Source organism: Caloenas nicobarica, chromosome 3 (genome assembly GCF_036013445.1).
Source record: "Caloenas nicobarica isolate bCalNic1 chromosome 3, bCalNic1.hap1, whole genome shotgun sequence".
NCBI classification, from domain to species: Eukaryota; Metazoa; Chordata; class Aves; order Columbiformes; family Columbidae; genus Caloenas; species Caloenas nicobarica.
Window position 1 is genome coordinate 54,499,848 of NC_088247.1, and position 71,844 is coordinate 54,571,691.

The 71,844-nt window shown below is 41.2% G+C and overlaps 2 protein-coding genes across 3 annotated transcripts; one reads left to right on the forward strand and one right to left on the reverse strand.

The window, feature by feature from the left end:
• Positions 1 to 6,310: 6,310 nt before the first annotated feature.
• HSF2 (heat shock transcription factor 2) lies at positions 6,311 to 22,295 on the forward strand. 2 transcript variants are annotated; one of them, XM_065632045.1, is made up of 13 exons: positions 6,311 to 6,590; positions 10,263 to 10,371; positions 10,587 to 10,714; positions 11,531 to 11,655; positions 13,989 to 14,064; positions 15,263 to 15,324; positions 15,439 to 15,523; positions 16,406 to 16,575; positions 17,870 to 18,139; positions 18,558 to 18,663; positions 20,254 to 20,307; positions 20,905 to 20,986; positions 21,343 to 22,295. In XM_065632045.1, exons 1-13 carry the CDS (start codon positions 6,339 to 6,341, stop codon positions 21,630 to 21,632), a joined length of 1,809 nt encoding a protein of 602 aa, XP_065488117.1. In that variant the 5' UTR covers positions 6,311 to 6,338; the 3' UTR covers positions 21,633 to 22,295. The 2 variants fall into 2 exon arrangements, with proteins under 2 accessions (XP_065488117.1, XP_065488118.1); XM_065632046.1 differs by lacking the exon at positions 20,254 to 20,307.
• Positions 22,296 to 23,030: 735 nt separating this feature from the next.
• On the reverse strand, positions 23,031 to 39,350 carry SERINC1 (serine incorporator 1). The gene is made up of 10 exons (XM_065632026.1): positions 39,239 to 39,350; positions 33,453 to 33,614; positions 31,908 to 32,101; positions 29,469 to 29,548; positions 29,136 to 29,273; positions 28,001 to 28,170; positions 27,787 to 27,877; positions 26,564 to 26,705; positions 26,226 to 26,456; positions 23,031 to 24,692 (listed from the first exon to the last, which is right to left on the reverse strand). The coding sequence occupies exons 1-10, from the start codon at positions 39,275 to 39,277 to the stop codon at positions 24,554 to 24,556; spliced, it is 1,386 nt and encodes a 461-aa protein (XP_065488098.1). The 5' UTR covers positions 39,278 to 39,350; the 3' UTR covers positions 23,031 to 24,553.
• Positions 39,351 to 71,844: the final 32,494 nt, after the last annotated feature.

A 71,844-nucleotide genomic window follows, 5' to 3' on the forward strand; every position in this document is an offset into this window, starting at 1 on the left:
AATTTAGTAGAGAGCTTTAGAGTACAGATTCTGGTTCATAGTACTTGTCACTAACACAGAGCACCATAGCCTGAGAGTTGTTCCTCAGCACTCAGGGACGGACCTTAATGATGAGTGAGGAAATGAAATAAATATTAATTTGTTATTTGTAATGTCCCTAAAGGAGATAACTGCAGGATATGATTGTAGCTTGTATCTAGAGGAGGAAGTGATACACAGCTGAGACTACATTAAAGTTTCAGGATATGGCACCAAACATATGCAGTCCACAGACAGAATCTGCCAGAACTGTGAAGTCCAGATGCTCTGTGTTTAGTTCTTACATCTGCAAAATACAGAAGACTACCAGTTGTGGCTTTGTCTTTTTTTAACATAAGCATTCAACACCATGGCAAATTTGTGTAGGGAAGAATATGCAGCCTAGCAAGGAAAAAATATTGATGGAAGTTCAAAAATAGCTTGATCACATTTTACTAACTAAACAAAGGTGGTGACAGCTGCAATTGCAGTTGCAGCATAGATAGCATTTCAGTCACCAGCTGTCTACTGAACTGTGCTGTGTGGCTGCTATAGCAGTAGGTGTAACCAAACTGGGAAGAAAATAGCAGAATCCTGCAGCAAGTCATTACTTTCTCTAGTATCTCTCACAATACAGGAAAACTAGTAATTTGGGTCACTTTTTTAGACATGAAGTAATTTTTTTTTCCTTTATAAATACTTAGAGGAATCTGAACAAACAATAAACAACAGTGGATTAGACACAGACACGGAAGATTGCAGTTCCACCTGTTCAGATCCAGGTAAATTAGATTGAGATTAACCAGTTTGGTTTGTTCTGTTTTCAGTCTGAGGGTTTTCCAGTTTAAACAGGCTGAAGAGAGTTGCTAAATGGCCATTAGTGTCGGGGAGACATGACAGACTCCACCACCACAGAGCACAGGGCTTTTGTCCATTCAAATTGTATCTCTGAATGGCTTTAAGAAGCAGACTAAGCTAATTTATTCTTGAAATTAAACTTAATTTTAAAACTTCAAAAGAACACTGTTAATTTTACATGTCAAATACATGGTTAAAAGTTGTTCACTGGTACTTTGTGAAGAACTACTGTGGTTTGTGCTTTTGTTAAGAGTAAGCCAATGCAGTGGATGTTCCTTGAAGAAAGTTTTCCCATGCTCTGGAATTGGGCTGGCAGAACAGTTATTTTATGGAGGTTTTAACATTTGGAAAGTGAAATAGTGTGACATGGAGGCCTTTGAATAACTAAATCATTGATGTAGTATATGCTTGCGTAACTAGCTTCAGGTTAGATAAATCTTACTTGAAGAAACAAAATCTTGAGAAAATTGTGCTAAGCTTGTTCTATCTACTTTTCATTTTGGAATAAAATAGTGGTAAGTTTGGATGATCATATGAGCACATATGCTTAGGGGGTTTTTTACCATAGGAACTGCTTTTGCACCATTACCAACACATGGCCACAGCAAACTGCTCTAGAACTTCAATAAAGTTTTCTGCAAGGCATGCTGCCCATGAAGGCTGTCCTTTTTTCCCCAAACCTGCCATCCTTCCAGAAGCTTCAATAAAAATATTAACTTTGCAGAAAGTCCTGAAAATAATCTGGCCTGCTTTTGGAACTTGTACTTAGCATTTTAAGAAATGTTTAGACTCAGGGGGTTTTTTCCCTCTCCTTTTTAAAGGTGGGGGGGGGTTTTTAATGTCTTCAAGCATTTTAACAGTTGATTTTTTTTTTTTTAAGAAACTGACTGCATTTAATTGAGTGCTACCTTAGCTTGTTTAAGTTAAGCTTGTTTAAGACTTATTTAGCTTTTTCAAGTTTGTAACTTTTCCTCACAGTGCAAGAAAATAGTTTAAGATACACTGAGCATTTTCATGTAGTATAGAAGATCTTGTCTAATTGCGAAAGTATTCCTCATACAGAAGCAAATACAAAATGGATACCACTGCCATGCCATTTCCATAGCAAGCTATCTTGAAGGGTTAGTAGTAAATATGAATGTAGGTCTGAATTTTCCTTTCAAGGAAAAAAAAAGCAGCCATTGATCACGAATAGAAATGCATTTCAGTTATCATAGCTTAATTTGAAATATACTGTAGGGAACAGTTATCATAACTTAATTTTATAACTTACTGCCAGTCTTCAATCTATCATTGCCTATTAGATATCTGGTGTGCTGACTGTGCCATCTGCTTTTCCTGAAGGGCATGTGGAGAAGAGAATGAATGAATCCTTTAGCCATCTGAAAAACTTAACTGTACTTGAATCAGATGCACAAGCATAGCATAAAACTAGCTGAAAGGATATTGGTTTTGAAAGAACAATCTCTTCAGAACCTCTCTGAAATTTCATTTACCTCACCTATTCTAGCCAATTTCATCATGAACAAAGAAGTCTCAAAGACTATCCCAGGCTCAAGGAGGTTTAACTTAAAGCCAGGCCTCTTAGGGCCACTTTTAATTCAAGGAGATCCTAATATGTGCAGAGTCGGGACTCTTAGGAACACTCTCAGGTATTTAAATGGTGTAATACTTTTTTCAAAGGTGGAAGGCTTGCATCAAATTTGGCTGTGAAGTGCTGTGCACACTGATACTATGGACATTCCAGGGTGGTTTACTTGTGGCCTTCTGTGCTTGTTCAAAGGGCAACATGTGCAAGCTCAGTGACTGATTTGTCTTTTGCTTTCACATGGATCAATATAGACAAATCAATAAAGATAACTGGATTTGAAACACAAATTATAGCCTGCCTAAGAGTTACAGGATGCCTGTGTCATTCTTTACTACCTTATCATTGCCAGAACCTTCAAATGTCATGCGTTTCAACCCGGACAAATAGTGGTCACAAAAAGAGGAGACTATCGCCTTGAAATCTGTCACCCTACCTTTGGCTCACTTGACATTTTCAGTTCCTTGTGTTGCATCATGCTGTTTGTCTTTAGGAATATCTATAGACTGGTATCCCTTGGGGAGCTGGCTCAGGCTTTACTCAGAGTCTGATGTAACAGGAATTCACACAGATTGCACTTCAGACTTACAAGAGCCACAGCAACAGCCTGTAAGGAAAGGTTGACCCTTGCTGTATATTCCACTATAGTGGAAGAAAATGGGAAGTGAGAGAAGATAGGTGAAGTTCATGTCAGAAAAGTATTTTTACAGGAGGGCTGTTTTGTGACCTCTATGTGGAAGTATGCTGTAGAACAAAGAATCCCCATCCCAAATTATTTTTTCAGAAACCACATTCAAACTGGACAATCAGTAGCCAAAGTTCACAAGAGTACAGGACTGCTGTGGGGCTTGCCTGCTGCTCCAGCATGAGAGGAAGAGACCAGTGGTGGTTGTGATTCTACATGTACATGATGATGAATAGGTAGTGACATAAACAGATCTCCTGCTTTATTCCCTTGGTTTCCTGCACAGATTTCAGGTGTTACTACCTATATCGCCTCTCTGTGAAAGTTGTGAGGGGAAAAAAAGAGAAGAGCTGGAAATGAGATGTTCCCTGTTGGCAGTGCTCTCTTAGTCCCCAAGCACTAGGTCTTAGTTGGAACTCCTGCATGTGGGGGGAACTGAGGGTCATAGGGAGGGGGAACGAGGTCTGGGAAGGAACAGCATGAGCTGGGGCTCAAGGGGTTTAGTTAAGGGATATGGGAAGAAATCTGTTCTTTCTGAATTGCCCCACATTTCACAATACCCTGAAAGTTTTCAAATGTTACATTTTTCTGGTGATGGGAGAGTGAGAACTGTATTGTGAAAAATTTAAATAGCTTGATCTGTCTCAGAACTGATAATTACCAGATTTCTGCAAGCTCAGTGGAGGAAAGTTTTACTGTAGAGTGGAAAAAGATGATTGATAGCACTGCTCATGAAGATACTACAAAGTAAAATAGCCCTGGGTTAAAGACTGCCAAATTCTACAATTGCTGACTTGTAAAATAATGTAACAGGAAGCTTAATGAACATAGGCAAGCTATTACCTTGTGTTCAGACCTTGTAAGATAGTAAAAAAAACTAATTGAAGGGTTATTTGCATTGCATATTGCTAAAATTTTACGCTAAGTATTAAATTAATAACTTCCAGTTTTTAAGCCTTAAGAAGATTTTGTTCCTAAACTGAGGTTTAGCAGGAAAGGTTGAAAGAATTGCCTTGACTGCAAGACTATACAAACTGTACAATGGTCTTTCTCACCAAGATTATATTTAATCTACTAGCAAAATGCAAAAAAATTGTGTGGTTCTACTTCTGTCTTAGCAAAAGATATCAATATAGCATTTTACCTTTAGAAATAATTCAGCATTTACAAGCACATTTTGAAATATTGTCCAACAGTTCTGCAGATTAACTCCTTTTTTTCAAATGTGTGTTGTAAACAACGAATATAAGGTTGAGAGAAACATTGCGTCCAGATTAAATCACAACTATATTCTCTTTGCTTTTCTAGTATTTGTAGCCAGATAAATGGAACCTGGTAGGAGCTTGCTGCATTGCATGTCAGGATGCGAAATTACTTGGACAATTACTGTAAACTTGTGCTCAAATTTAAAAGGTGTTCTTATAAATTTTATCATACCAAATACTGACCCTGGAACTCTGAGCCAAACACACTATTAGTAACTGTGACTTCCCTGAGGAGTGAGCTAGTCAGTGTCAGTCAACGAGTTTGTCCCAGGCTGCTGTAGTCTGCTAATGCTGTAAGAGAAGCCGCGTGATACCTTGAAATGGAAATGTTTGAATTCATTTTCCTGCATGCTACTGGGCTAAAGGTTCTCAGGTTTTTTTCCTGTGCCATTGTGCTTTATTCTCATGGTGAACTGAAGCAGATGAAGCTGACCTTGATTTGAGACAGTTTTGTGAACTCTCTCTCTCAAAAAAAACCCATCAGTAACACTGTCAATTCCTGAGGATTTGTTGTGAAAATACTAGTTTTTAGTTCCACAGAATAATTTATTGAAAATTATTTACTATTAAGTTTGCAATTAAGTTTAGTAAAACACCTGGTAGTGCATGGAAAGAAATGTTATTGCATTTTACCATTTATTAGGCTATTTTCCTAGAGCTGTCTTTTTTATTTCAATGGATTTTTTTTTTCCAGAGTCTCTGTAGCCAATAGGTCTGAAGCCTAAACACAATTTGCCTTGGAAAGAGGTCTCCTTAGAGACTGCCTAACTTTTTTCCTACTGAATTAGCTTGGTAGCTTCTGTTGTGCATATGCTTATGTTCATTTTCTTAGGTCATGTATATAATGATTTACCATGAGTATCCATATTTTCTAGCTGACAAGCTGTTTTTTAACCTTTCTACTAGACCTTTCTGAAAACATAGACCTGAGTAGCCTTCCAAAAGGCACGTTCTCTGCACCTGTAAGTTGCTTCCCAGACCTTGCCAACCTGTTCTGCAGCCTTCCCTGGAACCCAGTCACAGGTGAGAGCAGACTGTTGAGACAGATCTGGCAGCAGAAGTGACTGTTTCAACTAGCTTTGGAAAACCTGAACAATTTTGTATTTATTTTCATTGAAAATGTCATCAAACTGAGGAATTTTAAAACATGGAGGTCAGGTGGGTGGGGTTTTTTTTTAATTACAACCAAGCAAAACTTGAGGATGATAGATGAGGTGTCTCTAGCTGTGAGTACACTGACAAGTAACCTGACAAAGCACAAGTCAACCAGCAGGTTGAAGGGGATGGGGTTGAGGTGTTTTGTTTGACAGTGCTACAGTCCTAGGCAAGGCCTCCATCTTTGATACTTACCCAATGGCTTGCATAATCTTTCAAATAAACTGTCCCTAACATTTTTATACAGCTGATTAGCACGTGGTGTATAGTAGATGCTGATCCTGTTGTGTGCAGTGTTAGGCCACAGCAGGGGCAGGTAGGAGACTGATGGCCACTCAGAGCCTCTGCAGGCCCTGAGCAACGGGCTTGATACTGAAGTGCCCGGTACCTGCAATTAGAGGTGCCTGCTCCGTCCTGCGTGACCTCGGTGAAGGCAAAGGACGGCGTCTCTCTGGACACCACAGCACCTCCTCACCCCCTCCGCGTCTCCTGAAGCGCCTCCTCACCCTCCTGCCCCGGGGGGAGCCGGCGCCCCGCCCACCGCGTGGCCACACCCCCAGGGGAAAGGCGCGCCCCCATTGGTCCCGGCCGCTGCACATCTGTGTGGGCGGGGCCCACGCGCCGCGCCTGCCGGGCGGCCGGCCTGGCCCGCGCTGTTGTGACACGTGACGGGAGGGGGGGTGTGCACGTGGGGACGTTATGTAAGGCGCAGGGGGAAGGGGCGGCGGGCGGGCCGGAACGCACGCGCACGTGCGGCGGGCCGCCGCGCATGCGGGGGCCGCCCGGTGCGCAGGCGCGCGCGTGGGGCGGGGCGGGGGAAAGTCGGGCTGGTTCTCCTCCCCCTGCGCCCCTCCCCCGGCCAGACGGCGGAGGATCTCGAGCGACAATGAAGCAGGAGCAGCCGCAGACCCCCCAGCCGCAGCCGCCGCCCTCCGCCAGCGCGGGGGTCCCGGCCTTCCTCAGCAAGCTGTGGGCGCTGGTGGGCGAGGCCCCCAGCAACCAGCTCATCACCTGGAGCCAGGTGCGGCGCGCGCCAGCCGCGGCGGTTGGCCGGCTCGCCCCTGCCCGCGTGCGCGGGGCGCTGGGATGCCCCCCCCTCCCCCCTTTCCCCCACCAGTTCCTCCGGCGGCGGCGGCGGCAGGCAGCCCCTCCCGGGCCCGGCGGGCACCCGGGGCCTGCTAGGGGAGAGCCGGCCGGCTGGTGGGCCTTCCACGGGGGCCGCGGCGATGGGGCGGGCGGGGGGCCGCGGGCCTCGGCGCGTGTGGGGAGGAGGGCAGAAAACCTGCGCACGCCCGCATGGCTTGGTCGGGCTTCCCCCAGGCGGCCCGGGGGAGCGCCGCCTGCCCGCCCCCCACCCGAGCCGCCGTGCGGCCGCTCTGGGGCCTCGCAGCTCTCCCAGCCCGGGCGGGGCTGCTAGGGAGGTGCCGGTTCCCCTCGCCTCCGGCTGCGGGTACCTGGGGAGTACGGGCGCTGGGGGCCGCGCCCCGGGCTGCCAATGCGGGGGCTTGTGTGCCGGCCCCGACCGAGCAGGCTGGGGGTTTTCCCGGGGGGCGGTGGGCGGGCGCCCCTGGGCTTGGGGGGCAGGGATCGGAGAGGGGTTGTTTTTTGCGGTGCGCCGACACGTAGCTTTTATTAAGCCGTAGTGCGGGAAAGGCAGAGATGCGGTGGGGTTTTCCAGCGCGGGTAAATAACCGGGCTCGCCTTTGGTGAGCCGCGGACTGCCTGACAGCGCGCGGTTCCCGGGTTAAAAAAAAAAAAGGGGGGGGGTGGAAATCGGGGAGTTGTCGTCGTCTCCTGTACGTGAAGCAGACGGGGGCGCTGATCCCCCAGGTGACACCCATCCAGATCTAGCGGCCTTTCCCGCGGGGCCGGGGGCGGCCGCGCCGAGCTGTGCTGCCCGCAGGGGCCACGGGCCGGCGGGAGCAGGCCGCGCTCATTGGCGGGCTGGCGGGCGGCCACGTGGGGCGACAACTGTTGCGCTCGGGTGGCGTCTGCCCGGGTTTGTGTCCACCTGCTGGAGCGGGCACCCCCGCCATCCGCACATCAGCATCCGCCCACGGCCTGGTGCGGCCTGGAGAGGATGGATCACGGGCATGTCTCTGCGGAAAGTCAAGCCGGGTACCCATCGGTAGTGATGGGGCCGACACGTGTGTCGATCTGCTGCTGTTTGTTTTGGTAACTGGAGTCCCTGTCCTGGGAACTGCAGGTTAAACGGGTACAGCGGCCATGTTGATATACATCTACTTTGATTGGTTTTAAGAAAAATGGTAAACCTGTGTTGGATGCCCTTTCATCTTGAATCCTTTATATTCAAATGTGGGCTGTTGTAGTAAGTAACAAAGAAGTGTTATCAGGGCACAAAGTTTATAAGTATCTTAAAATATTGGAAAGCCAGGAGTAATCACCTTCTTACAATGTAATAAAGCACTGCAAGTTTGCTGCAGTAATCATTGCTAACTCTTGTGATAAATGCTAAGTAGGTTTTTTTAATAATACGTTTTTCTCTATATCTTAGATGTTTTAAAAATATTTTTTTATTTTTAAAATGCCTATTCTCAAACTGTATCAACATCTTCAAGTGGTGTTGAGATGCCAGCTCTCACCTAAGTCTATTTTAAATGCTGAAGCAATGTTAAAATGTTGTCTTAAACATTTTACTGATAATGTTACCAGTAACCAGCCAAAACTTGCGAACAAGGAAGCGGGTAGTTTTGGTAGATTATGGCAGCTTTTCCTCCCAGTGGTTTTTTTTCCTTTTTTTTTTTTTTTTCCCCCTGAAAGAGTGATGCAAAGAGCCATATGAAGATTCAGATCTTGTCTAGTTTAAGAAGTGCCATTTTTGCCATCCTACACTTTCAATGGAGACTCTCCAAATAAATTGCTTATGCTTATCACAAGTAAGCACACCAAGGCTATTATTAGGTATCCTTGTATTATTTTCTTAATTAAAAATAAAGGCTAATTATTTTAAATTCTGCAAGGCTGTTTGTGGAAGGAAGATCTGCTAATCACAGTTGATGTTATCAGTATGCACCAGTTCTTGTGTGGGGGAAGGTTTTGGGATCACTTGGCACACAAGTGATGGCACCTTATAAAAATATAGTATGTCAATATTGTGGGGTACAGAAAGTGTACCAAGTGTAACAGGGAAAGGAGAGTACAGTTACTCTAATACTTGCTTCCCTCCTATACAAACCCATATCCTTACACTGTAAGGATAAACACCCTCTGAAACCAAACAGCCAGATTTGTCTCCCTGCATACTTATGTCAGTGAAGCTGCAGGTATGTGTCGTCTGTGGAACTGTGTACAAGGAGTACCAAATGAGGTACTTGGAAGATTGCTGTGTGCTGCAGTCAGTAACACTAGAACTTGGAAACTGTATTTAGCTGTGTAGTAGTGCTTTAGTGAGTTCAAGTCAGGCCTTAATGTCTGTACAGCTTTGCTGTAAATGACTATCAGGGCAACAACAACTAGTACAAGTATTGCCTGGATTTTCTGTATTCGGCCTGAACAATGTCAAAGTGACAATGAAGTGTAAGGTGCAGCATGAAAGCCGTTGGCATCACAGGTCACTGTAGTGTCATTTGACTACCTTCGGCTCGTGAGTTTCTTTAATGCATTAGCTAAAATGATCTGTCTCTTCACCTAGTTTGCTTCCTCTTTTCCTTCCACTGACTGATTCCCAGTAGAGGGTAGGTAGGCACATAACGGGAAGGTTTTCATCTTCCCATCCTCCTCTCAGTCTCAAGCTCCTAACTCATCTAATGGTGAGCCATTTATAAATCCTGCTTCTGACCAGCCTTGCTGATTTCTCATAAACAAGCTCTTGGGTAAGGATCTTCACATGATCTCATGGTTAGTTCTTTGCATTTCTTGAGATCATAGAACTGCTGGCATTTGGGAGTAAGAAACAAATGTGACTTGTTGAACTTGAGGGTTTCTAAGAAAGTGCAGTGTCAGTGCTGACATTTGTCAAAGATGATGTGCTGCTTCTTAAATACAGGGTGAGAGTACTGTGGGTGTACAGACAAAACGTAAACCATTTTGAAGTAGCTAGTTTGGATTCTGCCAGTTCCTCATCCTTTAGTTAATAGAGCACAGTTACTAAAGAACAAAGAGCTGACACTTCTATTTTAGTTACAGCCTGTGGATGAAATAAGATCAGGCCTCCCTCACAGTTGGCATCCCAGGAGGATGGGGATGTTGCCTTGGGTGGCTACTTTTTGGTAACTCCAAACCCCAGTGGACACCCTACAAGTCCTGTCAAACTAATCATGCCTTTATACTGGAAAGCAGAAGGGACTCTCAGCTGATTGTTTGGGTTTTTTTCTCCTTTCACGATCTGTTTGTTAGATTCCTTCCCAATACTTTGAAGCTGTATACAAAATTGATAGGATTAGCCTGTAGCAAAACTGTGGTAATTGCTGGTAAACAAATAATTCATTTCTCAAGGAAGCAATGAGTAACAATAAAGCTGTTCCCTTTCAGATATGGATAGCTATGTAAATTGATAATACGGTGTCACTTTGCAACTGCAGGGTTTGTACATTTGTTGTGGAAAATTTTAAGCAAGCAGATCAGTTACGTACTGCATGCACAAAGGAAACATTCCTATCTGGTGATGAATTCTAAAAGCCCAGCATGTTTTCTGTGATGGTCTTTAAGTAGCTTAATGTGTCTCTCGTTTTAGAATGGCCAGAGTTTCTTGGTGTTGGATGAACAGAGATTTGCAAAAGAGATTCTTCCCAAGTACTTCAAGCACAACAACATGGCGAGCTTTGTCAGACAGTTAAACATGTGTAAGTTTTTGCTTTCTAGCATTGTTCTAGATCCTGTACATATTTAATTGTAGACAATTTCCTTTGAGCAGTGTCCCTGTGTTCTTTGCAAGTAGGATGCTGTCTTATCCTCAAAACTGATAAAGAGATAGTTGGGACAGCATAGTTTCAGTTTCTTAATGTGGGTTTTGAGAGTTGTTGGGTTTTTTTTCCCTTTTCTGTTTCTTTTTTAAAAGATGGCTTCCGTAAAGTTGTCCATCTTGATTCTGGGATCGTCAAACTGGAAAGAGATGGTCCAGTAGAGTTTCAGCACCCGTATTTTAAGCAAGGCCGGGAGGACTTGTTGGAACACATTAAAAGGAAGGTTAGTGAAAACTCAGTGTGTGGAAAATCTGTACTAGTGAGTATGAATGAATAGCAAAGTTCATGTCAAGCTTAATTGCAGGATTGTGGGTGCAAATAAGTTTGGGTTTTGGGGAAACAAATTGCTTATATATATATATCTTGGCTTGCTTAAAGGTATTTTGGGGGATTTGAGTGGACTCATTTATCTAACTTGCTTTGCTGTCATTATAGTAAGTTTTCACAGGTGGCAAAAATGAATGAGTTATGCAAAGGTGACATTTTGCAAATGGGTATTAAAAGGGGTGCAGAGCGTGCTTTGACTTAACCATCAGTAATATAACAATCTGCTTGTTGATATAGCTCGTTTCAGAACAAAGCTACTGTAAGCATTAAACTTTCCACCAAAGAGAACAGGGGGCAAACCTATAAACATGTTTGATGTGCTGCTAAATGTAATTTTGAAATGTGCTCTGCTGTTATTGTGAATCAGGTGAATACAGATTTCAAATAGAAATATGGCAAGTTAAACTGTGGTGAGAGGATGTACTTATTAATACTGGGTTATCGTGAAGCAGTTATGATGAAGTAGAGCACTTAAGAGAACGCCTGAAGAATGTGGACGTACACAAATATTTGTAACAACTAAAGCTAATGTGACAGCTGTAACAGGAAATTTCTGTGTGTTTCTGTATTTTTTTACTTGATACTTGGTTTATTATTAACTTAAATGCATGGTTTATCAACACTGGAAGAAAATATACTTGATTACCAAAAGAAAATAGTAGTTAACAATGAGTAAAGGAAAGTGTTGTTTCTGGATTCTAATCTTTTAAAGGTTTCTTCTTCGAGACCTGAAGAAAACAAGATACGTCAGGAAGATCTCTCCAAAATAATAAGTAGCGCTCAAAAGGTGCAAATTAAACAAGAGACTATTGAATCTCGATTGTCTGCTTTGAAGAGGTAAGCTGTTCCATCAGCAACTCACCACTAAAATTGCGTAATTCTGGTAATAGATACCAGACAAAGACCTAATTTTAGGTGTCTCTTGATCTTGTTGCCTAATTTCAAATATTGCTTTAGGAAAGTAAATTTCAATAAAAGAATTGCATTAAAAATTGAATATTTTTATATCGCTAAAAGTAATAGGCAATGTTGTTATTTGAAGAACTGTCTAGTAGTGGGCAATTATATAACACCTTGAATAGTAGTTCCATATCGCTGGTAAGACTGAATATTCAACTCAGCTCTTATCATAAGTATACTGGTTTATGTCAAGTTTGAAGTAGTTATTGTGTTTAGTTTGAGGCAGAGTTTGGTTTGTGCGAGTTGCTTATAATACTTTCTCACTACAAATAATGTCTTTGCTCATTGCTTTTTATTTTCCTGTTGTCTTCGTTCCCCCACTGCTAAAAATTGCGGTAGAGTTAATGTCTATGAAAGTCTGTTTAGAAATCTAATTTGGAAATTCTGTGGTTGCCTCAGTGACAGAGTTACAGAATCTAAAATCCAAATGTAAATAGAGTATTTTTAGAATTGCATTATTACCTATTTAGTAATTAGGATTTATTCTCAACAGTAAGAGATGTATGTCACGAATTATTTAATAGTTTAGAGCAGGCGTGTCAGTTTCATTTTCGCCGGGGTCCATATCAGCCAAATGTAATTTTAGGACTAATGACATTCGGCCCTTTGAAGGCAACCATGAGGCCGATGTGGCCACTGGTGAAAATGAGTTTGACACCCCTGCTTTAGGCTATGTAGATACAGGCAGGATATACAAGCATAAGCTCATGCACTGTAAGTCACAACACCTCAGGAGTCCTTATGTTGAGAACATAAATGATTGTGTACTTCTATGGCAGAGGTCACCGATTAGTTTAACTTTTAAATTCTGTCATTTCTAGTCTTCAGTTCTAATTACTTTAGTGGTAGTATATCCAAAGGTAAACTTACTTTGTCTAGAAAGAGCCTTTATTAGAATCTGGCCAATCTAGAGTAAAAAATGTTCATATTCACCCTTTCCAAACTGTAGACTAATTTGGGTTGGAAGAAACCTCAGAAGGCTGTCCAGTCCAAACCCCTACCCAGAGCAGGACTGCCTTTGGCTGAAATGACATCCAGTTGCTAATGGCCTGACAGTTTGTAGAGATGAGAAGATAAAATAGTTAGTCTTTGACATCTGTATTGTTGTCCCATGAGTTTAAAATTATTTAAGTGGAAACTGGAGCTAAATCAGAAGACCTAGTCCTACAAAACATGTTAATAAAACTGGTGAGAAATTGAGAAAGTTCAGAATCCCTGACCTCAGTTGTTAAATTTGTGATGGAACTGTACTCTTAAAGTGTATGTTTGACATAGGAGCAGTTTGAGGGGTGAGTAATGAGCTTCATCACACTGGATATAAACAACTGTTTCCAAAAACTTAGCTTAAGGTTTCCTGAAAACCCAGACACCAGTGGAGAGATTTTGCTCTTTTTTTTTTTTTTTGGCATACATCTCTGTTAAAAACTAAACTGCAAAAGAGGGGAGCGTGGTATGTTGTCTTCCCTTATTCAGTGAAGCTTTTGATGTCCATTATCTACCCCTTAATGTACTTTATGCTGTTGGAAACAGTGAGGTTTATGGATGTGATAGCGAGGACCACTTTACAGCAGTTTTATAATGTCTCAGCAACTGGATTCCTGTGAGTACTGGAACATCCCAGGTTTGTAAAATGGCAGCGTTTCATGAGAACCACGTGTGTGACTTGAGAGGTTGTTCTGTAGAGATGCTTTCAATGTGGATGTATAGTTGCAAGTTGAAGTGTGCGAGGAAGGGCAAACAGGCTTGATATAGATGAAGAGCTCTGGTTTTTGGTGGTGAGAGGAAACTGCATTCTTATACTGTTTGATCCTTTGCTGCTGCCAGAAACCAATTGCTTAGGATTTAATTACTGGAAGGAAGAGGAGAAGGTAACTTTGTTAAAGGGAAAGGAAACAATAGTTATTTTTTAAATGCTGACTGTGTGTGTAATAAGTATTGCCAAATTTGGCTTTTTTTTTTTTTTTTTTTTTTTTTTTGTTAAGGAGGCTGGAAATTCCCTGCAGGCTATTTGTTGTGTTTGGGTCTCCATTTTGTAATTGTTTGCCAAGGCTGCTGACTATGACTTTGTTTCTTTTTTGTATTTTTCCCCAACAATCTAAAAACACATTTCAGAGCTTTAATGAAGCTAAGTAAGCATTAGCAAAAAAGATTAATATAAGTATTTTAAAGCTTAGTTTTAGTTTGGCTTTTAAACTGTCCTTTTCAAACAGGGAGAATGAATCTCTTTGGAGGGAAGTGGCAGAACTGAGAGCAAAACACTTGAAACAACAGCAAGTTATTCGGAAAGTAAGTATAAGACACTTTATTCAAGTGTCATATATGAATGAGCGAGTGCTTCTGAACAAGGAATACTGTGCCACATATTACCTTGTTTTGCCCTCTTTTTTTTTGTAGTGTGCGAAATGTGTTTTAAGAGGAAAAAAAACCCAGGGTGGTGTATGGTGGACAAATCTTTGTGAAACAGACATTCGATGTATTTCACTTCATAAGCAGATGTTAAAGCCAAATTCTTGTAAACATTTTCAAATAAAGAGGTTCAGGAACATCTTACATCATTCATTCATTCATTTTTTATTACTTCAGGAGCTGAATGACTAATATTCTGTGTTGGATGATCTCAGAAAAAACTCTCACTGCAAGAATTACGAAATTCTGTACTGGAAATTCACTCCTGTCCTAATTAACTGACCCTCTGACAGTATATTGCTAAAGTTACCAGAAGAACGAGTTGAGTGTAACCCACTGATAATATGTTATGTTAGCTTAGTTTAACAGTTGGACTTAGGATCTTCCAAAACTGCTGTAAATGCGAAGAGTTTTTACACGTTGGGGTTTTTTTTTAATGTAGCAGAAATAACAACACTGAAAGCAGCCCTCTAGCAGAGACTCCTACTGATTATTTTTTACCATTTGTTCAAGCCAAATACATACTTTTAATCCTTAAGTTTTTAAAACATAAGGGAAAAAAGTCTAACATGTCTAGTGGAAAGGCAGCTGATGAATACTGTTAGGTGTACATGTCACTTTTTCCGAATATGTCAAAGATGCCTTTCCCCAGAATCAGTATTTGCAGATACAGATTATGTTTACAGTCAACATCCCTATGTGCCTTCTGTCATTGCTTATTAGAGTTCTTCTAATAGTTTGGGTTACTGGATGTTTTTCTGTGTACTATATGATGTACTGTAAAAGTCTGTTCTTAATTGCCTGCTATGTGAAAAGCCTTTTTCAGACAACTGAATAACTTTATTCTTTTTAGATATTACCAGTAGTGTTTTCTATTCTATTCTGTTCTATTGTATTCTATTCTATTCTATCATGATTCTTTTCCAAACAGTTCTATATGAAAGTTAATACACAAAATAAGTGTTCTGTATATGTATAGATTATATTACTGAAGTCTTCTGCTTTAAAGTATCTTGGTACTCTTGAGAGAAGCAATTACAGAGTAGAGTGACTAACAATAGTATTCTTTTCCTTATAGATTGTACAGTTTATTGTTACATTGGTGCAGAATAACCAACTAGTGAGCCTAAAACGCAAGAGGTAAATATGGTCTTGAAAACTTGCTATCCAGTCAATACACTGACATGTTTTGTTGACTAAACCCAAAGAATTAGTTTTGAGATGGGCTTTCTTCCTTTATTATTTCTGATTTAGGCCTCTACTTCTGAACACGAACGGCCCTACAAAGTCAAATGTATTTCAACAAATCGTGAAAGAACCAGCTGACAGTAACCACCATGTAAGTTTTCTATTATGTGTACTCTTTTGTTATGATGAAGGAAGGAGTGAAGGAGGCAGACAGATCAAGTAGCTTGTCTTATGGGGAGTAAAACAGCTGTGTACTGAGAGCTATCAACTTTTAGAAGCAATATGCTGTGTTGTCTTTCCTTCAGAAGCCAAGCGTGCTGATAATCACCATTCGCTTTTCAATATAAACATGTGTAAGCATGTGTAAACATGTATATGTATTAAATACAGCTTGATGTGATCCTACTAAGAACAGTTTGCTTTTAATAGCAGTGCTGTTAGAAATAGCAGGGGTATGTTGTGGTGTTATCTCTGGGACGTAGGTATCCCTAGCCCCATACAGGGACAAGGATCCAGCGTGGTGCTCTGCAAGGCAGCATCCAACCCAGCAAACTCAAGTCAGGATGCTGTGCCATTTGAATGGGTCACACCACTGAAAGTTGTTTTTTGCTACCCAAATAATGGTTGGTGGGGAAATCATTAGAATGAGTACTGTAGCATGGTACTAGAATTAATAGCTTTATAACAAAGTACTATTTAAATGCCAGTTACTGTTTTAATATTTTTAGTTCTTATTTAGTCCCATTGTAGCTTTTTTGTTGCTTTTGATGGTAGTGCTAGCATATTTTTATTTCTATGCCTGTAGTATTTGCCAAACATTTTTTTCTGTAGTTGCTGTTCTCCAGCTTGTTCATTTGTTTGTATGTTTTTCTATTCAATGTACATCTATACAAACAGCTTGTCATCTCTTAGAGGTGTAGGAAAGCTCTTATACATCTTTAGAATCGAAGCATTGCAAGATACAATTATAACTGTCTGAATGCTGAAGCTTATTGTCCTTCTGTCCCATGACTCTTCTTAAAATAATTCTTAGGTACCTCTCAACAGAAATGAGGGCTTAAAACAAAGGGAACAGATTTCAGATGACATCATTATTTATGATGTCACTGAGGATGTGGGTGATGAAGAAAATCCCATGGGTGATGAAGAAAATCCTCCCATTACACCAGAAGCAAATGAAGATACCACTTCAGATTCTTCCAAGTAAGAAGTCTTTAGCAGTCTATATAGATAATTGGCTTTCAGTGTTGTACAATATACAATAAATCAGAAGTCTTGGGTAATTTTTTTAATGAAGTCAGAATTATTCAGTACTCCTGCACATAAAGAAGCTCCATCTGTGAATTCACACTAGGTTCTGATTTATTGACCTCTGGATTTGTTCCAGATAGTTAATTGGCTGTTGGATTTTTAATATGCTGAAGATAAAAACTAGTGAGAAACAATCAGTATTATTGCACTCTTGTTAAAAATACTAGTTGTCCAAAGACAAAGTAAAATTGTCTTAGTTTTGGTTATAAATACAGACAGGAATGGCTTCCCTTGTTTTTACAGATTTTAATGGAGAATAATTTGCATGAGCTGTTTGTCAAGTGTTGGTGTGTGGTCTTTGAACTTTAAGATAGTTAATGTCAAGAGGGTTTTTTATTCAGTCCCATGTGTTTTGTGACAGCGTTCCTTCCTGTCTATACTTAGCACTATGGAAGTAGTTCATCTTCCAGCTATGAGCAGTTGAAACTTCATCCATGGATTGCAACACAGCTCTCTTCCTGAATTGCATTGTATTAACTGGCCCAATCTTATGACTCAAAGAATAAAACATAAGATATTTCTAGTTTATACTTAAACTAGTACCGTTGTTCCCGTTCAGCTGGTATTTAGGAATGCATTCTCTGATAGAAAAGTTTTGTGAAGATAAGGCTGTGATAGAGGGGCAGCACAACAAATAGCTACTTAAGGGTTAAGAAAACCAGAATATGGAGGAAAGCAAATTATTTTAGACTCTTTCTTGGCTTTTAGGTTGCCTCCCTGCTATACATAACAAGCTTAATTAACTACAACACTGTCAAGAGATCCTTCATATTGTGGAAGCTCCAGAGTTAATTTTGTTCAACTGGAAAAATGCAAAATATATATTGTCTGCCTAGTTCGATGGCCTCATATTCTTTGGTCCATTTTGTACATATTTTATATTTATGTGCAAGCTTATAGTTGTTCTAATGCAAAAAAATACCTGTGTTGCTTTATAGCAGTTGTTACTGTGGTCTAGCACAACAGTGTCTGCTAGCTGAGCTGTACTAACTGTATTGAGCATTACAGCACCATATCGACGGTAAATAGATATTTACAGTATCTTGCCATGTTTCATACTAAAAAGCAGCAGGAAAGTTTATTTCCTTATAGTAGCTTGACTAAAATGAGAAATAACTAAACCTGTGGAGTAGTACCAATTTAATGAGTGTATGAAATACTTTAATTCATTTGTCTCACATTACAGTTGTAGTCATTCTCCTGATATTGTAATTGTGGAAGATGATAATGAAGAAGAATATGCCCCTGTAATTCAAGGGGATAAAAGCACAGAATCAGTTGCTGTCACAGCTAACGATCCCCTCAGCCCAGTCAGCGACAGTACAAGCCCACTCATGTCAAGTGCTGTACAGCTGAATAACCAGTCAACTTTAACTGCAGAAGATCCAGTGTCAATGATGGATTCCATACTTAATGAGAATGGAGTAATTTCACAGAATATAAATCTTCTTGGAAAGTGAGTAGCCTGGTCTTCTGGTTTTTAAGTATTTTAAGATGAGACCTGTGGTTTTCATCATGAAGCGAGTTGGAGTGCATAATCTGACAGTGTAATGTTGTGGATACGGTTATTTAAACTGTCAGGATTTACCTGCATAGCTCTCGTTAGGGTTACCTGGGTGCAAGAATCGCACCTCTGTTTATGTCACGTCATAGTGTTATGTTGATGTGGTATCTGTCTGTTTTACCTGGGTTCGCTGCTAAGGAGGCTAGAAATTTTCAGGTTTTTCCAGAGGTTGTTTCTAATGAAAGAGTTAGTTCATTCTAGTTCTGGTGAAGATTTGTGGATGCATGTAGTACATCTGTGTAAAGCTTAATTGTGGGTTTGTTTTCCTTTTGTTAAGGGATATAGCAGTAAAATACTGTTTGTCTTCTAGAGTTGAACTTCTGGATTATCTTGACAGTATCGACTGCAGTTTAGAGGACTTCCAAGCTATGTTATCAGGACGACAGTTCAGCATAGATCCAGATCTCCTGGTCGATGTAATTTTTTACTGTTTATTTTAAGTATTTTGGTAACACACTACAGAAAATATTTGTGTTGTTACTGTTTCAAATAGATTTAAAACACAACAGGTTTTTTTATTTCTTCCCTTTAAAAAAGGAAAGTTATAAGTATTTGCGAATATGTGTTTCTGGGTCACTGGTATGATTCTTAGTGCTACACCACTGCTGAAGCAAATGCTTAATATTTTGATTGAAGAATGACTTTGCTTAATAAAATAATGCTTGCATTTGGTGCCACATGAACTCAGACACCAACTAGATGAATACTGTTGCTTGAAATAGCCCAGCACGTCATCTGTGGTCTTGTGAATGAACTGGGGTTACAATGGTCTTGGCATTTGTTTTACAAGTTTCTCTGCCATTTCAGGTTACTTCTTAGGAGTGGATAGATGTTCTAAATTTCCCTTCAGATTGATGTCAAGTAGAATGGTCTACGTTTGAAGGGACCTGTGCATGTCATCTAGTCCAGCGCCCTTGCTCAAGGCAGGGCCAGCTTCAAAGTTAGATCATGTTGTTCAGGACCTTGTTGACTCAAATTCTGAAATCTCCAAAGACAGGAGATTCCACAGCATCTTGGGTGCCTGTTCCAGTGCTTGACTCTTCTTTCGGAATAATTTTCTTGTGTCAGTCACAATTTTCCTGCTGCAGCTTGTAGCTCTTGCCTTTTGTCCACCTCTGTGGAGTCTGTCTTCTCTGTAACACCTCTCTAGAAGCAGTGGAGGAGTGCAGTTATCCTTGCTTGTCTGCCCTCTCTGAACAAGGTTAGCCAAGCTCCCACAGCCTCTTGTATGTCATAAGCCCCCAAACATCTGTGGCCCTCTGGATGCCCTCTAGTTTGAAAACTCATACTGGGAGGCCTAAACCTGGACAGTCTTCCAGTGTCCCCCACTCTTCCACAAGTGGCCTCAGGTGTTATGCAGAGAGAAATAGTTGCTTCCTCTGACCTCCTGGCGATGCTTTGCCTGTAGCAAGGCCATGCTGCTGGCTCATGGTAGGATGTTGTCTACCATGACTCCCCAGTCTGCCTCCGAGGGGCTGCTCCCAGTCTGTTTGGTCCTTGACCTGGGCCAATGCATGAGGTTGCTATTGTGTCCTAAATGCGCTTGTCTGTTGAACCTGATGGAGCGCCTGTTGTCCCCTCTTCCACCTTGCTGAGATCCCTCTTAGCAGTAGCTCTGCTCTCCCATGTGTTGATGATTCCTTCCAGTTTGGTGTCGCTTTCAAACTTGGTCAGGGTGTGTTCTTCCTTACTGCACACAGCATTCTCCACGCAGCAACATAAGAAGGAATTGGTATTTTAAGACTGCAGCAAACCATGTTAGTCTCACTTAAGGGTAATATAGTTGTTTCCTTTATGACCGAGGTACATGGAATTCCAAACCATTACTCTCCAAAGCTCGATTTTCTTTGCAAAAGTGGTCACTACCTGTAAATAAACCCTAATCCCTGAGAGAGGGTGAAAACATTAAGTACAGGGATTATTCTCACACGTGCAGATGTGATGTTCTTGTATTCTTAATAGCAACATCGAGATACCTAAAACTTGATGTGTTTTGTCTTATTCAGCTTTTTACAAGCTCCGTGCAGATGAATCCCACAGATCATATCACTAATGCCAAAGTAAGTCTTAAATCCATTCCTCAATGTGCTCAGTAGTGAGAGATGCAAACTTTATTCATCCTTTACTGTTTTCCTTACTGATATAATAGCACTTTTTTCATGCTCTGGCTGTGAAGACTTCCATGAGAATAGGAAGGCTGCTGCTAAATTCATCCTGTTAGGTTTTAAACAAGAAAGGGAAAAGCAGACTAATTAATAATGTCCTTTAAAACTCATACACTACCTTTAGGCCAATACCTGTACATTGTACCAGTTTCCTGACTTCTGTATCCTCTAATATTTTAGTACTTGCAAACATGGTGCACACTTTGTCTTAATGTTTTCATCTGTATTGTCAGGTGGGAGAAGCACATGACTAAGCAGTAGCACAAAGGTCTAGCTCTTTGTAGTTGTCCAGTTCATTTCTGAGTTTTAGTTTTGGTTCTTGCTTGAGTAAGCCTGTGTTTCCATTTCACATTTTCTCAGCCAAGGTCTCTTAGTGTGGGTAACTGATACTACTTTGCAAATAATTTTTTTTTTAATAGTTGGTCAGCTGTGTTCTAGTGGCATTGGAAAAGGCTTCAAGTGTGTGTTTTAAGATTTTGCTTTCATTTCCAGATGGAGACAAAGGGAATAGAAACCAAAAATAACGCTGGTCCAGCAGCTTCACAGGAAACACAAGTTTCTAAGCCCAAATCAGGTCAGTTGTAGTGGATTTTTTGAAATAGTTTAACTGTTGAACAAGCATTTTTCTAAAAAAATCTCAGTTATTTGCTCTTTTTTTGTATTATGCTGATAAGGAAATAATGAAAACAAAATACTTCCTATAGTTGCTTTTTAGGTTTTTGGCATTGCACCAAGTGCAGAGAAACAGATGTTTTTGCAGGAGAATCTGAACAAATGATGTTATGTGTGAATGTAGCAATTCTTTAGTAACAGCTATAATGTTTTTTATTAATTTTAAAATGAATTCTATGGGATGGATTTTTGTTGTTTCCTTCTGCACATAGAAAGGCACATGAACTAATAATGTTCGGGGCATTTTTTTCCCCTTAGATAAGCAGCTCATACAGTACACTGCGTTTCCACTCCTTGCATTCCTCGACGGCAACCCAGGCTCCACTGTTGAGAGCGGGAGCTCTGCAGCTGAAACTCTTTCCTCTGCTGACAAGCCCCTGGAAGTGGACGAGCTCCTGGAGAGCAGCCTGGATCCCGAGCCCACCCAGAGCAAACTGGTGCGGCTGGAACCGCTGACAGAGGCAGAAGCGAGCGAAGCCACGCTGTTCTATCTATGTGAACTTGCCCCGGCACCCATGGACACAGACATGCCCTTCTTGGATAACTAATGTCATGGGGACTCTGTATATAGTCATGAAGATGAACTATTTATTTAGAATATTGTTTGGTATATGAGTTTTTTGTATATCACTGTTTTATGTAACCAGGTAACGTGGACTCTAAAATACCTTTTCTATGTTACTTCCTACAAGCAACCATTTACCTGGTTAGACAAGCTGTTAGACACGGTTGGCAATACCAAGTCAGACTGTTATTGTGCTGCTGTCAAATACTTGGTATTATACATATCGCTAACTATCCCAGTTAACTGAACACTTGTTAATAGTAAGCTTTATGATTTCTTATACTTCTGGTCTTACATATGATGATGTAAACTTGTAGTGTATGGTTAGGGAGCACTGACTTTCTGTATCTTGGGTTTTTTCTATTTTTTACAATGTTTTGTTTAACAAACATGAGGCTTTTTTGGGGTGGGGGGGACCAGGACCTGATCTAGGCTTTTTTTTTCCCTGCTTGAACTGGGAACAAAGTGCCTGTACCTTGCTGATTTTTGGTTCTGCCTTACTTTCACTTCAGTGGAAGTGCTCACACATAGCACAAACCGGGGAAGCTCTATGGCCACCAGGCCCCTTGACTGCATGAGTACTTTTAACTTGGACCATCTATCTACTCTGATATAATAAATGTTACTTAAGTGTGATACTTGTTAAGAGTTGTCTCTTACTCCATGTGCTGTGGTGGGTTGATCCAAAGCTGGTCTATCGCTTCCCTCCTCAGCAGGGCAGGGGAGAGAAAATGCAATGAAAGTCTCATGGGTCAAGATAAGGACAGGCACCAGCAGGCCTTGACTCAGCCATGTCAGTGTCTTGCCTCCCTTACCCCATTTCTTAAACCTGGGGATCACAAGCTCTTGTGCTCTATGGAACATATCCTTAGGGATCTGCCACCTCTGTTCTGCTCCCTTGGTCCTTGAGGGCAGTTTTCCAGGGAGGTCCTACTGACTTAACTCCATAAAGAGCTGGAAGTTGGCTTTCCCAAAATTCAAGGTCCTGATTTCACTCTTTGCCTGACCAGTATCTCTCAGGACTATGAAGTCAACCTGTGTGTTATCACTGCAGCCCAAGCTGCCTCCACGCTTGACATCACTGATCAAGAGAGAGCAAGGGAGAAACTGGATTTTAATTTCGTATATACAAGAGGCATAGCTGCTCATCTTCCTAACTCAGTGACTAGTTTTTTACAGGGCTTAGGAACTGCTGTATTAAAACTGGTATCCAGGTGTTTTACCCAAATTTAAAGCCAAAGAGCCAGGTACTAACTGCCTTATAGGTATGCTTTGCAGAACTGTCAGCTGTCACTACTCAGATGACAAGTGCTATGAACTGCCCCAACAGAAAAGATGGGCATACAATCCAAAACCATGCACTGTTCATATTTGGCAGTAGTACAAGACATCAAAAGTCATTGGCCATCTTCATCCAAATTTATTCATTAATAAGGTAACAACATATTCCAAATTATTACAAGCCTTTACTAGTCTTTCCATTACCATCTCAAGTTTGACTGACCTGTCAGACCTCTGCAATAACTGTCAGTGCTTAGATGCAGAATTAAAATAAAAGCTTAGAGAATAACTAGCAACAAGAAGTAACAGTATAAACACCACGGTAACAGATCAGCATGACATCTGCTGAAGGCTCTATGGTCACTCCCAGTCAGGCTGTGCTAGTCTCAAGCTGTAGTGAATAACAGAGAGGTATAAATAATGCAGTTTACCTACTTCAGTTACAAAGCAGCAAGCACAAAAGCATTTAAGATTTCATAATTGCACAGGAACTATACAATATTTTAATAAAACAGATTAATGTTTTACCTCATGCCTAGATACAGACTTTCTAGGCTCAAGTCCATCTCTGGCAATGGACAACAAGCAAAATACTTAATACATTAAAAAATTTCAAAATGTAGAGCCCAAATATATTAAGAAACACTTCTGTTGAAGCCTCAGTTAATGCAAGTCTCCTTCGGCTACTGTAGTTTCAGTGCTCCTTTTCCTCAATTTCTTTTTTAACCACAATACTCAAAAAAATTTCTCTGAAGGGCTTACATAGTTTTCACCACTCAGCTCCTTGCAAACTGTGATTGTAGCTTAATCAAGAAAGAAAGTGGCACACAAAACAGCAATAAATTACAGCACAGCTATACCACTTGAACTACTTTTAGAAAAAAAAATAATACATAGATGCACATTGTAAACAAGTGCCTTAAAAACATGCTTCTGAGCATCCGATAGCAGGATGTTTTTCCCCAGGCTGTCTGTCCTCCTGTCTGCAGCAGGACACATCGGACCCAACAGCACCGAGATGAGCTCCTCTGCAGCTTCAGGTGGGAGTTTCCCCATTTAACATCCGTGCTCAAGGTCCTGCCGCCCTCAGTGCGGGACAAGGTCAGGCTGTTAGTGCCAAAAGGCTGCGAGATGTCCTGTAAACTCTAACAAGCACAATTTTGCATCTAACAACACTTACTCAAGACATACTTTGGAATCAAGGCAACAGGGATTATCAAAGGCAGCCCCTCCATCGCCTGCAAAGCCTGATCTAATACTGTTTTGTTACCCTAATCAACACTTGCACTTTTTTTTCCTACAACTATTTAATGCAATTGAGGGAAAAACACCTACTTCCAAAAGGTGCTGATCTTACATCTAATGCTCTCGAAGCGCTCAATCGAGGAGTAATCCTATGAAAACCGTCATTGTAGCAATTGTCACTGAGCTCAGATAGAAAAAGTCATTTAGTGAAATGACAAAAGACATGATTCAAGGTAATCATGCAGAATAAAGCAGGGCATACTACATGGGTAGCACACGCGTGTGTGCACACGCACACAACTGCACTATTGTCTGGAATACTGTTTGTTTCAAAGACACGGGGAAGCTAACACACAGTCTCCCTAGAGAGCAGGCAGCTTAGTCAAAGTCACGGTTTGTAAGAACCAGCGGAGCAACGAGAGTCCACACGTACAGCACGATGCCAATCCAGCTGGAAGATATCTTCACCCATACAGACGGCCATTTGCTGGTCATTGTCTCATAGGAAGAATCCGGACTGTGAAAGAAAGAAATGAAAAAAATGATGATTTGCAATTTTTCTATGACATACTTGTGTAATAAGCCACTCTTTAACACTATTTTCACAGTAGGCTATTTTCACTTCGGCTCCACACCTTAAAGGACACCTCTACCCTTCTTCCAAGCAGTTCATGCCAATCTATACAGGAACACCATTTGTAAGTTGGTGTCACAGGAAGGCAGAGAGCAACAGCAGCTCAAAAAAATATTTAGTAAGAGATGCTGTCAAGAAACAAATATGAGGTATCTCTAAGCAAGGCTGTGGAAAGGAGTTGGATAGCATTTATAGATACAAATAATGCATTTTACCTTGCCAAAAGACAACACCTGGAATTAATCATCTTGTGTCATATTGACCCAAGCATGGCCACAAATGAAATCCGCAGTGGGACTATCTATTAAGAGTTACTTTTGAAGGAAACACCTTTCTAGTGTTGCTATTTTGATACAACTTGTCCTTTAAAAATTTATTAGGGACCATAATTTTTAGTTTTAAATTCTGAAGAATATCTGCTCAAGCTGATAACATAATAACAATTCACACATAGGAGGACTATGTTAGTGTCAGGATTTTTTCAGGGAGCAAACGACCTTATTTCCTTCCACCAGACCCTGTCACAGAACGCCTGAGGTCAGAACAGGCCTCTGGAGGTCATCTGGTTCAAGTCCCCTGCTCAAGCAGGGTCATCTAGAGCCAGCTAAGGAGGACTATGCCTAAATGACTTTTGAGTATCTCCAAAGATGGAGACTTCACAACCTCCCTGGGCAACCTGTGCCAGCGCTCAGTCACCCTTTCAATAAAAAAGTGTTTCCTGATGTTCAGAGGGAACCCCTCACGTTTCAGTTTGTGCCCACTGCCTCTGGCCCTGTCACCAGGCACCATGAAAAGAACCTGGCTCCAACCTCTTTGCACCCTCCCTTCAGGTATTCATACACATTGATACGATCACCCTGAGCCTTCTCTTCCTCACCTCTCTGAGCCTCTCCTCATAGAACAGATGCTCCAGTCCCTTAATAATCTTTGTGGCCCTTCTCTGGATTCTTTCCAGTCTCTCTTGTATTGGGGGGCCCAAGACTGGACCCAGCACTCCAGGTGTGGCCTCACCAGTGCTGAGTAGATGGGAAGGATCACCTCCCTCAACCTGCTGGTTTAACATGTCCTATCTCTCCTTTCTCGAGCTCTCTGTACCAGACATGGACCTAGTGTTTATTTATTTTTACTTGTTATAGAATTCAAGACTCTATCCTGTTCACTTCAGCAGGACATATTTCAGCAGTCCGGCAAATCATGAGAATTATCCTAGAAAACATGACAGACACTTGTGAATGAGGCTGGCTACAGCAATTTTCAAATGCAATTCATCTAATATGAATCGAACAGTATCCTTCCCTTGAGAAGTTCCATTTGAGACCCACGTTCCTCACAGGAAACATATTATGCCTCCTGTCCAGCAAAAGCCAGCATTTTCTATGCTCATTATTAACACAATATATTATCAAACGCAAATACCTGTACCAGTTGGTAAGTGTCATCATGATATACAATGACGCCAGGAAAAGCATGAAATGAAAGAAAGAGTAACTGTAAGTAACTCCATCCCTCTCATTATCTATGGCTCGGTGAACATCATCTCCATCATCAAGGGAGCCATCACTCCTGGGCATTCCATCCTCTATCAGTGTTGATTCATCGCTGGTCAGCATCAGCTTGTTGACCTGGCTGTTGTTGGATGTCCGGATGCTGTATTTGACAGGAAAGGACACAGTAGTTACCCAAATAAATACAATTTACAATCTGACAATGAGAAGTAATCCAAGTTAATAGCAAATTCTTTAAAAGAATCTTACCTTGAATAGAGAACACACAGCAAAAACAAAACCAGCCCTACAATTCCTTGTGCATCCCACCACTGAACTACCTGACCTTGGGTTGGAGTGGTGGTGCTGTTGTAACCAATGATGCTCAGCAAACTTGGGTTACAGCGCCTATCTGTGGGGGGAAATGACATTAGAACTTACATAAAACAAGAACTGAACAAAGATTTAACAGTACATTTCCACACCAAATGCATGGTAATAGAAAGGAACTTTGTGACCATGACAGTCTTGAAGTAAAAGACCTTTGAATCTAATTTTAGCCTATTGAGTCTCTCTAAAGCAGGCAAATGACAGTACGTGGCATGAAAATCTCTCTCTTCGAGCAGATAAAGGATTTTAAACTTATACAAGATAAGCATCAACTGCTTTACTGTTCCATCTCATATAATTAAAAGCAACAAAATTAATATGCTCTGCATAGTAAGCTCTCAAAATTCTACCATGAGAAAACAAGTCTGACAACCACACAATCTATAGATGGGGTAGAAGAGTCATCTCAGAGTTGGAAAAGAATGCTACAAAGTCAGCTTCATATTATTGACAGTTCCCAACCCACAGCATCCACAGGTAACACAGATGAAACAGCTGAAAGTAGCAATCTTATTTCCCCACAATTACTGCAGGAATTACATAACACTCATATATATGCTGTTACACAGGAGCACAGAAGATAGTCCATAATTAAAAGGGCCAGAAAGCAAATCAAAACCACCAAAATCATTCTTTGGCAGTTTATTTTAATCACTAGAATTTCTGGATTTTTTTTTTTTTGAGATGCTCAGTTGTTTTCAGACACAAGAAACATTGAAAACCTTTATTAATACATTTTTTTAAATCCTCACCGACCAGGTAAGAAACCTGAAACTTGGTAGGGAGATGAACCTTCCAGACATGTTGGAAGAGTTGTGATAATCTGCAAAATCTAATCTTTAGAATACTGAAATCCTGCCAGTAATGGGTAGAAATTCTTCCATATGATAAACATAACAGCAAATGAAAAACACGTTAGCTTTGGAAGAACTATTTCTTCAGTATTATTACAGAAAGTTGGGGCGGGGGGAGAGAGCACAAACTGAGTCCTGCCTCTAACCTGCATGCATTATAGTACCTCATTCTAATGTTGCCTTGCAAAAAGGTGAAGATACAATTTACTGCTGATTACCCAAAAAGCTTTATATTGCTACTAAGCTTACCTGGTTCATTGGTCATAGCTGACCAAGTCAAATACATTGTATAAATTGTGATCACAGAAGACTGCAGCAAACCAGATCTTGGCTGAGATTCCTATACAAAGAAGTCATGAAACAGCAAAGTTAAGCAATTAAGAGATCTCAGGCATAATTACAGGTTTCTGGGACTCATAATACAGAAAAAAAAAATAAAAAGGTAACAGAATTAAAACTATACCTGAATCCTCGGCAGAATTGACATTACAGAAGCACCAATACACAGCAGCATATTAACACTGATAAAGGTCTTGTTTTCAGAACAACCTTCCGGGTGAGTGTAATAAACATAAAACAAGATAATGGCTACTAGAGACAGCAGATAATTGACAGCTGTAGCTGACAGCAGAGCTGTGAAAAGAAACAAAAACAGTTTATTAACTGGTTAATGGAGAGTATTAAAATTGAAGTAATATTGCATGATTATCAGGTTTTAGATATGGTATACAACTACAGAATTAGAGAGCAGCTCTGCGCACTGAAATGTAAAGGAAATAAGTTCTTCTCAATCCTCCAAGGTGTTAAAAAGAAAGAACACAATAAATGGGAAGCCTGAAGCCATACTTGATTCTCCAGTGCTCTAACAGCAACCAAGAAGAACAACTGTGAAAGAATACAGTTACACTACATACACTTAGGTGAAATAAAATAAAAAAGAAACTGAAGAACTACTTCTCCAACAAAAGGAAACCCAAAATCTTATTTCTAAATTCCTTCTTATTAAAAACATTAAAGAGTAAACTCGCCATTGCATAAAGACAGGATGTGCTCTTTTGAAACACCTGAATTATCACATCTGAAATGTTTTATTAAAATTAATATAACATTTATCCAGTGAGATTACTTGTACTCTCCTCCACTATCTTGGCCTTTCACTCAGCATATACATTCAAAGAATGACCAACTGGCAGACAGAAAGAAAAAAAACAGTATTTGAGCTGCTTGTGCTCAGCATGAAGCAGAAGCAGGCTAGTTCATTTTTAATCAGCGCTAAGATGTAACAAAACTTGTGCCTGAAAAAAAAAGAACAAACCACCACTACAATTGCCACTTCTCTGCTACCACAAACTGATGACCTTCTCCCAGGGATTAGATCATATTACTCAGAGACTGCTGCCCCTCTCCCTGCCCCCTCCCATTTAACTCAACATCAAAAGGACAGCAAAACAATGGAGCTGAACTACACCATCTGAGAAAATGATACTTATGCACAAAGCAGCCCTTCTGCACTCCAGTAAAATGCATTACTCAGTGAATAACTCATTTAGCATAATGTACAACGAAATTTAAAACTTGATTGTAGTGCAGTCCTGTACCTGCATACCAGCATCTCGAGTTTCCTTCTTCCATTTTTTCAACCCAAGATTCATTCCAGGAGTGGGCGAAGTCAATAAGCAAGACCAGTTGAATAAGAATAAAGCAGAATGCTCCGGCCATACCTACATAAAACCACACTAAAAAAGAAATAAAACAAAATCAGTTCAGAACCACAGATAATTTACCATCCTGTCTTAATGTCTCTAAACACAGTACAGTGCTATAGTTACACAGCTACAATAAAAACTGTAAGACAACAGCATGCACTTGAGTTTTGTATTAAAACCAGTTATGATTACACCATGATACAGTGGAAGACAATACTCCCTTACCAGTTGTAAACGGTCCCTCTGGTATGAAGAAAGCTCCAACACTAATTGCAAGTGCTGTTGCAAATTTAAAGAACCAGAATCTAAAGAGAAATTTTAAAAAAAGAGTCAGGCAACTGCCAAAGTCTGATCTAATTCACAAAACCTCAAAAGTACACAAAATGCACATCCTTAAAAGTTTGTGGGTTTTTTTGTTTGCCTTTTTTTTTAATTAATTCATTCTTAACGCACTTCTTTTGAAGTAGAATAAAAATCTTACTTTATTTGCCCAAGATTTTTGTTCTCCAGAAAGTGCTAGACTGACACTGAGTTTGATGCATTTCCAAGAGGTATCTCACTGATGTACTACAAATGAAGCTGGGGTAGAATATAATTCTCAGTTTGTTTGGGTTTCTTTAAGAAGGTTTTTAACTAGAGCAGTGAGATTATTGAACTGCCTGCATATCAGAAAAATAGGTAAAGAATCCCTATCTGTTCTTAATATCAAAACCAGAAAGGCAACAGATGTGGTTGATGCCTGCAATGACAGAAGACATTATGCTGGAGTTCCCTACCAGCCTTAATTCATTTCCTACAAGAGAGAGAGAAAAAAGCCTGGATTCTTCCCACTTAGACTCTTTCGGCCTACATCTGATGAGGATTTATCACAACAACAAAAGCAAGGGATTTCCTTCACAGAAAGGACACAATCAAATTTTAAGTCCCCTTTCTAGTGCAGCAGAATTGGACTTTTTTCGACTAAGAGATATGCACTCATGGACAAACAAAACAAACCAGATGTTTCCTAGAAAGCAGACAAGGAAACATCTTCCACCAAAGATTCACCAAACTCACCCCAAGTAGAGACTGTGTACAAGTATACCCTGCGTAGCGAACTTCAAATCAAAAAGTCATGACGACCAAACTAGAAGAAGGTGAAGACTGTTTTTTTCTGATCAGAGTGACAGGCAGCTCCAAATAGAGGCACAGTACCATCGACATGTCTTTGTGCAATATTCAGTTTTGAAATACATGTACCACACCCCCCCGATGTCAAACACTTGTGTGGTTCCCAGGTCTTCTAGCCCTTCCCATACTTTGGTCACCATCACCTGACTGTGGCAGCCAGAAAGGCAGATTAAACTTGTTCAGAGGAATAAATTCTAGTTGTGTGGAGAAGAACTATGTGAGATGACAGAAGTGCAGAATATGGAAAAAAAAGGACTAATTCACTGAAATATAAAAAAGTGATTTAACCTAGTCTGAAACTGAATTAACTTGTAACATTCACTGTGTAATATATACCCCACTAAAACTAGTTTTTGAATCCACGTGTGGAATATTTTTTTAAGGCAACATAATTCTCAATTATGGAAATAAGAACAGGTTCAAGCTTGTATACGTTTTCTTTACACCAAAACAAACAAAAGAAGTAAACAAAGCAATATTCTGCTGAGTCTTAATTATTTTCTTTTCCCCTACAGAAGTAACTTGAAGTTTTTTCTCGTTTTATGCTAAAAATGTTTAATCTTATCACACTGAATATAAAAATTACTTCTTCATTGTTATGGCTCAGCTGTTAATAGCTTCCATTAAATAAAACCACCTTGAAAAAGTAGTAATTTAAGCAATCACTGTGACCACCAAGACCAGGCACCACAAATGGTTTTATGATTTTTAGTGCCTTGCCCTATTACAGAAATCTCCATCTCTCTGGTTCAACAAGCTGCATCACACTTAGGCTGAGCCTCCATGAAAACTACCAATTGTGTCAACCCGTAAGCTGAAATTCTACTATAATGTTCCATCTGATAATCCTAACTATAATGAAATACAAAAGAAAAATTTATTGGGAAGCTCAAAACTAAATACATGTCTCACTCTTCTTTATGCAGAGGAGGAGACGGAAGATAGCAGAGGGGGAAAAGATACGCTGTATATCTACGTGTGTCTATATATATATATATGTAACTGTTACCATCCTTAAAATAAAACTGCTCAGCAAAGAGCAAGCCCTTACAAACATCAAAGTTAGGAGGAATGTAATTCCTAGAAGACAGATAAGGCTTTTTAATCTTTCTATTTGCCAAAAACATCTTAGTGGAATGAAACTTAGTGCCATTATTTATCTCTGAATTTTGTCATCTTTGGACAAAAGGAGACTCTCCAATCTCGGGAAACCTCTGAACAGATTATGCCCTTTCATGCCCTTTCATAATTCGGGCTCTGAAAGGCTACAGCCATGTGTATCTTTTCCTCTTGTAAAAATTTATCTGCCATGTCTAAAAACTAATAACCTTGAATGTCCTCTACTGCAACAACACTCCTCTAGCTAATGTGAAATAGTTTGTTTGTGGAACAGTAAATTTGACAACAAGCATGCTCAGCCACAGGCTTTATTTCACAGTAGCTGCATCTCATCTGCACACACCACCCATCTCGGTTCTCATTTCTGTACCTTACCCATTGTGCACCGCTGCCCTTGGGTCGTTGCTGCTCTTCACTTTGATCATCAGCAAGGAGAAGAGAAGGAAGAACATGGCCATACCGAAGCACACACGGTACACGGCTTTGTAACCAACGAGTACATCACAATTCACGTGGCCATGCACACCAGGAATACTTGTTCCCATCCCTCCATCACAAAATCCAGGAATCTGTTACAATACAATACAATACAATACAATACAATACAATACAAGACACTTCAGTGATCTCTAAAAGATCTCCTGTGAGTAAATAAGTATTACCAATTTATTAATATACAACTCATTAATACTGTAACGTTATGCAACTATTAACATTACTAAAAAATACGACACTGAAGGGCTGTATTGTTAGTTACAGTCAAACCAGAATATTAAACGCATTCAAGGAAAAGTGTCCCTCATAGGCAAATTCTAAACAAAACCATATTATTAACAGTGTGGTGTTATTAGTAATTTCAGAACTTCTCGAAGACAAACGATTTTCACTTGTTGATCTGAATCAGGAGATGAACAAAAGATCTATGATTTGGTAAATTTGACAGTCCCTACCAGGTTCATGACATCGCCACCCTGCTTACATCTTACAGAAACAGCCACTTCCCCAAAAAAGTAACATCACAATCGTTAGAACCATCCAAAACTTCCATACGAAACAGGTGAGAATATCCTTCCCAGTCACTACCAGAACATGAATAACACCTTTTTGAAGTAAAATCATAGTCCGGAAGGCTGTAATTTTCTTTCCTAGGTGACTAACATGGTTCTTACTACACCACACCAAAATAAACATTTGCAAATGAACAATTGGGGGGGGGGCGAAAAATCAAAAGCATGCCTAATAGATGTTACTGTCTACTAGAAAAAAAATAAAGACAGCTAAACAAAGACTTACAGAACCAAAGCACATGCAAACCAAGTTCAGTGAATCTTTAAGCTGTCCTATAACTCAAATTATGACTCTTATTTTCCATGCACTATCATGTCTTCATATAAGTAATAAACTGTAAAATCCTATAAGAACTTCCCAATACCCTTAGTGAAAAATATGCTATTGTCATTAGTGAAAAAATATTTTTTTATGCATTTGCAGACTTTAAAATAGAATTTTAACTAGTGCAGCACAATGAAACTAGAAGAAACTAGATTGTGGTCATTCTTCATTCTTTTATAGCAGCGACCAAAATTAATCAAGTGCCACAAATACAAGCATCTCAATAATATATAATTTAAAACTACACAAATATAAATTGTATTTTCTTAATTGATACAAGATTTTATTTTTTCTGCTCTGAGCCAGTAAAGAAGAGGTGTGGCTTTTTTTCTAAATAGTGGGACAATCACTGCATAGATGAAAAGCACAAGTTGGTTATTTGATCTACAATCAAATTAATGGTGACTGTGAAGCACAGGTGGCAGCACAATTACATATTTCCAAATAAAACCCATGCTTTCAAGATGTTATTTACAATTATCTCTGACATTTGTTCTACCAAATATATTAGCGAAGAAGTAACCTGACCTTCTTCAGCTGCTCTTCCATCCCTGGTATTAGCATCACACAAGCAACACTCACTCCAAGAAGTAAAAAGAATGCATAAATCAGGCGAGTTATGGTGGAGTTGTTTCCACTGGGGCAGCATCGGCAGAGCAGGCATGGGGCACTTCCACATAAGCATGGTATCTGACAGAGAGACAGAACACAAACCAAATTATTTGAAAAGGTTTGCATTACCAAATTTCAATATTTAATTAGGCTGTGCAGATCATCAGGAGTTATGATGGAAAGTGACTCATCCGACACATCTCATCACTGGTGTAGACTAAGTCACTGCAACATGTTACAGAGCCCCCTAACAACATTGGCAGCGCTTCCTAATGCACCACTGTATGGTGAAATTAACGCTAATTCAAAAGTAATCATTTATCCATTCAGAGGAAATAAAGACTGGATTCAGGCTTATTTGCTCTCTTGAATTTTTAGTTTCAGCTAAATGAGACACAAGTATTGCTTTTAGTTAACAACTACATCCTTCCTTCCACAGCTGCAGAGATTGAACAAGTACACTGCAGAAAAGGAGTGCAACTGGGATCTAGATACACTTTCAGAATCTTGACAGAGCCGGCCACAATCCTCACTGGGGCATAAACATGACTGGAGCACAAGCAATAGGTAAAATAGCCTAAAGCTCAGGTTGCAATTTATTGCACATTTAGCAACTACTCATGTATAACATAATTCTCTGCCAGCTGGCAAAATTACTTTATGCAATGTAAAAAGTCACAAACCGCAAGAACAAAGCAAACACAAAGTACACACATTATCATCGCTGCCAAATATCAGCAGCAAAAGTGGATAGGAATGCTGTACAGTTGCATTATTATGAGGGAAAAAATTAGGACAAAAGTTAGCTGTATACAGTTCTTAAACAGAAAATTGTGGGAAGAAAGAAAGGGAGCAGATAGTGCTGTAGTGGAATTTAAAATTAAAACAAACAAACAAAAACTTTATCCTGTTGCAATTTTCTGCCACTTGCTAAGTGACAAGAAAGAAGGGCAAGATTCCACACATAAACATAAGCCAATAGAGGAGAGGTACAGTTGAAATGTTTGAGGGTTGGGGTTTTGTTTTTCTATTTCCAAATGAATTATTTTGCCTAGAAGACAATATCCCAGAGAGCAGTCAACAGCTAAGTTTTGGAGGCCACATGTTTTTCAGCTAAGGTAAAGTTACTGAGCAAGCACTGCCCTATCTGAGCTACAAGAGACCCCACAGCCTCTGACGAAGATACTGAAGGGCAGTAAAACCAGCTTCTCCCCCAGCACATGGGCAGGGACGCCTCGGTCGTACAACAAAAGCCACAGGTGTCGATCACCGCGTCAAAGACACCCAGTCAGTCACATAAGAACATGACTAGTTACACGGCCACATGACCAGTGCGTGTCAATCACCCAGTATGACTGGCATGTGTCAGAAAGTTTAGTCATATAACAAACAAAACTGCCAGCAGCCTCCTGCTACTGAAAAGGCCCCGGGGGGTTGCAGGGAAGAGCAGAGGGACTGACTGACACACCACTCCAGGCAGTCTCCTGAGAAGCCCTCAGGAAAAGGCTCAGATGATCTGTTCTTACAGGTTCAACCAGACACACATACTGGACTCACAAACTATGTCTTTTAAATAATTTTCTTGTCTTCTTTTTGTACTTGTGTTCCTTTCCAAGGATGGAGGAGCCAGGAATTTCTACTCCACTATGCTACAGAATAATTTTAAAATTAGAAAATTTCATTATTAAACTTTCCTTGCTAAAAAAAGTAAAACTAAGTAGATTGTCATTATAACTATTTCAGTACGTAAAAGATTTTTTAACTGCCCTTCTCTACCTCCTCCTCCACTCAGCATCATTATAGCACAAAGAGTACGAGGGCATTGATTCCAGGAGAGGTTTCATCTCGATATAAGATTTTTTTTTTTACAGTGAGAACAATCAGTCACTGGAACAATGTCCCCATTGATGCGGTAGAGTCCCCATCACTGAAGGTTTTCAAGATGCGACTGGACAAGGTGCTAGCTCATCTTATCCAGGCTCCCTTTCCCACAAAAGCGTGGACCAGACAATCCTTCAAGGCTGTTCTATGACTGCAAACAACTACATCAGAGGCATCTATGCTTAGTAAGCAGGAAATGTATGGCAAATACTGGCTTAGGATGTATCAGGATTTTATAGTACTAATGTATTACACTATTTCTTCCCCACATACAAATAACTTTTCTAGTGAAGAATATCTCTATTCTCTGCTCAAAAAAATACTTTCTCAAACTAATTCCATCTGCATGAATATTTTAAAGGATATTGTTGAATAAAAGGTTAAATTTGGCAGAGCAGGATACAAGTCTAGGCTCATCTACTGCAGAAAACTTGGTACAAGGACTGTCTGGCATAAAGTCACTTCTCTGGAAAATCCCTGTATTAAACTGTTTATTAAATGCCTGAGTAATTGAAGAAGCTTCTTCCTGACTGCACCAAGGACAGGAATGCATGTATCCTGGAGGTTTCTAGAAACACAGAAGGCCCACAGTGGCTGAAATAAAGATGACTGTCCCTGACCCCCAATGGGAAACAATATGCCCCAAATTTAAGTGTCTGAGCTTCAACACCAACTTTTAAAACATTATGCCCCCAAACAGCTCATCCTTATAAGCTGTGATCATACACATCTCTGTACAAGAGACATCTATTGATAATTGATACTATTTGTACAATCTGGCCACTTCTACAACAAATCACATTACAGTCCATGTCCCTGTTTCTTTTGGTAAAACAGAATAAAATACATAGCATTCCAATAAAATAATATTATACTATTGGCAAAACCACTTCTAACATGTAACAGACTTCAAAAAGAACAGAAAGCAAAGAACATTCGTCCCATGGAATTGAGTTTATCAGCAGAGAAAACAAGGGCAGTTTGTGCCACTTTCTTCCTAAACTCAGAGTTCGCCTTACAAAAAAATACTACAGTACAAACTACTACACAGATCAGGGCTTGATATTAACTTCCCAGGTGAAGCCCAGCTTAGTCATCGATGCAGACAAAGAGTTATTCTGCAAATAGTTTTGAGCTTGTCTTCCTCAGGAAGCTTAGTCAACAGTTACTAAGTCATGACTTCATAGACCTATTGCCATCCAGTAACTTTTGGACCTACCAATCAACTTACATTTCTGTACATTCCATACACATAACAAGACAAATATTGCAGAACAAAGAAGGAGGGAGAAAACCCCACAAAACCATTGAAAGCCAAGTATTGCTGTCCCGATGCACACAGAACAAGTTTTTAATATCAAACAATCTTCTTACTGGGGTAATGACCACATTAGTATATACAGAATTAAGTATTCGCAAGAACATTAAGCCCTCCGGCTGGGCCTAGTCAGGTCTCAGCAACATCATGCCTACTCATATGCTTAAAGGAAATTATTCAATCAAGATCTTTGCCTTCACAGAGAATATTAAAGTAAAAGAAGCAGGAGCTGAGCTATTTCAGAAAACAGAGCAATAGAGGCAAGAACCAACAGAGTGAAAACAGCACTGCCTTACCAATCTAGGTCATCAGGATCAGAGACTTTTGATGAGATGATAGTACTCTTAAGGCCTTCCCCCTATCCCACTCCCCATCTCCAACAGGCTCACCTTTGCTCTTAAAAACACTAAACTGAAACACTGCCTGACCAGCGCACAGCAGGGCAGAGCTACAATCGCACCAACAAAAATTCTAGCAGAAATAGAGGTGTGAGGCCAGATGCTGAGGTCAGGTACCCAGAGCAGCTCTGCATGGTCCAACACGTGGCCTCGGAGAGAAGCTGCACAGCTGAAGCGACATCAGCAGCAGCGTTTTGCCAGACAGAAGAGAAGCGGTGATCCCGGTCATGGCACAGTCTGCACTAGCACAAACTCCACTATGGCTGGCTCCTCTGCTACCTCACGCTCACAGTTTCTTTCTTTCAGAGCCTTGAATGGTGTGTATACTGACATATCCTTCGAGACCAGTGCAGATTTCTCCTATAGGAACTATTGTTTAAGCTTTAAGTGCTGATTAGCTACGGTTTTATATGCAGAAAGAAAATGAACGCTTTAAAGCCACACGAGAGGGGAGCCCCTAATTTGTCTGGGCACTTTAAAGGAAGGGATGGATGGTGGTTAGTTACCCACAGTAAATCTGACTTAATCAAGATTATGTGCTCATGTAAATGATTTTATCTAAAAGATTAGCTGAATTTCTCTGTACAGAAACACTCAAAACCAACAGCAAGTATGCAGGGATTCTTCATGCACTATGAACACCAGCTAGTTATAAGAAAAGCTGTTTATGCACTTGAAAATCCAGTATATATTAACTCAAGTATTTGAATTAAAACCTATAGTTATAGTGTCACTTAGTATTTGACAATAATTAAAAATGTTAACATTAACTATATTCAGATAGCAATTAAAGCCTAACTGGCTAATCCATTAAGTAGTGTATAAAATATTAATTAAAGCAAAACAAACTCTAACAGTATTTTGTTAGCAGGGTATTATCAGTGATCTAGGCACTTATTTACAGGCAATCTGCCTAGCAACTTAGATCTATCTATCACTTTGATGATAATTTCATAGAATGTGTACAGGAGATTAAGGAGTTAACTATCATCTCTCTAATTAAATACATGGGGAACCAAAGTTCATATATATTGATAGCACGAAACAGAGCGGTTTGAATCAATATACAGCTTTGTTAGATCATTAAATTGTGCGTGTTTGAACTCCTGTTTAAATATACATAATTCCATTTAATCCAAGTATGGCATAATATTTTTAGTATGAAAAATTCAGGTTTTCACAACCCAACTGACATTTTTAACCTAAATATCTAAAGAGTCACGATCCATCTGATTGTGTCTATTTGCATTGGAACTAGATTTGGAAAGACCTATCACTTAAGACAGCAATGTCTCAAGTGCAAAGAGGACTACCATGCAGGATCTCTACCGACTTATATCTTTTTATGCACAGTACTAACAGTTTTAAAACCACCTCAAAGTATTTTTTTTCCCATCAAGGAAAATCCCCCGGCGATGCTCAGCATGAGGCTGACACATCACCACGGACCACTGTGCAGTGAGAAAACGATCCCTCGGTAAGACAAAGATGCTACAAGGGGTGGAGCTGCTCAAGACAAAGCCGTAAGAAAGAGGAATTAAATACAATCACCAGGACCAAGGCAACACGAGAGTTTTGCTCTTCCCGAAAAGAAACGCCGAACTTCCCAAGCATTTAATGAGATTTTTGACTCCTATACAAACCTGGGGAGGGGGAATTTTAGCTGACAGAGTAACGCCTCCCGCACAGCAAGGCGGATTCAGCAGCGCCCAGCAGCGCGACAGGCCGGTCTAAGTCAGCACGAAGCCGCCCATGGCCCCAGCGAAACGGCTTCGGCAGGTCCCTGGGGAGCCCCCGGAGACACCCGAGACGGGGGACCAGGGTGGGGGCGCGGCCCAGGGCCCGCGTCCTCCAGTCTGCCATGGGGGAGCGCCCGGCCCCGGAGCAGCGGGGGCGGCGGCCGCTCAGGGTGGAGAAAGCCCGGGGGGGAGCGGGTGGGGAGGCAGCGCCACAGACACCCCTGGGAGACAAAGGTCCGGGGCGGGGGGGGGCGACGTGCGAGGCCCGGGGAGGCGGGAAGGGGGGGCGGGACACCGGCCGCAGGCTCCGGGCCGGCGAAGGACAAGGAGGGCTAGGGAACCACCGCCCGCCTGCCCCCGCCTTACCCAGCTCGCCATGGAGCAGAGGCCCAGGACGCCGCCCATGGTCCGCGGCGGGATCCGGCTCCTCAAAGATGGAAGCGCCGCGGCCGCGAGTTGTTTACCGCTCCCAACGGCGCTTCCGGGTGCTGTGACGGTAGCGTCACGTCACTTCCGGGGATAGGGAGGCTGGCGGCGGTGCCCGCTGCAGCCCCTCCGATTGCGGGATCGGGACCCGGCCCCCGCCCCGGCTGGGTCGCGTCGTCCCTGCGCTTGTGCCTGGGAAAGGCGCCGGCCTGCGGGGCGTACCGCGGCAGGTGGCGGCTGGCCGCGGCCTCGCTGGTCAGACCGCCTGCACGGCCGCCGGCAGCCCCGCCACGGCGGCTGCTGCGCTGCGGCTGCCTGCGGCGCCATCGCGTTTCGGTCAGCCCCCCTGATGTGGTAGAGGGATGTAGGGTGGTTACTTGTTGGCCTGCGCGTCACTGCCTTCAATGCCCTTAGAGGGGGAGTGGTTAGCAGGTCGGGAGAAGTTCTCTTTCCCCTCTGCTCTGCCCTGGTGAGACCGCATCTGGAATATTGTGTCCAGTTCTGGGCCCCTCAGTTCAAGAAGGACAGGGAACTGCTGGAGAGAGTCCAGCGCAGGGCCACAAAGATGATGAAGGGAGTGGAGCATCTCCCTTATGAGGAAAGGCTGAGGGAGCTGGGTCTCTTTAGCTTGGAGGAGACTGAGGGGTGACCTCATTAATGTTTATAAATATATAAAGGGTTAATGTCACGAGGATGGAGCCAGGCTCTTCTCAGTGACAACCAACAGTAAGACAAGGGGCAATGGGTACAAACTGGGACACGGGCGGTTCCATTTAAATATGAGAAGAAACTTCTTCTCAGTGAGGGTGACGGAGCACTGGAACAGGCTGCCCAGGGAGGTTGTGGAGTCTCCTTCTCTGGAGACATTCAAAACCCGCCTGGACGCCTTCTGTGTAACCTCATCTGGGTGTTCCTGCTCCGGCAGGGGGATTGGACTAGATGATCTTTTGAGGTCCCTTCCAATCCCTAACATTCTGTGATTCTGTGATTCCCAGGCATACCTAGAGCAGGGAGTGCCAGAGATGGGGAAGATGTTGCCTGGAGCGATAGGCTGGCTGCCGCCGGTGCTCGCTGTGCTGTTGCCCAACACCTTCCAAAACCAGCTAATGGGCTGGAGCTGGGTGGCTGTAGCCTCCTTACCTGAGCGCTACTAAATGGGAGGCTTCATCCCATAAACCCCATATAAAACCATATAAATATTTCACTGCATCCAATCTCATTAGGCCCCACCTTTCTGACAAGTACTGATAAGAGTCTCAAGCCTGCAGGACCTTTTGGCCTGTCGTGGTGGTGCTATGTAGAACATTAACATAGTCCAAAAAAAGAAAAAGTCAAAAGAAGAAAATGGTCCAAAAAGAAAAAGTATTCCTCAAAAATCTTCATAAAACAATCACATAATCAAGGAACAGGAAAAGTATGTTTTAATAATATAGACATAATAATACCAAGGATACTGTCTCAGCTGAAAAAAATACAACAGTTTCATTTGTCAAATGTATTTCAATATTCAAAAGTAGGCACTTCACAAGGACAAATAAGCAAACTGAATTTTTAAATAAAATACTTGGCAGTATGAGGCAGAACATTTCATATGGAATAAACAATATGTAACTTAATTTTACAAATTAAGAAACATTTTGACTCCCGCAAGTTTCTCTTATAGTACTACATACTGAGTTACTGCTCAGGTTGGACTTATCTACGAATGTTGCTAAATCTATCATTTATAATTGATTTTAAAGGCAATCCTATTTTTGAAATTAAACATGAAAAGAAAAAGCTAGGAAGAAACTTTTGCACCCTGAAGATTTAAGGCTGTGATTGTTGTTCAATGATGAAAAAAGGAATGAGAATAAATAACAAAATGGTTATAGCTATTAGTTTGAAAGGCAAGTACACAGAATTGGCGGATGTTGAATGCTGAACTGAGATAAAATGTGGCATGCTTGGCCTTACCAAATGGTTAAGAAAGCTTTTGAAAGCCTGTATAAAAGTAAAAATGTTGGTAGACTGGAGGTTCTTGAGGATGTGAGGTGGGATTGGCAGCCAGAGTGCATCTGCTTCTTGGCCACCAGCCTCTCCTTGATCCATAAGCACCTCTTGATCCTGCAGTGAGGCAGCAGCCAAGGTGCGGATGGGCTCTGAGCTGAGCCTGAGCCATCTTCCCCACAAGACTCGCTGTAGTTTAATGGAACCTTCCCCCCGCTGCTGGGCAGGGTAATAGAGATGGATTGGCAGCTGCAGCAAGGAGGAGAGACATGGGGAGAGGAAGGCAGCAAGTGCTCCTCGCTCCTGCTCCCTGTCGCTGGGGCATGAGGCTGGGGTTGGCGGCGAACAAGGATTCGGTCCTCCTGCATCCTGTGCCTCCTCAGAAGGGCCATGAGAGGGCAGGGGGTAGGGGGAAATGTTGGACTCCCTTTAGTTGGGCCAGTAGGTCCACAATAGCAATTCTTAATGATCACTTTTGTTTGAGCGCTAGTTTGAGCCAGTGAAGTGTGCTGAGTTCAGCTTCTACATTGCACCACCACGACAGCCAGAAGGTCCGTCAGGCTCAGCATCGGCTCACAGCTAACACCGTGCCTGGCTTCGTGTGATGAATTCATGGTCTCTCAAGACAGGAATCTGTTCTCTCTCCTTTGTGAAGCCTTTAATCTTTTCCAAAGATGAGTTTTCATTAGTTACTGATTTTTTCTGCTTCAGTATTCCTGCAATCTTCACAGTGCACTCTTTTTCCTTACAAGGACTTCCGATAGCCAAGGCAGACTATTTCTGTCCAGACCAACCTGATCTCTTTTCTTTCAAAATATCAAATCACATCATTGTTCTCTGATTCTTTCATTATTTCTGCTGTCTTATTTGGAGCATCTACTGTGGAAATATACTGAAGCATTACGTACACTTCGCTGGACCAAGTCCTTTTCTTCCTTCATCACACGTCTGCTACAGGAATTTCTCTTCTGGAATTTTATGTCACTTTCAAGTTTTACAGCTTACCTCATAGCATTAAATCGTACTGTGGAATATCAGTTTTGTAGAAACTAGCATTTTCTCAACGTTGTTGCTCTGGAATTTGTAGGTCTGTTTTGGCTGTTCATATGCTGCTATGGAAATGCTTGAGACTTTGCTTACCTTCAGCCATGGTGGCAAATACTTTCCTTTGTACTGGCGTTTCTTTTAACTAGTTGCTGTCAGTCCACTTGCCACTGGAAAAGCCTCTTGCAGCATTGCTAGGTTTGAGTCCTTCCTTTGTTTTCATTGCAGTGCTTCAGTTGTATTCTGTTTGAAGGAGGATGGAATCCTTCATACCCAGGTATCTATCTCAGATGGCTTCTCTAGTGTGATCTCCTGCTTCCCTGTGAGTGTCTTGAGTTTGTATGAATATGAGGATCAGTTGTCTGTTATTTGGTTATTTGAGTAGCTCTTGTGATTTTTTTTTAGAAAATAACAGGACCCAAATAGCTGAAGTATTTCTTTTTGCTTGTTTGTGTTAGAGAGCTTCTTACTAAAAAATGCCTTTTTGTCAGATGCTTTTTGGAAAATTAGGATTTTTCCAGACTAGAGACCACCTGCGAGTTCCATGGTCTGCACAAGCAACTTCCTTCAGCTCCTTCAGAGAACACCAGCTCTGCAGAGAGTCCAGAGCTGCATTGTGGGGGGTCTCAGTCACAGCTACACGCACCTTAACGTGCAGCAGAAAAGCCCTGGTGACTTGAGTTCATGTCCTCAGACCACTGAGAGAAAGGGCAAGCTAGACAGCACAAGATACTCTAACCAGGCTTATGCTTTAGGCAAAGCTTTTCCAAATACAGTTTTCTGTTGGCAGATCAACACACTGGTAAACAGCATGAGAGGGAGAATCCTGAAAATCCCTCTGGATGGGAGGCGGACAGGTTGCCTCCCTGCCTCACACTGTGGGAGGCTGCACTTCTTGCCATGAATTCCTGCCCTCGGTAATTGAGTTACCATTCATTGCTTCTGTTGTTTGAAGGAACCAGCAAGTAGGAGGCAGGGAGCACAATGTGCAGAATATACTGCCTGGTATACACAGAATAAACCCTAAGGTTTGCAGGAAACGCCAGGTATATGGACTCTGACCGTGCAGGCCACAGGTCCACCATAATCCCTGCGGTTCTCCATACAGTTCAGCAGTGTCCGTGTATGTGTTAGGAATGTGTACTGTGTAAGCAGAAGTTAAAACATTTTGTGAAAAATGTTGAGCATGACTTGTTTTCTGTCCACCTTCAGTTGTGTAGAAGCTATGAACATGTTTCTCCAAAACCTCGGGCATCGCTTCGTGAAGCATCCAGCACTTCGGTACAGCAGCAGCAGACCTTTCACCATGGATAGACTACCTTACGTCCACAAATCTCATAAAAACATAAGGGCGCCTCCAGGCCTTCCCAGACGAGATTTCCAAGCACACACCAAAAAAGAGAACATGCGTAAGGGAATAAAAAGCAAATAAAAGGTGGCTGTAATGGGGCCTCTCTCATCTTTGTGTTATGATTACAAAATCATGCCAAGCATCAGCATAAAATTTGGAGGAGGCAAAATCTTCAGCCTTCGTAAGTGAAGGAGAAAAGCGAGGAAGGCTTTTGTTCTCTCGACATTGCTATGGAGATATATCTGAAGATCATCTCCGCCAGAGGGCAGTGCAACTTAAAGAATGGAAATGTCTCCCTGGCAGCCTTTAAATGGAAATCAGCAATTTGAAGATGTTTTTCATCTCAACAATGTTGACAGAAAAATAGTCTACAGGGATGTATTTTCTACATTTCACTCACGTTAAGTCGTATTTAAGTGAAATCTACAAAAATACTTTTTTTTTTTTTCTCTTGATCCTCCAAATGGAAAGTACTATTGAAATAATGTCTGTGATAACAGATTATGATATCCAAGGTTATGTCTCTATTGTGACAGAGAAGCAGAGCACAAAAAAATAAAATTATTGTTTCTGATGGACTGTGCAGAGGCTGGTAATAGAGATATCTGAAATTAATTGTAATTCAGAGGCTATGTTTTTTAAAGACTAGCCTAGATGTAAATCTAATACTGATTCAAATAAATCGATAGGTCTATAAAATAAATCTTTATCTCCCTCTAACAACTTTTTTTTTGTTCTATCAATACCTGTTTATATAGATCAAAATCAAAAGATGCAATGGATTTCAATGGTAAAGCATGTGGTATGTTTATAGAATTATGTTTTGTCTTCTCAAAAAATATGTTACTGAGTAGAAATTTATTAACAACACACATATTTTTGTAAATATGTATGGATTTAATCCTTCTTTAGAAAAGAGTCAATAATCTGAAACTGCTTTATACAGCTACTGTCATGAAGCAAAGAACAAATAATCATCAGATTTTGCAAATTGCGGTCTCTCCATTTATGGCAACAGAAGATTAAATGCAGATGGGGTCAAGATTGTTATTAGTGTTTCCCATCACAGTCGTTGCAAGTGAGAGAAGAAAACAAATTTCTACCTCTTACTGTTGTTGTTTGCTTGGAAAAAAATGCTCTCCAAGGGCAGATTAACAAGACAGTTCCACATCACTACATAATGCTCTATGTTCTTAACAAGAAAAGACAGAAATATGTGTAATAAAATCAACCCCCTTCAATTTGTATAGCATGGTATGGTTCAGTGTGTCTAAATAATTGGCATTGTGTAGACTGCTGCTAGCACCGTACCAGTGTGTGATGGATGCCTTTAAAACCCAACACTGACAACTTTCAGTCTGTTCCCATCTTGCCTAGTGGTCCAACGATGAGCAGCTTTGTGTTTGCATCATTCGTCCTGGGGACAAGTATAAAGAAGCCTGTGGAATTCATCAAGGAATGATTTTTTCCCCCATATTTTTCATCAGCCAGTGAGATTCCAGAAGACATGGGTCCACTTATGTTGTTCAAAATCATCCTGTCTTGTGTATCGGAGAGCTCTGGGGTGCTGGAGGGGACCTGAGGACACACATAAGTGGTGTTGCATTAGGGCTGCCTCCAGTCTGAACCCTCACTGACCAGAGACCTGGTTGCAGTGGCTTTGCCAAAGGAAGGTTTGGGCAGAGGTTTGGGGGGCGGCTTGGACTCAGGGTTTCAGCGTGCAGGCTGGGCTGGCTGGTGGTGACTGCCCTGCTTCCCCCTGGCCCTGAATAAACCCTGATCAACAGCCTCACAGGGACCGAGAGAGAAAATGCTCTGAAAGCTGCCCCTGCACCTTTCATGCATGTTCAGTGTTAAATAATAACCCGCCTCTCTTCACTGGATTGTTTTTTTTTTTTTTTCATTTGCAGACAGGCAGGGTTTCCTTGGCTTTTACTCTGAGCAGTTTTAACAAAACCTAGTTGAGAACTGAAAGCCATGCTATCACCATCTCATTACATATGTATAAGTTATTCTCATAGGTACAGACACACACAGAATATTTGTCATTTCTCATTTTTCATGTAGATGTGTGTATATAGATAAATATGTATGTGTTTAATTACATATTTGCATGTTGCACACTGATGTACATGTATGTGTACACAAACATGTACCTGTATGTATTAATGTTACTTGAAATGAACTGCCACAGATCTTTGTGCTGTACCAGCACTTCTAATGAATTTGTTGGCACTTCACTCTTTAACACTGTAGATACACAGTCATTTGGTTTTTATTTATTTCTCTTTATTTGTAATGGCTAATTTGGAGCTAAATCCTTTTCCTGAATTTTTATTAATGCCTCTTAACTTCCATGTGAAATCTACCTCTGGGCCAGAAACTTAACCAGCACAGCATCACCTCTCTTTACTGAATTTTGTGGAGGTGTATGTACCCCAACACTAACTAAAAAGACGGTGATTGTTATATATATAGTAGTCAGCACATGTAATTATATGAGCCATAACATTTCTGTTAATTGCATCTGTTTTAACAAATACCTGTAACTACTGTCTCATCTGAAAATAGACCAAGAAAGGTAGATATTTTTAGCTCAGGATTAATAGGCAAGTTTTAAATGAGAAGATAGTTTAATTCTAAATGGACTCAGAGTTTTGTACCTCAAAGTTAAAGCCTAGATTAGAAGATAGCAGTCTCAGTGAAATCTGCTCAGTCTCTTCTGGATAGCAGTATCTAGAGCCTGTTGATTATTGAAATAAGCTTTTTTAAAAAAAAATAACCCTTAAAACACATACATACATACAAAAAGCAAAACCATTACAGAAATTTGATATACTTTAAGAAAACATAATTTTATATTTTTGATTTTTTTTAAATCTATAGGGGATGTTATTGGAGCGATGCTGATATACATCAGCTGTTACTGGTCTATATTATTAATGACCTTCCATTTTCAAAGGAAACAAGGACATATTTCCCTCAATTATGTCTCCATAAGAACACTTACCTGTTGCAGCAACAAGAAAGCAACAGGCAGGGATCATTTTGCCTTTAGGACTGATGTTTCAGGCACTTTGGCTAATTTCAAAGAAATTCATAACGTCGGTGGGGATCAGATGCCGTTCACTGTCTATTTTAAACAAATTAAAATATGAAATTGCTGAACCACGAGCTGTTATTTAACTGTCTCTGGCAGTGGTCCCAGAACACAGGGGGCAACAAATGCAATGCCAATTTTTCCGCAAGCTCCGAGGGCACCTGCACAGCTTCGCCTCCCGGGAACACACGCTTCAAAACCTAATAGCAGTCTTTCAGAAAGTTAGTGAGCGTATGAATAAGCGTGATTTGGCTTCTACAGTGTACCTGGATTTCTAAAAAGCCTTACACAAGGTCCTCAGTGAGAGCTTTCAAAGCAGCTAATCAGTCACAAAATGACAAAAGAGGTTCCCTTTTCGATTAATAGCTACTAGCAAGATCCATCAAGGGCTATTAAACGTAATTGTCCAGTTGCAGCCTCTATTCAGGAAATCCTTAGAATGGTAATTGCTGGACCCGGGATGGCAAAGCTGTCACCACCTGCTTGTCCTTCACTCACATTCTTGGCCTCTGTCAGGGACACAATGCTGGGCAAGAAGACTTTTACCCTGACCTAGAGCAGCCTTTCTGATACTCTTAGCTAAGTGTCAAATGATGCACCGAGTAATAAAAAGTATCTATATTTTCCTCTTTTTAATGACAAAATGGCTCTTCCTTACATACCTCAATAATTTTACTTAAAAACAGAGCAAGAATTTCCACATCAAGTGCTTCTTTCGTGGAGGATATCCAACTTAGAAAATTTGAGCCTTTGTCCATTTTTTTTAATTGTTGCACTACAACGTAGGGAGCGATGAAGAAATCTATCATTCGTCTAATTTTTAGAAGATTTTGGAGAAAGGAAAGTGGTTTCTGCAGTTTGATGAGTTGTAATGAGAGGGGCTCTTCTGCACAGCCCTGAGACACCAGCAAGGACACGTGTCGGCCGTAATCCTTGAATCCAGGGGCTGCCCTTGTGCAGAAAAGCGAAGGTGGAGTGTGTGCACGTGTGCTTTAGTAACTCACAAGGCCACCAGCTCTGAAGTACTGAACATGAGGAAAAATTTGGACTACAACATGAACTCTGTGTCTGTATAAACTCCCGTAAGAGAGAGCAACACTACTTAAGTCAACATTTGGAAATGTAAGCATTCTCCCTCACTGCAGCTTCTTTCCCACTGTGACAATATATATGTTAGTGGCAGGTTCACGTGTAGAAGCAAGCTGTCCTGTCCCTTAAACAAAGCTGTTAGGAGAAAAGATTTATGTCTGTGTACTAAACAGAAAAATTGCTCTCTCAGCCTGTTAAGCTGTCAGTATGATCTCTTGGCAAGCTAGAACAGTTCGCAGCTATTTTTTGGAGTGGAACAAATTGCCTGTGTGAAAGTATAGCCTAATAGTAAAAGACACCATGGATATACTGATCAATGCATTCAAGGAAGTAAATCAGTGTTTATTTTCAGAATCCCTTGGCTTCATATAGAACCAGTTTTTAAACAGAAAAAGAATCAACGTTTTCAGAGATGAATGCCTAAATTAATGTGTAAATACGTCCTCTGCAGTCCCATTAATTTCAGCCAAACTTGCTGATTCTTTGAACCTCCAGTGAGCAGACCATTCAGGCCACCCAGAAATCATGCCTGATTTTAGGTCCCTATTAAAAAAAAAACCAACCTTCAGACAATGCTTAGAGACAGAATTAATTTTTAACAATTGCTTATTTGTGAAGATGGGCACCTTATTTTGCAGAAACCAATGTTAAACTGACTTCATACCATTGAAGAAAAAACCACACTGAACAACATAAACATCCATCTGCCATTTTTCTTCTCTGGCTTGACAGATTGATTTACAGAACAGTGTTTTTTCACTGCTAAATCTGAGCTTCATCATTCATGGTATTCTGCACTGGAGTAGTGGTATTAGAGCAGTTGCTTTATAATAGTGATGGAAGAGCCATAGGCGAGAGGAAGCATTCAGAAGCGGTGGTATTTCTATGACTGCTTTGGAATACATTCAGTGCTGGTTTCCTCTTTATGCATATGAATTTACCCAAGCACAGCAAGGAGTTTTTTTTGCATACATCTGGATCAGTACACTGCATGTGGAAGTTTGTTATCATGAAAAACACAAGAATCTCAGTAATCTTTATTTATTTGAGACTTTCTATCAACAGAGTCACAAATTATTTCAAGGTGTTTAAGTGCTGTTGAGGGATAATATTCTGTCCAATTGACATCGCTTCAGAGATACAACTTAGCAACAACAAGGTTTTTGGGGGAGGCACTAACACTTCTCTTTCTAATTTTTTAAACTGTTTTAAGTTTTGTCCTTAGACTGTCATTTCACCTGTGTTAGTTTCTCTAACTCTGAAAAATGATTCTTTTTCTTCTTGAAGCTTTTATGACAAGGAAGGGCACTGGTCAAATATCATACAATGATAATGGTGTCAGGAAATATTTATGTAGTCTGCTGTGAATTCCGTGTCCCCTATAAGGTCCATGTCCTGTATATTAAAATTCTTAAAAAAGGGGGTTATTTAACCATACAAGAGTTTAGGATGGGTCTATCTAGTCTACTGCCACAAATATGGCAATACATCTTGATCATTACTAGTAGCTTATTGATTTCTTCTTGATCCCAGTTGCAGACTGGTCTACTGTAACCTAAGGCAGGAAGAGGAATCACTGTAACTTTTGTTTCTCTACCAACAAAAGATTTGGTAGTTTTTTCAGACTAGTGCAACTGAATTTTTGCTGTTTCATCTATCTCACTTAAGTGAATTGCAAATATTGATTTTAGAAGTCATTGATGATCTATTATACAAATGTTAGCTGGTCTAGGTTTGCTTTCTTAGGTTTTCAGGATTTCCCAGCATATTATTATAGCAAATTTCCTTGATATATTATCTATACTTTATGTATATAAGTTACTTCATATGGATATCCTTTCAGATACAGACTGAAAAATAGTTTTCTTATCTTGTCCCTTGACTTTCACGGCAACTTAACTTTTATCCTAGAAAACATCTGTCTTCAATGACAACACGTGCCATGAGCAGTGTGTGACAAACGTAGAGAAAAGGTGTTCATCTAGAGGAAATACTACCTGACCTGCCTCCTTCTCTGGGCTGTCAGGGCTCCAGCAGCTCCTCTGGCTCTCCAGAACCTGCAGTACTCAGCAGCATGATCAGCGCAGATTCCTCCAATTCCTCATTGCACTCTCATGTTTTACCACAGCTTGTCCTGAGCACTCAGATTGTTTCGCGCCTACCCTGACATGAACCTTTCAATGCTGAACTAGATTAACTTCAATTTTGGCTCAAGGGCTAAAGCCAGGGCAACCCTGGGTTGTGCTGTCTCCTGGTGGTGATTTGCACTGCAGTTTTCAGGAGCTTCCCACCATTTCTGGAATGTCCCCAGACCAGCTTTGTTTCTGGGCAAAGTAATTTTGTGAAAGCTGACCAAGTTGCAAATAGCGTTTGCCTGTTTTCATGCAGTAAACCTATTTCAGATGGGCATGCAAGGTCTCATAACACAGGCAATGAAATTTTCTGCCAGCTCCAAACAGTGAATCAGAGCCTGGGGACAAAGATGTTCTTGTCTACCCACCTGGTATCCAGGTAAGAAAAGCCAGCTCCAGGCTGCTCCACAAGAGGCAGATTTTCATTTCAACGCTCCAAGAAAAAGAATAAAATGTAGTTTATCTTCTTCCAGGGGTTGTAAAATCTGTGACAGCAGTGTGTCAAGTGAAGCAGATGAGATAACAGGTCTGAAGGAGGTCAGTTGTGGTTTCAGGACAATGTGGATGGTGAAAGAGAAAGGTCCAAGTGGTGATGGGGTGGGTTAAAGGTCACTATCTAGTCACCATCACCCTGATTAAATTAGAGGCCCAGAAATGCCCTCATCTATCTCTTGTAATATGCCAAATCAAAGGTGACTTTAAAGTTTTCTTAATGCTTTCTCAAGTGATGTGCCCCAAATCAACATTTGGTTCCCCAAGCTTCCCCATGTAGTCAGCAAGCAGACTATAGTCAGCCCACTGCTATTTTTCTCATTGATTTAAGCACGGAGTCTATGGGGAGAGGGCTTTGGACTCTGGCGTCTTGGTGACAGGACACCAAGCCTCAGGACTGGAGACGTGTTTCAGGAGGTAGATGAGCTCCTTCCTGCATGTATATCCTGACCCAGATGATGGAGAATGAAGGTGAAGAGCAGCCTGCAAGAGCAACGATCGGTTGGGATGAATCTAGACTTGCACATCCAAGCAGGTGCAATCTGGTGTCCCAGCATGTGTGGTGTGGTTTGGGCATATAAATATGCAGTGTATCTATATATAAAACACAGACATTAGTGCAAAAGAAATACATTATGCCTATGATGAATATTTTTATACCATGTTTATAAATTGAATTTACAGTGTTATGTTTTTAACCTTATCAGCTTAGCTAGTGACAGATGTCCTCCTGGACCCCAGGTAACATCCCTAGCATTCCGTTTAGTATCAGGTATTTTCATATCCAAGCAGTATAAATGCTGATTCTTGCTGAAACTCATGTTTATAGAAGTGTTTACGCACATTTTTCTAAAGAAAGGGCCACATACAGTCAAGCTTAGGAGGCTAGGAACCATTTTATAGATCACAGTGGCATTCTCCTGTCAAGACTCAACATGCCATTAGCAGAAAAAGTGCTTTTTAAAGCTGACTGCAGGAAAGGAAAAAGGTCAGTCCCAGAAACCTTCATGTCCTGGTGAATTAAAAGAGGGAGCAAACTATAGGTGCTTTGTACTCCTACCCTGGCACACCAGTGACCATCTCATGGGGATTCCGTGGAAGGGAGCCTCAGGGCACCAATACCTCCTTAATTTGCACTGTGTGATCTAGGAGGGAAAGGAAACCCAGATGAAATAGGAATATATAATAATTATGGAGGAGAACCACCTATAACAAAAATGTGTATTGGAGCAACCCCGCCTAAGCTAGCTTCACCTTGTTTTCACTGTTTATGTTTTGTACCATATATTTTATTTTCAACTCCTGATATTTGTAGCATTACCTAGTTATCCAGTTAATGCTTAAGCACAAAAGCGATACTGCTTTGAAATTGGGTCCCTCTTTTTGAAACGCCCTATAATTATAAAGTTCATACACACTTAAACATCCTTAGAAGTTCCTTAAAAGGGAGGAAAACCCTGTGGAAGATATATCTTGCCATCAGCATTGTTTTTTTTTTCCTGAATAAGATATTGTCATACTTTAGATATGCAGCTGCATTTTAATGGGTGCTAACTAAAACCAAATGTTTGGGAAATATTTTTTCCCTATGTTTTAGTGTTTCATAGAAAAGTATATTTTTCTTTCTACCATAATTTTTTGCCTTTAGGCTACTATTAAACAAACAAACAAAAACAATATCCCGAAACTTGTATTTTTTGCATCATTTGCAAGTTTTCAACAAAATTAGAAGATTTTCAATGAAAGTAAAGATATGGGTTAAGGATGTCATATTGTATAGCTTATGAAAGCTGAAAAAACCATAAGATGTGATGGTTGAAATCTCTGCTTTTATATGGTTTATTTATGTATTTAATATTGCCAGCATTAATATTTATACTTTATGGGACTTACTAAATGAACATTCATGGAAAATTAGAAAAGGGTTCGTCACATAACTGGTTGTAATTGGTGAATTCCTTTCCAATGAAAGGTTGGACCAGATGATCTTTTGAGGTGACTTCCAAGCTGGGCTGGTCCATGATTCTATTAATGATGTGCTAGTGTTAGTTTACACCCAAAACCATATTTCAACATTACAGTACCAGGCTCTTGCAGTATTTGTGGTCTTTGTTCATGTCACTTTCTGGTTCTAAATATTATTATTTCGTGATCAAGTTGAATTGACCTAAATAAAATAAACTCAAAAAAAAAAAAGCCTAAAAAATTTTCTGATTTTTCTGATGGGCAAACCTCTTATTCCTATACATTTAGGTATTTCACGTCTGTAGTGTAGTAGAGGAAATTCACGCTCTGTTCTGTTGCATGAAACCAAAACAGAAAGAATGCAAATCAATATTTAGCACTTCCCATATAGCAAGGACCACTTTGTCTTCTAGGTGAAGAGGTGAAGACTCATTTGAGAACTGCTCTATTAAATTTAGAAGCACATTCAAGTGCATAAACATTGCATAAACTTTAAACAACATAGCAAATGGACTTTCTAGTGATGGCCTCCCTAAATCATTTGGTTTATTATAATATAATAATTTATAAGACCAGCCATCTCTGGATATTGTGAACTATCCCACAGTATGTCTAGAACTCTGAAAAGCAAATAATGTTTTCTACTGGACAAACAGAAGAAACATGTCTTTCAGGGATTATGAGAGTGGAAAAAAAATTAGGCTATGTGTCTTCTACATAGTGATGATTTGAAAATTTTGCATTCTACAATAACCAAGCTCGTTATTGTTGCTAAATTGTCACAGCAGGAACTTCATAGTAAGTTTGAATTATGGAAAGACGACATGAACCATTTCTGTAGTCATCAAACTTTTGTGTGAAACATTACAGCTGTTCTCACAATCAAGGAAAGTCTGCAGAAGCACTGCTGTGGCACCCTAATAACATATGAGTAAACTGGAGATACACCCATTTGTTGGTTCTGGATGAAGATATGATTTCAAATTGGTACCATCTGACTACATCCGACTTTTATTTGAGTATTATTTTTTTGTTGCAACTGTTTTGGTGGTTTGGATTGGACATTCCACATTTTAATTACCATTGGGGGAGAAATATTTCAGTTCTGGTTTCTAAAAGCTCATCTTTCTTCCCAGCCCGTCACTGTCAGTCTTTAGGTCGACTAGAGTCTTGCTCAAACTGCTTCTCTCAGAACTGATGAAATTTTAGACATGTCCATCCTTAACTTCTTCCCCTACAGTCTCATTACCTGATATAATGTTTTGGACCTCCAAATCCACAGTGATCATTCTCTTAATGATTTTCTGAATTATTCATATTCCCATTTTACAGAAGCCTAGAGAGTCTTGTACAAGGTTATTAAGAGGGTCAGCCTGTATCTTCAAATCCATGGTCTATGCTCTAGTTATGTTCTCCCCCTGAGCTTTCTAAGGAACAAATCTTTTGCTTTCCTACTATTTTGAGATAATTATAATTCTGATTGAGACTAATAAATACAAAGTTAAAAACTTCGATCTTCAAGGCTGCTTACATTTGAGATTAATTTTGTGACTAGGTGAGGATTTTTTTTTCCAGGGGAAGAAGTCTTTTTAAAGCAAAGACTATTTAATGAGAGAGTAAGAATGAGGCTATAAGTGATCAGTCACACTGCTTGACAGCTGAATTATAAAGATTAATTCTTCAGTAATGACGGTGAAGCACTTCTGAGAAACTTGACGAAATAAATTAATTCAGTGATTCACTGAAGGTTTCTGAATGGTGAATACACAGAAACAGTCTGTTTTGTAAAGCTAACTTGACATACTCCAAAGAGCTGATTCATTCTGAGAGGTTCTTTCATGCAACATCTTCTCTTGGCTTTTTTTTTTTCTGAGACAAAATGTCCTTTCACCCCTCTCCAGATCTGTTTTCTGCTGCTTTTCAGTATATATGTACTCTCTCCTTGGAGACTTCTCTGAGCCAGCCATGAAATGGGTACCCCCTAGAAAGACAGAGTACAAGTTATTACTGCTTACATCATCCCTGACTTAATGATCTCTGCATCTGAAGTGGGAACTCAGATTCAAGTCATCCTGTTCTCTGAATTTTTTATTCCAAATTACTTGCATTAAGTGTCTTCTTTATTTGGAACTTTTCTGTCCTGATGACTCAGATACCAAATTAAAATGATAACTAATGACAAATTAATAGATAGCTAACTTGCTAAATCATTTCTCTTACCAGGGGGCCTGGGGTCACTGAGTAGACAAGATGAAATCATCCACACCAAACAGTGTTAATAAACTATTTCACAAAACAAAAGCAATTTGCATTGTTTTTCTCACTGCTATAAAGCAGGCAGGTGGCAATTTTCCAGTGCCTGCATTATACCTTTCTTGTGCCTCACACTGCAAAACTCGACTCTTAAAAGATGGGTAATGGCCTGGCAGCTTTTCTGCACTGCTCCTGTTGTGCTAGGAACTTAGAGTTTTGTGATGAAAGGAATCAGTATCTTCTCTTTAAATGCTAATGCATAAACTGGGCATTTCACCCCAGCAAATGGCAATATCCAAGCACACTCCATCCCCTAATGCAGAGCTGTGCATAGTCTACCCAATTCTTGAAGACTCACCTGGCAAGTTAAGCACATGTAGGTGGCTGCAGTATAGAAGAGCTTGAGTGGAGACCATGCTTTCGTGACAGTACTCTGGCAATATTCATTAGTGTCTGTGGCCTGCCCTATGCCCCATTTGCTGCTCCAGTTTACAGTATGACCCCACAGCCAGGTGCCCAGGACAGCTGAGAAGATGCTGCACCATTTCGTGGAGCTAAAATTGACCGTCTGTGAAGTAGGTGTTGGGGCCAGAAGAACTCCTTAACTCAGTGTTGCTGCCAGCACACTCATATAATGAAAACACAGTCTCAGCTGCCTGTAGTTCAGTTGTAGCATCACAGTAATATGTGTTGGACCTGTAAGACATTCCACAAGGCTCCGGAAAGGCTCAGGAACACCACCACTTCAGGTCTTCTGAGCCTATACGCAATTCTGTTTCTCTTCAGAAGTCCGGCAAGTCATGTTTGAGACTCTGCCTTGCCTTCATTGTCTTTTTGGGAATGGACTTGGAGCTCTGTTGCTGTGGTTTATCACTTCAGAACAAAACGTTTGTCTATTTGTTGATCTGAAAAGGAGATGTTTCCTCCCCAGCTGGGTGAAACATGGAAACATAGCCTGGGGAATGACTGCAAACACATTGCAATTCTCTGTATTTTTTGGACATCATATTTTTTTCCCTTATTTCATATTTTCACCCCAGTTAGCTTAAGTTATGCAGCTTAGGCTGTTTATTTCAGAGGTATTCCTTTACTTAGTGTTATGCTTTGTGAAATAGTCAGCTAAGCATTAATCACCATTTATCCTGTCATTTTGCCTGTATCTGACATACATTAAACTGCACCTCAGGATATACATATCTGGCGATGACAGTAATTTGTTAAATGAATGTGACTTTTAATGAACTTTACACCCAACAGGCTATGCCAGGGATTTATGGTCAGCTGTATTTGTTACGAGTGGTTTTGTAATTTTTGGTAGCAATGATCAAACAAAAATGTAGAGACTTTGCGATAGCTGCCGCAGCATGTAGGGTTTCATGTATTTTTCCTGTTAATCCCCATAGGTACCAGATTAACCAAAGCTACGTCTGACTTGATAAATGCATAGCCACTCTCAAACGTAGCATCTGAATATGGCCATTCGTCACAGCAGCCACCACAGCAAGCGGCCTCCTCAGTGGCAGTATCACCAACCCGACTTGTCTGCCTTCTTCTCTGATCTTTGGAGAGAAGGCTGCTGCTGACGGCATGTCGTGTGTGCTGTTGGTGAGGCCACACGTGTGCCTGTGTTCTCCATGGAGGCGACATGGGAACAGCTCATTTTCCCTTAGAAAGCAGGAATAGGCTTCAAAGGATAGCACAGGCTTTTGATATGAAAGAAGTGACGAGGACCAAAATGGGAGGGCACAAGACAACTGTATGTATATCCGGGATGCAAAAAAGCAACTTTACAGTGGGAACGGACCTTTTCCTGATTCTTTTAGTTCTGTTTCTAATAAGGATTTGTCTGTAACACTAGCACAAGAGATGTCTCTTTCTTTGTTCGATTTCTGATTGCCATTGTTTACATTCCTTTGGAAGAACTCATGATCAAACACAGAGGAGCATGAGGGAAGCTTTGGAAATTAGCTGTGTATACAGTGACTTGGCAAGAGCATTAATAGATGAAAAGGAAAATTGCAAAAAGAAAAATAATCTAGATGAAGGCAACTCGCAATATGAATATCAAAAGAGAACTAGTTTGGAAATGGAAATACAGCACACTTGGAATTAATGTAGACTCATTCTAGGCCCGGCATGATTCATACAGTGCCAACAGGCTCTACAATTTGCATCAGTATCTATGTTTCAATACAATTTTGTAACCAGGCTATTTGAATGCTCTAATTGCTTTATTAATGTGTGTGGGAGCCTGGAGATGAAAAAGGGTAGGAAGCAAGAGCTGGATGTCTGCAGGGCACATCTCACATGCAACTTGTCAGGCCCAACTCCAGGCTGAAAAAGCATCATCTCTGTTCAAACCCTGGCTTTGTCATTCTGATATGAGCACACATTTCAGCTGCAGATCCTCTGGGTAGACATTTCTGAATCTAGGCAATGCAATCTCCTCCCTTCTCCTTAGAGTGCTTTACTTCAAAGCCCATGCGTAGCTGTCAGTTCGGCTCTAGGTCACAGCGAGATGCAAAGCCTGGTGCTGTGTCACAGAAGACAGAACACTTGCATGTGGAAGCTTGTGTCTATTTGGATCCATACATGTAACCTCATGTACCAGAAGCTCGATTTTTGCTTCATACTTGCTTTCGACTTCCGTGCAGTTAGCTCTTTCTTCGTACTAATTTAGCTGGTTGCTGGAGGCCAATATGTTGGATGCCCTCTCCTGGTTTTGATCGACATGAGGGTACAAGAAAAAGATGTTACCACTTAGAGTAATTGTGCTAAGCAAATTAGAAGGGGCTCCATGCAATGCTGTCAGTATTTTAACAAAAAAACCCTGGTAAATAAAGAAATAAAAATTCTAGTGTTCTTACTGAAATATCTTTTCTGACTAACATTCTCCTCAAGAAGATTTCTGAATGTCTTCTGAGTCTGAGCTTTCCCTGGGTGAGCACGAAGACTGCAGGCGCTAAAGCTGCAGGAAACTGGGACACAGATGATGCACTTGCTTTCTGGTTCTGTAGCCTGGTTTAAGTCTTATGCTTTTGGTCATTTATTAGAGGTCTTACACATATATAGAACTGGAAATCTGAATTTTTGTGTTTAATTGCACCTGATGGATAATTCTTCCATAATTTGCACTTTTTTACCCGTTTATGATTTTTGTCTCTACATTATTCTCTGATTATGTGGCCAAAGTGTCATTTCATAATGTGCCATGTGGAACGAGTACTTCCTCTTATTCGTTTCAAACCCACCTTCTGAGAATTTCATTCAGTGCCTCTTTTCTTGTGTTGTGAGACAGAAGTTGCATCTGGACCATTTTCTTTAATATCCCATGATGGGCCCTTGAGTAGTTATTCATCCTTTTAATCTCAAGATAGTTGAGTTTCTTTATAAAGCTTGTCATAAGTCTTTACTAAAAGACCTTGACAGAAGCATTAATGGTATTTAAAAGCAACTGTATAGAGCGGATCGTTTACATATGATGGAGTTTGATGAAGCCTTCAGCAGATGGCAAGGAGGCATGGCTTCCTTCCACAAAAGGTAGGTTGATGCTTCCCTGTTAGTTCGGAGTTGTTCATGTGCCAACTGATACTAGTCTTCAGGATATTTTGAAGTGGATTGCCTCAAATACAAATACCCTCTGGAGCCCTTTTCAACATTTAGTACCTTCTATTTGGCTGACTTCAAAAACTATTTGAATGGTACGTTTACACTTCAGTTAGTTAAACAATTCAATATCTGACCTCCCTAGGAACTTCTGGGTGAATAGGACTCAGGCCAATTGATGCTATTATCTGGTGTACTTATTTGGGCTATTTTTTTTCTTCTAGCCATTCAGTGTGAGATAATTCTTCAGACCTGATTTTTGTAAAGAAAGCGTAGGGATATGAACATCTCCAAGCTCTTTGGTAGTGAACATTACAACAGAGAGTATAGTTTGCACCCATTCTATAGCCTTTCTTGAGATCCTTCTACTCTGGACATCTCTCAGCTCTGCAAACCTTCCAAGTTCTTATGGTTTGAGGTTTATCAATAAGTTTCATAATTGCATTTAGCAAGTTGTTCTTCAAAATCTTTGTTTATACTTTTAAGCTTAATTTGTCTGGGTTTATGATCTATGTAATCTCCCTTGTTTGCACACAGCTTCCACTTTTTGAAAAATGCCTTTTACTCTCAGATAATACCTCTTCTTCTATTTAGCTCTGCCATCTTATTTATAGCCCTCTAAGAATATATGTATTTTTTTACAGTGCATTTTAATTTATCCTACTTCTCTTAAGATGATGCTTTTAAGGAGGGCAAAATGTCAGCTTTCTAGAAGAAAGGAGAGAGTTCAGAAGCCTTTACTGACTCTACCTCCAGCTTAAAAGGCAGCCTGAGCCTCTGGTACACTGCTCCATGCAGCGCTGTGGCAACTCAGGTCCTACGAAAACCTGGCCCTAGCCCCAGCTCAGGGAAGGGCTGTTGGCAGGAGGTTTGCTACATGGCCCATCCAGTGAGATGTCCAACGGAGAAGGATGGTGGTCCTGCAGCTCCCTACCGCTTCCCAGGTTCAGTCCCCTTCCTCTCCTGGCTGGCATCACCCAGGCACCACACAGGGGGCAAAATAAAGGTAAAAGTCTGCATTTTACTTTTGTTTCATTTATATAACAGGATATATCTATATCCTATTAATCTTAAAAAATTTAGATGCCAGGTGGAACATGGGACGTGGTCACAGGACTAGCAAGGATCTGGACCACTGAATTCATTCCCTGGCTTCCAAGCACCACAGTAAAACACAATCTTCTTCATATTTATCAACTGGAATTCAAAACCTACAAATCTACAAACCTACAGTATTTTACTTGGGTTGTTGCCTGTGACAGCAATCGATTTCATTAGAAGCTTCTTTGAAATTTAATCTTATATTATTTTCTATCTGAAACACTCAACAATATGTGCAATATAATACAAAGAAAGAAAGGCTTGGAATTAATATTATTACAGTACACTAGGATTTTTTCCTAATCCTCCAGATGTCTAAAAATATATAAACGGCACGGAACTACAATGTGAAAAGTTTCTCAGCGAGTCTTACGGATATAAAATGTGCTTTTCAAGTGACATTGATTCTGCTATAAGGAGGGAAAAATTAAAATAAATCAAAGAAATAGTAGTTTATAATAAAGAAAGGGAAGAGAAAACCTCTTTTGACTAGGATGCTCCATGTTTCTGTCAAGGCACGCTCACAGCAGAAAACATGTCGATCCCAGCCGCTTCAAAACAGCTTTCCACTACTGAACATCACTAAAGTACCTTGTGAAAGGTTTGCAGAAATCATTCTTCTCAGTGCCACAGTGGGAACCTGCACATGTCTGAAGAAGAACTTCTTGCCATATAGTAACTGTCTCACTTATTGGCATCTGAGGTTCTTGCAGACATCCGTGTTGAGTCTAATTCAGAACAGGTGTCTGAAGTGCTGCCCACCAAACACCACACATTAAATCCCACCTGTACACATCAGACACCGGCTGCATGAGGAAAGGTGAGCAGCAGCTCATGCTATCTCAGAAGTACGACCACTACATCAGCCTGAAGGAAGATGCAGGTTGAGTTTTCCCTCAGAAGATGTCCAGGTAGGCTAGAAAGATGTCAAGGCCTTGACACAGTGTGAAAGAGGCAAGTCCAGGACTGTATTTTGGCACTAATAGACGTAATGGTGATAAGTATGGTGGTTGGGTGTGTTCTTCTTCCCGTGTGTTCTCACACAAATCATGCCCCGGAGGTGAACAGCACGCTGAATTCCAGTTTCTGCAGGAAAAATAAGCTGCTGAATGTAAATCTGTAGTATAAATACTAGCTTCATGGGAGAGTAGCTGCTGGTTCATTCTTCTGAATAAACCTTTCTTATAACCTGCAAAACTTAAGAGATCTGCCATTAATTTTTGTCATTAAGCTAAAAATAGTAGTCATAAGGGGGTTTTTTTGAGAAATCAAAACATCTGCCCAAATAATAAAATAAATGACAAAGAGACTGAGCATTAAAGGAGATACAGTAAATTATATTCTAACAAAAATGTTTTAGAGGGAATTGGCATGATTCCAAACTAGAGCTCTTAAACTTTAAGAGAACATTTGGAAAGGTCTAATAAAAAATGCAAGATAATCAACCAATTCTAAGTCATCACCTGAGTTATTAGGTTTTTAAAGTTCCCATTGTAAATTGGATTACTGTAATAATATGGCTTAAATAGTCTTGACAATAGATCCTAAGTATTCTAGGTCACACCAGAAAAAATGTAAAAAGTAAATCCAAGGGATTTTAGGTTCAGGAATGCCAACTTCAGTTTGAAAGAAAATAAAATTTTAACCTTGTGCTCCTTTTATTTGTTATCATAAATAAACATGATAGAAAATCTTCATATAGATTGTAGTGTAAGCACTGAAAAATACCCATCTGTCCAGTTCTCAGAATATCAGGTATAAATGGGAAACCTCTGTGCGGTTCTTGTCATGTGGCTATGACTGGATCTAGGGAAATTGCTCAGATAAATATGGATTGGCTGTAGAGACATTTTCCAAACAGTTTAAAGGGATTTCAAAATAAATACTTGAGCGTCCTTTTTGGTACAACATAGAAAAAATATGTTAAAAACCAATGCCTCAAATTTCTAATATTTTAAAAAACTTTCAGAGCCCGTTTGGCATAATATGGCCTTAAACATCCAGCTGTAGGGAATGTGACCATGCCTTGGTATACTCTAAGATGCCAGATGTTAACTTTCGTGTTCCCAATGAAACGCAGTGATTAAGACACAGAACTTGGTATATTATTCACAGGGCAACATTTCAAGCGGACAAATGCAAATACTGCTGATTTCAGGCCCAGATTGCATTTTTTTCAAGCTCCTGCGTAAAGGAATGTCCCAGAGGCCAGAAGGCTCATGACAGAGCAGTGCAGCTGCACCACTGCCTCACCCTGTCAGGTATAATAAAACTTGCGGCCAAAAAGGGTCACAAATGGCTGCATCCAGGTGACAGCATTTTGCATTGTTTTCACACCAGAATTTGTCAGATGAATTCTTGCTTGCGCCAGGCAAGAGCAGGAGGACGTCCTGTCTCATTTTGCTGGTGGAGTTTCAGGGATTGTAGCCAAAAAAAAAAAAAGTGTAACCCGAAGAACTGACAAATGGGCAAGCTCCGGGTAAGAGCTGTATTTTTCCCCGCTGTTTTGGGGTGACCGGGCAGCTGGGACCTGCTCTCCTCGCCCCATCAGTTTGCAGAGGGACAGCTCTTTGGCTCTGGGAGGGCCACGGCGGGGAAGGGACCCTCGGGAGGCACGTCCCTCCACGCTTGGTGGCGGTGGTTGGGGGTTCTCCGGCCAGGTCCCCTCTCCCGGCTGCAGAGGCAAGCCGGGGGGCACCAAACCGGGCCGCCCCACACCCGGTATTTTGGGGAGCGCTGCCGAGAGTCAGGCTTGGCATCCCCCGGGGCTGCCCCGCTGCGCCCGCTTCATGCGCTCCGGGGGCAGCCCCGGCCCCCCCGCGCCGCTCCCTGCCGGGACGGGCGCACGGGCGGGGGGGCGGCGCGGCCGCAGGGCGGGCACGGCAGCCCGCCGCCTCCCGGCGCGGCCCGGCGCAGAGCGGGCCGAGGGCAGAGACCCGCCGGGCGCGGCAGCGGCAGCTCCGGCGCCGGGTGAGTGCGGCCGCGGGGAAAGTTGGGGGTCGGGCGGAGGGGGAGCGGCGCAGGGCGGGGACGCGCCGCCGTCCGGGCGGTGGCTCGGTGGCGGGGCCCGGGTGCCGGCAGGGGGCACCCCGCGGGGGCGGCGGCGGCGGCGGGGTCGCGGGAAGGGACGGCGCGTTCCCGGGTGGCCGAGCCCCGGCCGGGCGGAGTGTCCAGGTAACGTGCGCATCCCTCCCGGCTCCGCACCCTCAGCCACCCCGGGCACTGCAGCCGCCGTTTGCTTTGGGCACCGCCGTGACCCCCCTGGGGAAAGGGACGGGGAGCCCGGGTGCTGCGGGAGATGAGAGAGAAAGCGGCTGCTCGGGGTGCTCCTGGGGACGCGAGGTCCCGTGTCCCACCGCGTCCCAGGGCTTCTGCGTGACCGCGGATAAGTCACGGATCATCTCCGTGTGCCTCGCTGACCTAGATGCTTCCGTACGATTGACCGCCCGGGTTTACTCTTTATTAACGTTAGATATTAACCCTTAGGGAAGTGCTCAGGGAAACTGATAATAGATTTAATGAATAGGCTGCCTCTCATCGGGAAGGAAACGAAAATGACTTTTTCTCCGGCAGAAAAGTCATCAAAAGTGCTTCAGGCGCAATTTTTATCTACGTCTCCTTTCTGAAATTATGTTTGTATGGTCAAACTAATCAGTGGTAAGAACATGAAGAGTAGAGAGTAAAAATACCAGCTTTATTTACATAATGACGCTTCTAGTTATATTAGAATACATCTCTGAAAAATAACCTTTGTGCGTGAAGTCCATAATTAAAGTCACATGGACAAGGTCATGAACAACTAACATGCAGTTTGTTGATGCAAAAGATGTTCCTAGAAGAAAATCAGTTAAAATACATCATTGACTTTCATCTTTCCGTGATTGCAAGGAGTGTCCTTGTACTTTGATCGCTCACAAGACAGGAATTTTTATTTCTGATTGCAACAAAATGTCAGCAGTGAGAGAAATTTTTCTTGATTCAGTTATGATGGATGCTCCTCTGCATTTGTTAAAAAGTTATTTGTGTACTCTGGAGAGCAGGCAAGTGCTTTTAGCGAAGGAAGAATTAAGAAGAGTGTTCAAAATACTCCTGAGGTGATAGATAAAATAAGCCACAGCATACTGTTTGGTTGGTACAGATATACCCGATTCTTAAAAGTTTGAATTTTGAAATATAATGAGACTTTGGTTATTCTAAGGAAATCCTGACTGTCTTTGGGGGCATTGTGGTTAGGATTGATGTATGTGAAAATATATACAGTGTGTTGACTTACCCAGTATAACTTAATCACTTTTTGTAGCTAGCAAAAAGCAGTTTGGATGAAACATTTGATCAGAACAGAGACCTTGAAGGAAAGACCACGACTTTGTTACATTTTCTTACTGAAAAAGTGTTGGGTTTTTTTGTTTGTTTGTCTTTCTATTGTTAATATTCCCTTTGAAATGCTGAATTTACATGTTTGTGTTACGATGTTTGTGAAATGTTACAGTGTGTTGATAAAACTACTTACATGGAAGTAATATACATTGAAAATTCACTAGAAATATCCAAATAACTTATAAAAGCAATTACTTTACTGTACCATTACAGTGAAGGTTTAGTTCATACTATAGACTGATTTTGAAATACACCCTGTTGGAATAGAAGCCAGTCTATTTTGTCTTACACATGTCATGACAGTAACAAATGTAAGCAAAATAGCATAACATACTTCAGCATGCTATAAAAATACATGTGAGTTTCAAAATAATGACAAATATTAAAAGATAATAGTGCAAATCATGAAACGCAGAGAGAGAGAAACTCCGGTCATGTTCTTAATTTGTCTGGAAGTGCCAGTGTCCATTTATTGATCTATTATGTTAAAACAATATTTTCTGTTAGTGTAATGATGAGTGTTTTTAATGAACCGTTCAAGATGTACCAGCTTCCTTTGATTTCTAAAACCTGGGATGAAAATCAGCGAGGAATCACATGTGTAGTTTTCTCCGTCAGCTAAAGATCACTCTAGCGGGAGACTGTACATTCTCTGAACTCCTGCTGGGCTTTCTGCTGGACATTGATTTCTCTTTCTGGTGAAGATGCTCCAGGACCTCGCTCACTTCTCTGGGCATGGCTTCCTCCTGACTGGCTTTGGGGGAAAAGTGAGCGAAATTTCTGTGCTTTTTCCATATCTTGGTGGCCAAAGAGTCTTCATTCACTGCAGCGTCTCCTTAGCATGCTCCTTCTTCTCTCAAACAGTTTTGCGGGGAGTGAGACAACGCAGGATTTAGGATTGATGGCTTGATTTGTTCTACTCTGTGGCATCCAGCCTGGCCACTCAGACCCATGGGATTGCCACCAGCACTGAAAGGGGAGAATTACAAAAATAAACCCCAGTGATCTTGTCTGGTAGAAGTATTTGGATAGTCAAACATCTGTGTTAGAATGGATTAAGATTCTGGCATTTACCTTTTTACAAGAGGATCATCCAGATTTTCATTGCAGCCTAAGAGTATGGCTTAGCAGAAATCCTAGAAAGTCAGGAATGGTGATCTGTTTGTGAAAAGCTCCCAAATCTAGCTTTCCTCACATGAAATAATGTCTTCTGTACTTGACTTAATAATTCTGGTTTTAGAAGTTTTTCCCATTTGAGATTTCTGTTTGTTATTTCGTCCCCTCTCTCCTGACCATATTCTTTTCAACCTGGTTTGCTAAGGAGATGAAGCTAAAATAAAAATAATGTTGTCTGACTGGTAGCTTCTCTCATTGCCCCGGTGTAATTTTTTACCCCTGGGGATCAATTTCAAGCAATATAAATAGAAGAGCGGAGATTTCAAAGTGATGAAATTATTACAAACCTCAAGATTGCTGGTGACCAGGGAGATGAGAGAGATGAGGTTGATGCCCCCACTGAGGCAAGAGATGTAGCAAGCATTCAGCTTATTAGACATCAGAAAATTCATGTGAGTGCTCCATAGGATGCTGAGCTTCATTGCTTCTGCTACTCAAGGTTTGGTGATTATATTTTTCAATTTCTCTGCTCCTTGGGAGCGCACAGTCTTGAAAGTTTTGACCATGCTTTTTGTCCTCCATAGTCAGCTCAAAATAAGCTCTATTTGTCCAAGATGTTTCTGGTAGTGATATATATATAAATGTTGTTGTTCCTCGACTTCGTAAACTGACCTGTTGCTTTCCTAGCCCATAATTTAATACTCCTAGATACAGGGTTGATAGCTGACAGTGCAGTAATTTTCTTTTGTTACTCCGACTCGGTGCAAACACTCAATTACTGTGGCCACAGTAAAACCTCTTTTCTTCCACAACCAGTTTCTCTGAATTGCTTACAAGTTTTTGATTAGACTTTAATTTGCTTGTTACTGCCACTGCGGTGTCTTCTGGTTACAGCTGCATCTGAATGTGCTCTTCTGCTTTCTCTGCATAGCGGGATGCTGTAGCCCTCACCCTGTGTCATGACAGGAGAAGGATGATGCAGAAGAAATGTGAAGAGGTATTGCGAATTTATCTGGAAAGACCTTTATAAACAAATGAGGCTTTTATTGACTTCTAAGTGGTGGTTATTGTTCTGTTTATTTGTTCTGTTACACAACTAAAGTTAAGAGCTGTATTTATGGGTAATTGCCCCATTTTCTCCTTCCTTACCTTTCCAACATTAATAACATCACAATACTTGATTTTCTTCTCTCTTTCATTACCTCCCTAAAAAATTGCTCTGGGTGGTTTTTTGTTTTGCTTTTTAGAAACCTTTAATAGTATAATGAGTTGATTTGCTAGGTTTTTTCCTATTGTAGAAATCATATCAACTGGACTTGCTGTCTGGGCATGAACATACATATATAATTGAAAGCAATTTAGTAAATGCTTAGCGAATAACAGTAATTTCTTTTAAAATATCCATCTGCATTCAAGTTGCACTAAGCTCTCCTTTACATCTTTTAGGAATTGTTTATATATTGTTAAAGCCTGCATTCCACTCTAAAGGCAGAGTTCTGTGCTTTTGCGTTTGACTTTATTCTCCTGGTTTATATTAGCAAGAGGAGGAATGAGGTGCACAAGAACGTCTTTTTCCCTGGGAACAAGCGCATATGCTCGTGTAACATCTTGCCCTGCCTCATCTTCTTGCACTTTGGCGGAGCCAAGCATCCTTCCTCCCCCGCCACACGGATCTGGCCGCTCCTGGCAGCCCACACGCTCTCCCCGTGCCCGGGGAGCTGCCACCAGCTCCCAGCTGGTTTAAGAGGCAAATCCCACAGTGGTGTCTCACCCCCGGCCCCCCAGCAGCACTCGCATCGCTCCCAGAAATGCGGGATGCGGCGGCATACGTAGGTGCTACCCAGTCTGTTTTGGTTAAGATGCATCCAAGGGATCTTAAAACCCTGCCAGAAGAAGTGTTAAACGTGAACCGCAGTGACAGGTCGGGTAGGGTGCGCAAGCCCGTGCCCTCACCTTGGCAGGCGGGAGACGGGAACTGACATGGCCCCAGCCCCGAGGCCAGGGGGATGGGCTGGGCTGGGCAAGCCGGCAGCGGAGCTGACCCCAGGAGCCCTGAACACGGTTCAGCTGCAGCCGAGGCAGCACATCTGACTACAGCCGAAAAAAACCCAAACAAACCAGTGTCAGTGAAGGGAGATGATGATTTTACCAGCTGGGTCGGGTTTGCGCTGCACGTGGGAAGACGTGGACCTTGAGCAGCCTTTGAGCCTGGAGCTGTGTCAGGTGCACCCAGGCTGAGGCGTTTGGGCAGGAGGTGTTCAGCTAGCCTGCCAGAGCACGGCGAACACTGAATATAGCTCACGACAGCAGCTTTTCCTCACGACCTAGCACACGTGTTCCTGTGCTGCCCCCAGTGGTGGGGGCACTTCTGTGCCAGGTTGTGCTGCAAGAATGCAGCTCTTAGATAAAAACCTTCCATTTCGCTGTGGTGCCCTTAGGAAGATCCCAGAGAAGCAATTGCAGATCAGGGAGTGCTTCTTGCTTTTTTCTTCTTTAATCCAGATTAAGCGGTATTTGCTGGATAAGTAATGAGAGCGACACATAATCTTCCTCTCTTTTGGTTTTCCTCATCCTGTTTACATACTCCATACAACAGAGGAAAGTGAAGTGGGTTTGTAGCACACAGTACTGTTTATGTTTGCAGATCTAAATGTCTGCTAATGCAGGACAGGGGAATAATTTATGCTGCTTTCCAGCCTTCATGGGGAAATGGGCAGCCTTTCATTTTAGCCTTTTTCAGTTACCTTTGAAACTGGTTTACAAATTTCTGTGAGGAACCCACAAGTTTGTCCATAGGCTCCTGAGTAAACTGTAGTTGTGTTCAGTGATGCAGCTGCAGAGTTGTTGAAATGTCCTTGGAAGATGTGCTGCATTCAACACCTCTTGGGTAGAGACGGCTTCCTCCTTCGGAGTCAGCCTGGAATTGGCTCGACATCCTGCAGCTCGTCTCTTTGCGTAAAAAGAAGCCAGCAGGTCAGTAAAAGCAAGTGTTAAAGTGAACAGTATAAGACTGTGCAAGCTCTTTTTACAAGACAAACCCAAATGCCTTCAGATCTCTGGGTTTGGTCTTTGTGATTATTATTCCTGACGGAGCGGGCTGACTTGGTGAAGGGTAACGTCACTGAGATGCTTAACACAGTATTTTGAGTTAATTGTGAGTACAAAATGGTTAGCAGCACCTGTGTGATAGGCCTTAGAAGAAAAGGAACCAACAAAATCGAAAATGATGAAAACCAGGGAGGAAGGAAGTTTCAGTTTATCTGCCCAGAGCTTTTAATAGTGGTACTTCTTTGTAATTTATGCACATTTTTCCCATGACATAATATATTCTGATTAGGAACCATCTTGGAGTCGTCCTATATCCTAGGGAGTGGTTACCTGGAAGTTCTGTAGGTGTGTGTGTATTCATGTACACTACAGAAAACACCTGAACTGTGGTATTTCGTGATCTCTGTACAATGTCTGGTGACTGAGGCTGAGATACCAGACAGGCATTAATAAAATTAATGTGCCTGTGTATTCTGTCTGGATAAAGTATTAGCTTTTGTTCAGGCTTAACACCTCCTCTGAGTTTTGTTTTGCCTAGTTTTGAATCCTGTGCCGTTTGTATACTCTAGCTGAGCGCTTCCTCCATCAATATTTATAATTTCTTTATTACAAGGGATCTTGCTTCTCCTCAGACAGAAGCAGAAGCACTGACAGCTGTTATATATTTCATACTAACTAATGAAATTACTCTGTGAGGTATCACTTGTGATGCCAAAGAGATTATCATTAAGGTGGTCTACGCCCTCCCTCTGCCTCACCAAAAATACCTCTAATTCTTGGGCAGTATGTGGTGTGCTTTGTTCATAAGTGATTAGTACCTACACAGGTGGATTTTACAGTCTTTAATTAAGAGAGTTTCCACTAAATAGTGGTGGTAAGATTTGTCCTGTAAGTATTTATATGGAGGACTTGGAAGGTCTCTTCTGTCTGTTGGTAGGGTTTGGTTAGATAGGAGGACTAAATGAAGCAGAAGGCAGGAAAATGATGGCTAGACATTCAGTCTCTGAGTGGACATGAAATGTAATCAGAATTTCCCCCATGGTACCCAGTAGAAGGGTGTGATTTGCCTAATACCTGAAGTACATCTACACTTCTCAGGGCTTAGCCAGTTGTGAAAAGCATTGTTAGCTTTGGCAGATGATATATAAGGTGTTAAACAATCATATGGCACTTCATCTTAATTTAAATCCAGGACATAGTGGGAGTGCTGGAGCTTTTCTGCTGCTGTAAGAATAAAAATTTGGAGGATTTGCTTTATAAACTGTCCTGCAAAACAGGGGAGCCACCCTGGAACTGAGGAGCGGAGCAGAGCTCTGTGTTTCTGTTGCCTCTTCCAGAGTGTGAATGAGATGCTCTTACGGAGACAACTTGTCATCGGAAGATGAGACGCTGGTTGAGCTGCAGTCCTGCCGGGAGCAGAGCCGGGCTTGGGCACAGGAACCATCCCCGACGCAAGGAGTCAGATGGTGCGGTGGGGTTGACCAGGGCTGTCAGCACGGTTCACCTTGATCTGCTTTCCTGTAAAACAGGGTGCCCTTACCTCTGGGGAAGGAGCCGTTTTCTAGAATATCAAGAGCACGATGGTCATGGCTGGAGCAGCTGCCCCGTGAGGAGAGGCCGAGGGACGGGGCTGGCTCGGCCTGGGCAGAGGGGGCTCTGGGGGGGCTGAGAGCCGCCCCCTGTACCTACACAGAAGTGGTGGAGGGGGCCAGAGAGACAAAGGGCATCAGCTGGAGCAAGCAAGAGAGGTTCAGATGGTGACAAGCAGAAGGCTTTTCCCCATCGGCCAGTGGGGCAGAGGCACAGGCTGTCTGGGAAGGCTGTGCCGGCTCCATCCTTGGGTTTCCAGCCCTGAGGGGACACAGCCCTGAGCAGCCCGGCCTGAGCCAGCGCTGAGCCGGCTGCTGCAAGAACAGGGGCCTTCCCAGCTGCCATCCAGCCCAAGCTGTGCTGTGACCCTGTCACCCCAAGTTCAAAGCTGAGCCTCTGAAAAGCTGCTGTGAAGTTCTCATTGCCATCTATGCATGAAAAACAGCAGGGAAGAGGGACCCTTATTTCCCAGACTAAAAGATGGCCAGTGACAATAACTTTAATAAGAAATAACAAAGAGATGCTTATAACGGCATAGTTGTTTGCAGTCCCTGCCTTAAATATCTTGGTAATATAATCTATCTTAAATATGGTTAAATTCAATGATGTAAAATTATTTCTAACTTTGCAGTATGTGCTCTGTTTCAGGCTTTAAGTCTGATTCAGTTTCCTGCTGCTTTTGTTCACCTAGGAAAAGCTTTCTCCAAGGCACAATATAGTGCCATAAATATGCAGGGTTTTCTGTAAACATGTTTTGCTAAAGTGTTAACATGATATTTATGTTCTGTGTTCAAGAATTAAATACTAATCCTATTGCTTTTTTGACAGTAAGCATCAATTGTAATGGCATGATTTTGAGGTTTCAAAGAAAGGTCCCTCAGTGGAGATAGGACTCTTCTAGTATTTCTCACTTGTTTTTCTTCTTAGGAGGCTCAGGTACCAGAAATTCTACACTACCCTTTTTGTGTTCTCTTTAGATGTCTTTTCAGAGGAGCTGGAGTGCAGTGAAACTTCATGATAATGAAGTCTCCAGAGAAGACAGCCACTCACTAATCTGTTATTAAGTCTGTGGGTTGCTTCTGTTTAAGAAAAAAATGTAAAAAAATAAAAAAAAGGCAAAATAAAAGCAATTGCTTCTAAAATATAGTCTCACTTAAACAAACATGAAGCAAAAAGCTCCTCTCCGTGTTGTCAAGGGTGTTTCATAAGCAGCGATTGAACATGTGTTCCCTGAGTAGTATAAAAGAGTTTGCATTAAGAAGCCAGTGGTGCTTTCAACCACCTCCTCACACTTCCCCATCATTACTCAGAAACTGTCGCTAAAAGTACTTGCTGTTTATCTCTGAGAGCTTAAAAAAGCTTAAGAAGATGAGTGTGTGAGGGCTGGAGGAATATTTGTTTTCTTTCCCCTTGAACTTTCATTTGTTTGCTGGAAAAGCTAGAGTTGTGGAAGGAATTGAACTGAATAAAAATAAATCTCAGCTGATTACTAATGGAAACATCCTGTTATTGCTGTGGTTGGAAGCTCTCCACTTGATCGTGGAAGGCGTATAGCACAGAGCCAGAGCATGATGCCTTTAGGAAGAAGACTTACTGAAAAGGCAATGCTAGCTTTTCCTGTTCTGAATTTGTAGTTTTGTTACTTACAGTTTGAAGAGAGTGTACGTGCTGTCCACACAGTTCATTTTATTAATGGGCTAACTCACTTCTATGTACTGTTTCTCCTCCAGATTCTCATTACTTACAGGTAGTTGGAAGTAGTACCTCAAAGTAAAACAGAATAAATGGGACTATGTGTTTCTCAGACAGATTTCCCAATAGAGTCAGTGTGTTGTTTCTGTTCTACCAAGTTTTGAAAGTAAAAGAAATAAATACAATTTCATAGTACTAATTAATTCACTTTTACTGATTATTAAAATAATTCCAAATGGAAACACATTTAAGGAGAGAGAATTTCTTGTTTTGAGTGAACTACCACAATTCATGCATCTTGCCATGGAAATTGGATGTTATTACAGAAACTTAGCTGTCCTGAAGAGATATAATCAGACATTCAACTGGATAGTCACTGTGTTAATTAAGTGACTGGTTAATAAGCCAGCCTTTGTAGACAGTTAGGTATATAATGAGAGAACGAACAAATCTGGAGGCCTCTTTGGAAAGAAGTAGTTGGCGAGGTGTCTAATGAGCATAGAAGAAAGCTGAACAAATTTACCCAGATGACCTGTTTTGCAAGTCCACATCAAGTGAATCTGCCTCTTGATTCTGACTACCAAAAAAATAAAACTTAACA

What these genes read in the sequence shown, in the direction of transcription:
- HSF2 (XM_065632045.1), top strand. Translation starts at nt 6,339, where the DNA reads ATGCGGGGGCCGCCCGGTGCGCAGGCGCGCGCGTGGGGCGGGGCGGGG. An exon ending in TGGAACACATTAAAAGGAAG is followed by an intron (nt 10,715 to 11,530) that starts GTTAGTGAAAAC and finishes AATCTTTTAAAG; the next exon opens with GTTTCTTCTTCGAGACCTGA. An exon ending in AATATAAATCTTCTTGGAAA is followed by an intron (nt 18,140 to 18,557) that starts GTGAGTAGCCTG and finishes TTTGTCTTCTAG; the next exon opens with AGTTGAACTTCTGGATTATC.
- SERINC1 (XM_065632026.1), bottom strand. Translation starts at nt 39,277, where the DNA reads ATGGGCGGCGTCCTGGGCCTCTGCTCCATGGCGAGCTGG. An exon ending in TGGAAGAGCAGCTGAAGAAG is followed by an intron (nt 32,102 to 33,452) that starts GTCAGGTTACTT and finishes GTATTGTAACAG; the next exon opens with ATTCCTGGATTTTGTGATGG. An exon ending in CTGTGTGTTCTCTATTCAAG is followed by an intron (nt 26,457 to 26,563) that starts GTAAGATTCTTT and finishes TGTCAAATACAG; the next exon opens with CATCCGGACATCCAACAACA.